Below are 72,089 nucleotides of genomic sequence, written 5' to 3'. Positions count from 1 at the left end.
TAACAGCAGCTGCAAGGTGCATCTAATTAAGAATTTTAATTACTTCACTGAATTCTCATTTGCAGATGTGTAGAGCATTAAACAATGTATTGTGATATTATTTTAAAATCTGAATAAAACTGACCTCCCTTCCAAAGGTAGGTGAGAAAAAAACTACATAACTCAATGATGGGTGTAAAAAAGGCTTTGGCATAGGAAGTATATATACCTTGGCACACTGAGAATAAGTGATACTACATTTGGGATTAAAAAATAGTGAGCATATCCATAAATATACCTCTTTTTTAATGAAGGGGCAAATCTCAAAATACTGCAGAAATTAATAATGTACTACTTAAACAGATTCCTTGTATATTACATAGTTCTTCTCAAATGTTCTGTTATTTCTCTTTTTCAGTAATGGGATGGTTAACAGTAAGTTTGGTGCAGCAGTATGGGGATTGTAGGCTATAATCCAAAGCATTATGGGATTTGTAGTAAAAACTGGCTGCAGATCAATTCCATGCTTCTAGCTTTCCTCAATTGAAGGAACTACTGTTTTATTTCCTAATAATAAAAAAGAAGAATGCCAAGATACTTTAAATAAGACATTCATTTTAAGGAAACAAAGTTGGTATTACTGGGAATATAAAATTAGAGTTTAACTACAATAATATTCCGACTGAGGAGATGGAGAATACACCAACATCTACTTTATAAGCCACAAATAACCTGAGTGAGCTATTTCTTAACATTACTGTCCTATAGCTAAGGTTTAAAAATAACTTTTATTATTTTAGTAGTAAAACGTGAGAAAATACTAGGTTTTGTATTTATGAAAGAGAACTGTGAACATAGGAAATGAACTCAAATTCGTATGAGTTCACCTTTAACTATCAGTAGCCTACATTTAATTTTTTTTTACATTTCACATCATTCTTTAGAGAAGTGAGCAATAGTTGCATTTAATCTACCTTGTCAGATGTTTTGTTATACAAAAAATACTCTGAATATGCAGAGTAGCTCCTCTTTTTTAATGACATTCTTAAGGCTGGCATATCTGGAAAATGTCTGGCATGGGATATTTCATTCTGTTGAAATTTAATTAATTATGGAAATGTATAAATTACAGAGTTAAAATTCAGTTCATCTGTTGTATGCTGATGATTCTGTGTAAGTAAATACATAATTTATAGAGATTTTGATTTAACTCTGTTGGCAATTTATTTCAAAGTTCATTACACATTTTCTGTATGATAAAATTTCAAATGCTAGCTCTCCAATAATGTTCTAGGAAATCAGACCCCTTTGTTATAAAGGCTAAAATAGGACTCTTCGAGGTCTCTTCCATCAGTGAAAGTCTCCATTATCATTCTAAGTTACTTAGAAAGCATTTTATACCTAAGGTTGCTTACTTTTCTCTTTCTCTCCTTAAAGAGTCCATCCACAAAAAGGCAGCGCTAAAGCAAAACTGTTGTTATAGACTTGAATAAATACAAAATCAAATGCCCTTCATTTTCAGGCCTTTTGCCAGCAACATTCATTTAAACCCACAGCCACATATTATCAAATAATGTACAGACAAAGATGAGCATTTCTGCAAGCCCCCACCTTAAAGTTCAGAAATAATAAAGAGTGCTATGAAAAAGCAAACAGTAACAGCAAAGGAAAATGCCATGCCTGCTTTTCTTTCAGATTTCTAAGTTTTGAATCATAAAAAATATACAAATATATATCTTCCTGAATGCAGTTTACATTATTGTTCGTACTGTGAATATTTCTTTTATGGCCATAAAAATAAAAGCAATGCCCCAAATGAAACACTATGTACATAAGCGATGCAAATGCATCCCCCGTGGAAAGCCGGCTGGCTGCTGGTGGGAGGGTATATTTATACAGTGCCTTTCATTTGGAAGGTTCCCAAAATGATTTGCAAACTGTATATAGAGGAATTGCTCACCATGGAAATTCACCCACTTCCAGGAGAAAATGCAGAAGTCATTCCATGCTGACAACTAGTTTAAATAAAACCATAGAACAACATTGCAAGTGGCTAAAATTGTCATTGATTCAAGAAATGTGCACTGAAAACCCACTATGTGCCAGGAATGGTTTGAGGTACTGAGGGTATCAATGTGGATACATCCAGTCATGTTTCTTGCTCTCCCAAAGCTTGTTTTATTGAAATCTGACCAAATGCAGGAATTAAAAGCCCTGTTTGTGGGTGAATTTCTGACATCTGCATATGATTCTACTGAAACAAACCACTGCTATTTTATATATATATATATATATATATATATATATATATATATATATATATATATATATATATATATATATATATTTTAAACCAGGCTTCATGATATCTAGGATGCATGACCTGCAGCAATAAATTCTACTTCAAATTGATCACACATGCAGAAAAATAGCTTCAACTATTATGGTTGAAGCAGGTGAAATGACAATAACTTTTCCTACATTGTATGATTCAGAACAGTTTGAGCAGAATTAAAAGTCTTCTGGGTTTGGGAAATTACATAAAATGGTAGTGCTATATATACATAGAAGGCCACTTCCATTGAAATTATTCAGGACACTTTAAGACATATAAAATAGTTTAGTGAAGGAAGAGAGCAGTGCGAGCAGAACCGAATACCAGTGTCTCCTCAATTTACTGGATTTATAATATTTTTCAAGTAGAAATAGAACAGGAATAAAGGGTAAAGCAGATATTGTCAAAGTTCAGCCCAGATCCCCTGAGGGTCTAGCTTTGTGTGCTCACAGCCATCAATCCCTTCTTTGTGCTTTGCATCTAAAGGCCAGCACCTGGACCCTCTTTAACTACTGTTTTTGGGCTACTGGTGCTGCTTGACTCACACATGATGAGAGTGAAAGTGCCTAGAGTTGACAACTCTCTGCTGCCTGAGCCATTGATGAGCTGGTATAGGAGTATGAAACTCTAGCTCGTTTGACTATAGTTCGCTAATAACTTTGAGGCTTAATTTACACCCCAGAGGTCTCCTGTGAAATCAGGCTGAAGCTGAGACTTGTGTGTAATCACACCCTTGCTTGGTATCTGGGAACATAACAGAGGGTGACAAGAAATAATCACAGAGGTCCCATCGCTAGCTTTTAAGTAATCAACCTGTATAACGGAAACAGATAATTCATTCACTTATCCATTTGTCTATAGTTTATTCATTATGTGTGTGTACCAGGAATGAATGTGCTCTAGGAATGAATGACGTACAGTTCCTGTCCTTAAGGAGCTCATGTCTAGCAGTAGAGAGAGGCACACACATAAACAATCCATACTATATACAATGTGGTAAGTTCTCTAAGAGAGATCTGAATTCATCCTAAAAGAATCAAGGACGAATGAACTTGAGGTGTTATTTCAATGACCTTGAGGGATGAGCAAAATCAAAAATCACACAATGAGTGAAGACCAGGAATGAAGAGTAACGTACCAGGAACCAATTTTCTTCTATCTAGAAGGAAATAGCATTGGTCCTGTTAGTAGAAATCAAAGTGTTTAAAGTCATAAAATCAGTTTTTGAAGGGGTCTTTAGAGGTAACCTTGAATAGCCTCTTTATTTTAGTCAGAAGAAATTGAGCCTCACTCAGCCGAATGACATCGTTATTTAAACTCACAAAGCTAGAAAGTGGTAGGAGTTCTCTTCTGGCATGACTCAGCCATATTGCCTGTCAGCCTTTTCTTTAAAAAGTGAAATTGAAGACTTAATAGAAATATCTGATATAATAAGAACTGGTTTGAATCCTGGCCTATCTCTACATGACTTGAGAAAAATCCTTGCTTCCTCTGAGCCTCAATGTCCTCCTATAAAAACATGAACTTAATAGAATAGCATTCTCCTGGGGATATTGTAGCATGTGTTCCTAGCAGGCTGTCTAGGACATACTATGTTTGAAAGAAATATGCTTTATTTTAATTTAGCTTTTAAAATTTGCTTTAATATTTAACCATTCAGAGAATGTTATAGTGGTGTAGATGAAGACAAGGATGCTTTTATTTTTGATAGAGTAGCTATAGAGTTTAAGGGAAACAGACATTCAAGGAAGATAGTTCTTGCTGCCCTAGCCAACTTGGCTCAGTGGATAGACCTGCGAACTGAAAGGTCTCAGGTTTGATTCCGATCAAGGGCACATGCCCCAGTTGTGGGCTCTATCCCCAGTGGGGGACTTGCAGGAGGCAGCCAATCTATGATTCTCTCTGATCATGGACATTTCTCTCTCTCCCTCTTCCTCTCTGATTGATATATATATATATATATATATATATATATATATATATATATATATATATATATATATCTTGCTTTCTCTTTTTAAAAATAAACTGCATTTGTTTTTCATTAGATATAACCCTATCTCTGACTAAAACTCATAGATATTGACGGATCATCAATTTCTTCAGTACAAGCCAAGTAGGCGAGTTTGCTTCTTCTAAACAGCTAGTTATAATAATCATGAACACAATACTGAAACATATATTTGCCAATTGAAGTCTGTTTTACACACATTGCAAAAGAGGATCACCATATGGCAAATGAATGTATGAAAAGGTGACTTCATAAGACATAATGGTGATGTAAATTTAAACCGCAATGCAAAATCATGACACATTCGTGAGTATGTTTAAAATGAAATAATGGACAATAGAAAATGTGGGCAGAATTGGAGCAACTGCAACTCACATCTACATCTGGCAAAATTAAAAACTGCTCCAATAAGCTTGGAAAACTTTTCAGCAGTGCCTGCAAATTCTAAACATATGTATAACCAACGATAGCATCAATTTTATTCCTAAGTATGTACCCAATAGAAATGCATACACATTTTCACCAAAAAATGTATTAGGAAATTCAACAATATTGAATGTCAACTGTAATTTAAAAAATTAAATTAAAAAAGAAAAATATTTAAAAATAAACGAATAAAATGGTGTAGCCATTTTGAACAAAATAAAGTTCACAGCGTTCCAAACTGGAAACTATTCGAACAGTAGAATGGATGACTACATTATGGTATGTTCATACTGCAGGCTACCACATAGGAGTGAGAACTAACAATTTATGGCTATTCATGCAACATATTGGAATCTCACAAGCATAATGTTGAGCAAAAGTAGTTAGACACAAAGAATACACCCTGTAAGATTGTATTTATAGAAAGGACAAAGTCTACACTGTAAAACATCAGTCAGCATAGTAGTTTCCCAATAACTAGAATGATGCACAAGTGGAACACGTAGTTATTGCTAAGAGAAAAGCGGTACAAGGAGATACTGGTAATGTTCTGTGTTTTTTCCCTAACATTGGTTACTTGGGTGTATTTATACTGTGAAAATTGATTGAGCTGTATGCATTAATGTGTACAGTTTTGTATGTTTTATATTTTAATACAATGTTATTTTAAAAAAAAGAATTTTGTTGCATGGATCAGAATATGGAATCTCAGAGGGAAGTCAAGGGAGGGTGGGTGGGAAATAATCAACCAAAGACCTTGAATGCGTATATGCATAACCGATGGACACAGACAGTATGGTGCTGAATGCCTGGGGTTGGGAGGGGGGGGATGCGGGGATGAGGGACAGGGGAGTCTGGAGGAGGTCAATGGGGGGGAAAAGTGACATATGTTGTACTTTCAACAATAAATAATTATTAAATGCTGGGGGGAAAAATAAAAGGAATTTGTTTTAAAACCAGAAGAAAAAAGTCTAACTCCCACATCAATGATACATTGTTAAAAATTATCACAACTACAATAGCTAGAATCTGGAAACAGCCTAGGTGCCCGTCAGCAGATGATTGGATCAAAAAACTATGGTACATCTACACAATGGAATACTATGCTGCCATAAAAAAGAAGGAATTCTCATCATTTGCAGCAACCTGGATAGAATTAGAGAACATAATGCTGAGTGAAATAAGCCAGTCAATGAAAGAGAAATACCACATGACCTCACTCATTTATGGATATTAAAGAACATTATAAACTGATGAACCAAAAGACAGATATAAAGACAGTAAAACAACAAGCAGACTGTCAAATTACAGCCGGGAGGGTAGGGAGATCTGGGGGAGATAATAGATCAACCGAAGGACTTGTATACATGCATATAAGTACAACCAATGGACACAAAACTCTGGAGAGGGAGGGTATGTATGGGAGAGGGAGCAATGTTAAAATATGTACACAGATTGCCAGGACCGGTTTGGCTCATTGGGTAGAGTGTCGGCCTGTGGACTAAAAGGTCCCGGGTTTGATTCCGCTCAAGGGCATGTACCTTGGTTGCGGGCATGACCCCAGTAGAGGCAGCTGATCGATGATTCTCTCTCATCGATGTTTCTAACTCTCTATCCCTCTCTCTTCCTCTCTGTGAAAAATCAATAAAATATATTTAAAAAAATATGTACACAGATAATTTAATAAAAAATTATTACTAAAAATTGATAAACTATTGGCAGATACTTGTGAAAGTCAAGTATTTTATCCTATTAAAATACTAGAGGCCCTGTGCAAGAATTTGTGCACAGGTGGGGTCCTTTGGCCTGGCCAGTAATTGAGGCCTATTGGGGGCTGACCGGCCAGGGGAAGGTGACCACAGGAAGTTGGCAGGCCAAGGGGAGGGAATATAAGAGGTTGTTCTGTGGTGGGAGCACACTGATCACCAGGGGGCATCTCTTGCATTGAGCATCTGCCCCATGATGGTCAGTACACATCATAGCAACTAGTCAACCAGTCCTTTGGTCATAATAGTCACTTAGTCTTTTATATACAGATTGGGGGGGGGGGAGGGCTATTCCTTTGAAATAGATATGAACAGGCAGGGTTTGTTTTTTTCATAGGTGTTTTCAGGAAATAAATGGGGGTTCTCTTTTTGAAACATAATTTAGTATAATTTAATATAGAATAGGAACTAGATAAAGACAATCATGTCTCTTACTTTTTAGTGTTAATCAAAACTTTGTTTAATTTTTTTGTGAAATGATAATAGCTAGCATTTTTCCAGGCTTATGTACCAGGCACTTTTGGAGGCATTTCATATGAACTAATTTACTTAATCCTCAAAAAGAAATGGGTTTTATTGTCTTGGCCAGTTTACAGGTGAGGAAACGAAGGCATATATTATTAACAGCTTGCTCAATACCTGACAGTGACAGTGTTGGAAATTGTACCTTCTCTTAATCGCTGCCATTATCATTCACTCAAAATTTGGACTATTCTCTGTACACTACATTTAGCAAAACACACTTTATATTGGGTATGTATGTTGCCTTTATTGACTTAATACTATTTATTTATTTATTTATTTATTTGTTTGTTTGTTTGTTTGTTTGTTTGTTTATTTTTTGTGTCTCCCCAACCGAATTTTTATTTTTATTTATTTTTTAAATAAATTTTTATTGTTCATATTATTACAAATGTTCCTTCCCCCCCACTCCATTGCTCTCCTCCACCAGGTTCCCACCCCACCCTCTGCCCTTTCCCCACCCCCCATTGTCCTCATCCATAGGTACACAGTTTATGTTCAGTCTCTTCCAACATCCCCCTCTCCCCTTTTCCCCAAGAATCGTCAGTTCACTCCCCTTCCATACCTCTGATTCTATTATATTCAACAGTTAATATTATTCATCAGATTTTTTAAAATTTCCTTGGTTTTTAGATTCACTTGTTGATAGTTACGTATTTATTGTTCATAATTTTTATCTTTATTTACTTTCTCTTCTGAAAGAACCCCCTTCAGCAATTCATATAATTCTGGTTTGGTGGTGATGAACTCCTTTAGCTTTTTTTTTTTTTTTATTAGTGAAGCTCTTTAACTAGCCTTTGATTCTGAGTGATAGCTTTGCTGGGTAGATTATCTTTGGCTGTAGGTTCTTACTATTCATCACCTTGAATATTTCTTGCCATTCAGGTCTGGCCTGCATGGTTTCTGTTGAGAAATCAGCTGACAATTATATAGGTGCCCCTTTATAGGTAACTACCTGCTTTGCTCTTGCTGCTTTTAATATTCTCTCTTTGTCTTTTGCTCTTGGAATTTTAATTATGATTTGTCTTGGTGTGGTCCTCTTTGGATTCCTTTTGTTTGGAGTTCTGTGCGCTTCCTGGACTTGTAAGTCTAATTCTTTCACTAGGTGGGGGAAGTTTTCTGTCACTATTTCTTTCAGTGTGTTTTCGATATCTTGCTCTCTCTCATCTTCTGGGACCCCCATAATTCTGATGTTGGTTCACTTGAAGTTGTCTCAGAGGTTTCTTACATTATCTTCAATTTTCTGGATTCTCTTGCCTTCTTGCTTCTGCGGAGGAGTGTCTTCTGGCTCTTTATGTTCCAAATCTTTGACTTGATTCTTGCGATCTTCCATTCTGTTTTTAGGACTCTGTATAATATTTTTTTATTTCAGACAATGTATTCTTTATTTCTTGTTGATCCCTTATCATTTCTTGTTGATTCCTTATTAATTCTAGTTGATCCCTTTTCATATCCTCATAGGTCTTATCGACCTTTTCTAGGAAATTCTTGAAAAACCTTATAAGCGTAGATTTGAACTCTATATTCAGTCGCTTTTTGTCCTCCATTTCTGTCGTTTGTGATCTATTTCGTTGTCTTGGCATTTTCGCAGCTTCCCTGTTGGGGCAGGGTTTCAGGGTGGAGCCTACAGCTTTGGCTTCCCTCAGCCCACCCTATGCGGTTCCTGAGTCTCAGTAATCCCCAGGGTCCTTCAGTACTCCTTGCAAGCACCTCTGAGAGAAAGGTGCCCTAGATTTTCGCCTGCCACCAAACAGTCTATGCTCTCCCCCAATGAGCCCGGAACTGGGGTTCAGTTCAGTTGGAAGTGGGGTTGGAGGTGGCGTTCAGAGCAGTCTAGAGCCCCTGCCTCCTTCCCTCCAGGGCAATCCCATGGCACAGCCAACCGTCCCTTCTCTGCGCGCAATGTGCGCACCCTGGGACCTTCTTTCCCAGCTCCCCTGCGGCTCCGCCTTACAGCCCAGCTCCCTCTGTCTGAGCCTGTGTCCCCTGGGCCCAGAACCGGGGCTCAGAGCAGTCGGAACTGGGGCCCAGCACAGTCGGAGCCTTTATCTCCTTCCCGCTAGGAAACGACAGCCAGGCACTCAGCTGCCCCCTCTTCTCCAGCTCCGTCCTCTCAGTGTGTGCTGCGTGTCTCTGTACCTTAGGCTTTTACAGCTCCTCCACTCTTCCTTCTGATTTTCTCCTTGCTTCTCGTAGAATTTCCAGTCAGTTGACTTTCCTGAATTTCATGTGCATTTTCCCTTTGATTTATTTTTATAAAGTTTTATCACACCTTTAGGTATTCCTAAAGATATACATGTTAAATTTTAATTGTTTTAACTGTATAAAAGGTTATTTGTTTCAGTTCTGGATAAAATGCATTAAGCACAATTTACTCTTTCTCCTCCACTCAATACAACTTCAAAACCTGGACAAAATGTATGAGCAAATATTTGAAAACCCCAACAGAAACAGTAGTAGCCAGATAAGCAATGAGCACCAGAATTTAAAATATGACTGGATTCTTATTGAGCTTATCATTCTCTCCTCCCCTTCTCCCCCTTTGATATTTCCCAACCTGAAGTTCACACACCAGAAAGAAACATGGAAACTATCTCAGACACAGGGAGCTTGAGGAGAAGCCCTCTACTTCTGGCTCCAAGATTGGGAAAAGGAATGCCTAATATTCAGAGGGAGTGTGGAAATTGCCCGCTGATCTTTGCTTTCTCCATTTTCTTGTGCCCCAGGCCCCAAGCAATCCAGTGGTGGTGATAGAGATGGCAGCTGCAGTGTTTGAAACCAGCAAGAATAAAAACTCTGAGAGAACTTTGTTCTATTGAGCTATAGGCCCAAGAGGGTAGGTCAAAGTATCATTGTTTTGTTTTGTTTTGTTTCACTCTGTTCTCTTCAACTGGAGTCAGGGCATGAGTCTAATCTCAAAAGTTCACAACAGAGTATGCCAGTGTGGGCTAACTAGAGCCATAAGCCAGGGAACTAGAAAGGATAGGGGCTGCCGAAACTGGTTTGGCTCAGTGGATAGAGCGTCGGCCTGTGGACTGAAAGGTCCCAGGTTTGATTCTGGTCAAGGGCTTGTAACTTGGTTGCGGGCACATCCCCAGTAGGGGTTGTGCAGGAGGCAGCCAATCGATGTTTCTAACTCTCTATCCCTCTCTGTAAAAAAAAAAAATCAATAAAATATTTTTAAAAAGGAAGGGAGGGAGGGAGGGAGGGAGGGAGGAAGGAAGGAAGAATATGGGGCAGAGAAAAGAAAAAAAAAGTACTAGGAAGATTACAAGGAGCAGGAATGCATGAAAGAGACCCCATAAATGTGTTTATGAACTCCAGGGCTCACTATCAAGTTATACATATGAGGACCAGATTCTAAACATTTTTTTAATTCTGTAATTATGTCCTCTATTCTGATCATAATATATTTTGTTGACCTTCTAATTGTATTTTTGTCTTTTACTTTTGCTGTTTTTTAAAAATATATTTTATTGATTTTTTTACAGAGAGAAAGGGAGAGGGATAGAGAGTTAGAAACATTGATGAGAGAGAGACATTGATCAGCTGCCTCCTGCACACCCCCTACTGGGAATGTGCCCACAACCAAGGTACATGCCCTTGACCAGAATCGAACCTGGGACCCTTCAGTCCACAGGCCGACGCTCCGTCCACTGAGCCACTCGGTTTTTGCAACTTTTGCTATTTTCTAAGTTAAAGTTTTTCTAGCTTTATGGAGATCTTTGACATTAAAATGATCTAAGTTTAAAGTGTAAAATGCACTGGTTTGATACACTTAGTTACAATGCTGGTCAAAAGTAGGTTTATAGCTATTTGCATAGAAGGCATGCAGATTATGATTATTACAATAGCTCTTTAACTCTGTGTTTAGCATGCACAACTCTAAGCCTACTTTTGCACCACCACCACCACCAACCTCCCCACCCCGCCCAGTTATTGTGAAATGATTTCCACCATAGTGTTAGCTAAAACCTCCATTCTGTCACATAATTACCATTTATGTACTTTTGTGTGTGTGGTGAGAACATTTAAGATGTACTCTCTCAGCAACTTTCAAGTATAATATATTATACAGTACTGTTAACTTTAATTACCATGCTGTATATTAGCTGCCAAGAATTTGTTAATATTATAACTGAGTTCAGCTTTGTAGATTACATATATAAGTAATATCACATAGTAAACCTCTATCTCTGTCTGACTTATTTAACATAGCATAATGCCCTAAAGGTTCATCCAAGTTGTCAAAAACAGCAGGATTTCATTCTTCCTTATGGATGAATAATATTCCATTGTCTATATATACCCTATCTTTACTCATTTATCTATTGATGGACGCTTAGGTTGTTTCCATTATCTTGGTTATTGTGAATAATATTGCAATAAACATGGGGGTGCAGTTATCACTTCAAGATCCTGTCTCCTGTTATCTGTTGTCTTCTACTTGGGTTTATTCAATCATATTCTAAAATCTTAAGGTGGATACCTAAGCCATTAATTTTGAGGCTTTAAAAATATTAGTGTTTGAGGCTATAAATCTCGCTCAAAGTTTTTTACTGTGTCTGATAGCTAGCCTTTATAATTCTCTCTGTGTGTGTTTTTATTTCAAATTGCACTGTGATTTTTTTTTCTTTAACAGTTATTTAATCATGTGTGCATATATTCAGGGATATTTGAAAGTTTTAAATTTTCATATATTCAGGGATAGTTTAAAATTACCATCTAACATAATTGTATTATGGTTAGATATTATGAAATATAAAATTAATTTGAGGATTTCTTTATTGGCTAGTATGTTGTCAACTTTTAATAATTGTGCCACATTTATTCATTTAATTAGGTGTGTTAATTGTGTGACTTATCTATATCTTTGCTGAGTGGTTTATTGTATAACCTGTAAATAATCAAGAGAGGTGTGTTGAAATTCCCCATTATGATAGCAGATTTAGTAACATAGTACTACCATTTTTTTTGCTGTGTATATTTTGAATCTATTTTATTGATATATGCAAGTGTAAAATTGCTATAGGTCCTTGATTGATTGAACCTTTTTGTTGTCATGATTCTCTCTACTTCTACATACTTTGTCTTAAAATCTATTTTACTTAATATAGCTATCAACATTGTTTAGATTAAGGTTTTCCTGATAGGTTTTGCTTTTTCCATGTTCTACTTACAACTCTTACATGTCCCAATGCTTTAAATGTTTTTCATGTAAATCCTTTAAATCTGGATTTGGGCTTTTTATCTAATTTATTAATCTGTATCTTTGAATTGGTAGTTTTTTATTTATATTTATTGTAGTTAGTGATATCTTCATTATTGTTGCTACTGTCTTAATTTCTTATTTCAGTGCCTCCCTCTTTTTTTACTCCTGTCTTATTTTATTAGTTGAAGATAGGTCTTACTCTGAGTAAGGCAAGGGCTCTCTCTTCCCTTATCTCTCCCTTCTTCCAACACCCATTATTGTGATCAAACTCATACCCTGGCTTTAACTTCAAATGTGGTCCAAGGACCAGGAGCATCAGCAACACATGGGAACTTACTAGAATTGCAGAACTTTGGGCTTATCACAGAGGTACTGAATTAGGATCCACATGTAAACAAGAGCTCTAGGTGTCACATGCACAATAAATTTAGAGAATTTTCTTTTATGCTAAACTAGACTTTAAACAATTGGTTATTATAGATAATTTCCCTTTTCTTGGATCTTTATTATTTTTTAAACAATCATTACTGAGGTATTTATTTGATACCCTTTATTTCATGTGTCTTTGGCAACATCTCTAGATTTGTCTTTCCTTTTAAGCCTTTATATAAAAGTGTTTTAAATGCATCTTTGTATAGCAAAGCTTTTGAAATATTGTATGCCTGAGAATATTTTCTCATGTTCTCTTATTTAAATGACATCTTGTTGGATATAAAATACTATGTTCAAAGTTATTTTCTGTCAATTCTTTGAAAACACCCATTTGCATCCAGTGTTATTAGAAAATCTGACATCAGTCTGATTCTTTTTCCTTTGTATGGCATCTGCTATTTCTCCCCAGTGTGTAGAATTTTGTCTTTGCATTCTAAAATTTCACTATAATATGTCTGGGTGTGGATTTTTTTAAAAAATTATCCTCTTTGGCACTGTTGGGTGCTTTCAATCTGAAGTCTTCAAAATTTTTAAATTTATTCTCCACATGTCTTCAAATATATGGCTTATCTCTACTTTTCTCTCTTTTTTTTCTGAATCCTGTTATTCTGGGTGTTAGTACTTTGGTGTCCATCTTTCATTTCACTTGGCATATCTTTTGTAATCTCCTTTACTATCTTTCTAACTTCTGGATGATTTCCTCCATATGGTCTTCAAATTCATCAATTGATTTCTCAATTCCATATCCGCTCTGTTTCAATCATTTTCTCCGACACACTATATATTTAAAGCCATCTCTATTCTTGAAAGTATTACAGATGTCTCCTTTTCTCACCCCATTAAACCCCTCACCCTACAACTGCCTCCTTCCCCAGACTTTCACTGTGTCCATGGGTTATGCATATCTATCTATAAAAGGCTAAGTGATCAACTGTCCATCCATCTGACCATCAGACCAACTGACCAATCCATACATATGATGCACACTGGCAATTTAAAAATAAACGTTGACTCATGCATGCGTGATACATATAAAGCTCTCATTGGTGCCAATTGCGTGTGTGTGTTGATCTGTCATTGTCGATCATGGATTTCATTGACACTTCTATTATAGAGAAAGGGTGGATACGATATTAAAATATTTCTTCTAATTAATTTCCTTTCAATGTGCACAAACCCATGCATTGGGCCACTAGTATACATATAAAGTCTTTGGTTAATCTCTTCCTACTGTCTCCTCCAAGCTTCCCTCTGAAATTCTTCAGTCTGTTCCATGCTTCCATATCTCTAGATCCATTGTGGTCATTGATTTATTTGTTCATTAGTTTCCAGACATGTGATACTTATCTTTCTCTGACTGGCTTATTTTGCTTAGCATGATATTCTCCAGGTCCATACATGCTGTCTCTAAGGGTAATACTACAGCTGTATAGTATTCCATGGTGTAAATGTACCATAAATCTCTTATTCACTCAGCTACTGATTGACACTTAGACTGTTTCCAGATAAACTTGTAAATTGTGCCTCTATGAACATAGGGGTACATGTATTCTTTTTTATTTGTGTTATCCTATACAATAAAAGACTAATATGCAAATTGTGCCCTCAGGCAGTTGTTCAAATGGAGCTTTGAGCACTTGCTATGATGTGCACTAACCACTAGGGGGTGATGCGGAACATGCTGGGTGTGGGCAACACAGAGCTGGCAGCAGGTGGCAGTGGAAGTGCTGTTCGCCTCAATGGGCCCCAAGAAGAGCAAGACAGTGGTGGGATGATGGAGCAGGTGAGTGGGTGGTGCTAGGCCAAGGTGGATATAAGTGCGGGCCCAATTACCTCACTGATGGCCTCCAGACAATGACCAGCAGCAGGGCCAGGGGACGTGGCCACTGATCAACTCTCAGGTGCTGAGGGAGCCAGGTGGGGGACTGGCCCCGACCCATCATCCTGCAGGGGGAATGTTGGAGCAGGTAAGGGGGCAGGATCCGGCCAAGGCATGGTGCCAGGTGGGGCCACAGGCTTCTAGGTCTGTGGGGTTGAGGGCATGAGCTGGAGCTATGAGTCTAGGAGTGCATTCTGGGGCCTGATCTGTGTGGGTCACCCTGAGGGACCGCACCTGTGCACAAATTCATGCACCAAGCCTCTAGTAGGACATATTCCTGGAGGTAGGATCACTGGGTCAGATGACAGCTCCATTTTGAATTTTTGAGGAAACTCCACAGTGGCTGTACCAGTCTGCATTCCCACCAGCAATGTAGTAGGGTTCTCTTTCTTCCACATCCTCGCCAGCACTTGTCATTTATTGATTTCTTCATGGTAGCCATTCTGACAGGTGTGAGGTGATACCTCATTGTGGTTTTAATTTGCATCTTTCAGATGATTAATGACTTTGAGCATTTTTTTATATGTCTCTTTGCCATTTGTCCACTTTGGAGAAGTATCTATTTATGTCCTTTGCCCATTTTTTAATTGGATTGTTTGTCTTCCTTTTGTTAAGTTATATGAGTTCCTTATATATTTTGGAAATTAACCCCTTACCAGATGTGTCATTGGCAAATATGCTTCCCCATATCTTGACTCTTTTTTCAATTTGTTGATTGTTTCCTTTGCTGTGCAGAAGCTTTTTAGTTTGACGTAGTCCCATTTGTTTATTTTCTCCTTTGTTTCCCTTGCCGGAGGAGATGTATCTGCAAACATATTGCTATAAGAGATGTCTAAGATTTTACTGATGATGGTTTATTTTTGAATTTTTATGGTTTCATGACTTACATTCAAGTCTTTTATCCATTTTGCATTTATTCTTGTGTATGAAGTAAGTTAGTGGTTTGGTTTAATTTTTTTTGCATGTATCTATTTTCCCAACACCATTTACTAGTATTAAAGAGACTATCTTGACTCCATTGTATGCTCTTGCCTCCTCTGTCAAATATTAATTGAGCATAACAACTTGGGTTCATTTCTGGGTTCTCTCTACTGTTCCATTGAGCTAAATGCCTGTTCTTGTGACAGTAACTGGCTGTTTTGATTTCAGTGGCTTAATAGTATATTTTGGTATCCACTAGTGTGATCCCTCCAATTTTGTTCTTCTTTCTCAAGATTTCTGTGGCCAATTGAGGTCTTTTTTGGTTCCATATACATGTTTGGAGCATTTGTTCTAGAACTGTGAAATATGCCGTTAGTATTTTAATAGGGATTTCATTTAACATATAGATTGCTTTGGATAGTATAGACATTTTAATGTTAATACTATCAATCCATGAATGCAATATATTCTTCTACTTGTTTATATCTTCCTCTATCTCCTTTTTGCAATGTCCTATAGTTTTTCGAGTACAAGTATTTTACCTTCATGTTTAAGTTTATTCCTAAGTATATGAACAAATTCCTGGAAAAATACAACCTTCCAAAACTCAATCAGGAAGAACCAGAAAACATAAATAGGCTGATAAAAATTGATGAAATTGAAATAGTAATTAAAAAAAAAACTCCCAGCAAACAAAAGCACTGGTCTGGATAGCTTCACAGGGGAGTCTTCCCAATATTCATAAAGAACTAGCATCTATCCTCCACAAAATATTCCATAAAATCCAAGGGGAGGGAACACCTCTAAGCTCTTTTTATGAGGCCAGCATTATCCTAATTCCAAAACCAGGTAAAGACACCACAAAGAAAGAGAATTACAGGCCAATATCCCTAATGATCATAGATGCTAAATCCTCAACAAAACATTAGCAAATCATATTCAGCAATATATTAAAAAGATCATACACCATGACCAAGTGGGATTTATTTCAGGGATGCAAAGCTGGTACACTATTCCCAAATCAATATTTGTGATACATCACATAAACAAATTGAAAGACAAAAACCACATGATCGTATCAATAGATACAGAAAAAGCATTCAACAAAATCCAACACCCATTTTTGATACAAACTCTCATCAAAGTGGGAATAGAGGGATCATACCCTCAATATAATAAAGGCCGTATATGACAAACCTACAGCCAACATCATACTAAAACTAAAACTGTTTCCCCTAAGAACAGGAACAAGACAGGGATGTCTGTTTTTACTGCTATTACTCAATATAGTACTGGAAATCCTAGACACAGATATCAGACAAAGAAAACATCAAAGGCATCCAAATTGGAAAGGAAGAAGTAAAATTGTCACTATTTGCAGATGACATGATATTGTACATAGAAAAGCCTCCACCAAAAAACTACTAGATTTAATAAATGAATTTGACAGTATAGAAGGATACAAAATTAACACCCAGAAATCCACTGTATTTTTATACACCAATTTTGAACTCTCAGAAAGAAAAACTAAAAATAATCAATTTACCATTTCCACCAAAAATTAAGTTACTTAGGAATAAACTTATTTCACACAATATTTTAAAGATAACTAAAAATTCTTGTTTTGCATGTTCTGATAATTTTTGCTTCTCCTGGAATCTGTAATCCAGAATACTTTTACCTTTTTAATATATATATATATATATATATATATATATATATATATATATATATATTATTATTATTATATTCTATTAATTTCAGAGAGGAAGGGAGAGAGAAATAGAAACATCAATGATGAGAGAGAATTATTGGTCAGCTGCCTCCTGCATGCCCCACAGTGGGGATGGAGTGTGCAACCCAGGCATATGCCCCAACCAGGAATCGAACCATGACCTCTTAGTTCATAGATTGATGCTCATCCACTGAGCCAAGCCAGCTGGGCTATGTTTTGGCTTGTGAGCCCATCCCCTCCCCGCTCTAGGGTACTGGCTACTCTGTTAAGTAATACATAGGAGAAACCCATCACCCAATTCATTCAACCCCAATGAGTGTAGTAGGGAGGAAGAAATGAGCCCTAAGGTGGAAAGCAATAGGCATCCAAAAACTGCAACAAGGCCAATTTCTCATTGCTCCTTAGGTCATGGCTTCAATTTGCATTTCTTCTACTCCCTCAGGAAAAGGTAACATTAGGAGGAGACAATCATCATGCTGTAAAATTTCCTCCTTTTACAGGGCCAAAAGTGAGTACCAGAAGGCCAAGTCTCATAGTTTTCTCAGTATTCCAAGAACACAGGGCTTCTGAATAGACTTCATTTTTATTACTGAGATCTGCAAAAATTCTAGGCAAAAATGATGGCATCCAAACCCCTGCAGTAAGAGATTTGAGCAAGCTTTAGCATAGCTTCTGGCTACCTAAGGCCACTTCCCTAGGATGACTCAGTCCCCTATCTGGAAAAACTCCAGGCTGCTGAAAGAATTTACCCAGCCAACACCTGACAATGGACTCTGACCTCCCTTTCTTAAAGCATTTATTTTTAAAAAAAATGGGTTTGTATCTCTTACAACCCAATAATGTCTTTCTCAAGGACCTGAAAGCCATTCCTTTGAAATGCAATCATCAAGAAGGATAAGGGCCTCTGTCTCCTGGTTTCTAAGGGAGGGTAGAAGCCTAACTTTGATAAATGCCTGTTAGCAGACATGGTGACCTAAGGGAATTTACATTGACCAAGCCTGTTCCCTGCCTTTTGTAATTTTTCACTTCCCAGACTCTGTTCCAGCCTCCTCCTTACTCCCAACTTCCCCCTTTTTAAAACACTCACTCTCCTCTGAGCAAATCAGGAACTGAGCTCAGTTCTTTATCCTACTTCAGTAGTTATTGAATATAATTTGTTTTGACTGCTTTAACTAATATCTGGTTTTGTTTATATGTGGTAATATTTCAACCCAAGCTCTGAATTGTTAAGGACGCAAAGAAGGCACAAGGCAAGAAGAGCAAAGAAGAACCGAGAGCAGTATTTTTAAAAAATATATTTTATTGATTTTTTACAGAGAAAGAGGAGAGAGAGAGAGAGAGAGAGAGAGAGAGAGAGAGAGAGAGAGAGAGAGAAACATCAATAAGCTGCCTCCTACACCCCCCCAATTGGGGATGTGCCCACAACCAAGACACATGCCCTTGACTGGAATCAAACCCGGGACCCTTCAGTCCACAGGCTGATGCTCTATCCACTGAGCCAAACCGGTTTCGGCAAGAGTAGTACTCTTACAGTACACACAGGCATCTGCACGGGCCATCATGTGGCTTCCTGCCCCAGGCCAAATCTCAATTCAGTGCACCCCCATACCAGTTCAGAAAAGTCTACTGCCCTAGCTTTCACCACGGAGTGTTCTTACACATTTTTAGAAGATGTCCTCCTTAGGGTGTGGCAGCTATTTGGGGACCTAGGAGGAGTGCCCCTTCAGAGTCTTACTGAAACAGAAACCTGATGAAAGAAAATGTTCACCTTCCCTTCTTTCTGGTCCCAGCCTACCAACCCCTTCTTAGCTCTCTCTTCCTTCAGATCACTTTTCTCCCTTCTCTGTCTAAAAGCTACCATCTCCAATTGTATCTGAATTTCCTTTTTTAAAATTGATCTGTAATTGACATATAGAATTATATTAGTTTCTGGTGTACAATGATTCCATATTTCTATATATTGTGAAATGCTCACTACAGTCAGTCTAGTTAACATCTGTCTAAATATATAGTAACAAATTTATTTTCTTGTGATGAGAACTCAAGATCTATACTCTTAGCAACTTGCAAATATGCAACACAGTACTATTACTTATAGTCCCCACAGTGTATATTACATTCCCATGACTTATTCATTTTATAAATAGAGGCCTGTTGCAGGAAAATTCCTGCAATAGGGCTTCTGCTGCCATTACCGCCCCGCCTGCTTCCTTCCCTTTTCCCTACCCTGCCTGCTTTCCTCCCTTCTCCCCCGCCCCACTAGCTTGCTTTTCCGAAGCTTTGCTCCCTTCTGCAGCACCTGGCTTCTTTCTATCCATACACTGTCCTCAGTCTTTGCTCTGGCCTGGATATGCAAATTAACCACCATCTTGGGCGGGTTAATTTGCATGCTTGCCTTGATTGGCTGGTGGGTGTGGCTGGTGGGCATAGTAAAGGTATGGTCAATTTTCATGTTTCTCTTTTATTTGGTAGGGTTGGAAGTTTATACATCTTGACTTCCTTCACCCATTTTGCTACCACCATAACCACTTCCCCAGCCTCTGGCAACCACTAATCTGTTCTCTGTAACTATGAGCTCATTTTTTAATTGATTTTTTTTTCTGAGAGAGAGAAAGGGGGTGAGGGGAAGGGAGAGGGATAGAAAGATAGAAACACTGATGTGAGAGAAACATCAACTGGCTGCCTCCTGCACACTTCCCACTGGGGACTGAGCCTGCAACCTGACTGGGAACAAATCAGTGACTTCTTGGTTCATGGGTCAGTGCTCAACCACTGAGCCATACCAGCTTGGCTATGAGCTCATTTTTTTAAATAAGTTTCACATATAAGTAAGATCATATAGGTGTCTTTTTCTAACCATATCTTTTAACTTTTTTATTTGGGAGTATTAAGCTCTCAATTAGTAAACTTAACTGTGATATAGTTTATGTTTATATATTCCAAAACACGTTAAAGTGATCTGTGAAATAAAGGGCAATTTACTCCAGATCTCTGACTTTTAGGAGAAAAAAAAAGTAAATAATTAGCAGAAACTGAATTTTGACTTCATCAAATTTGTAGGTAGAGGAGTTCTTCTTGTCCTAAAGCAAGCCCTATCCCATCATTCTTCCAAATATGAATCTGTAGCCTACTTTAAAAAAATCTGGCTTTTCCTAGACTATGACATATTTTGAACCTTTACCAATGATTATTGCCCCCCCACCACCACCTCCTGTCAAGTAGGAGGAAACATATATTTCTTACCTCCTTCCCTTTTGGGTGCTAACCAGTTTCTCTCACCCTCAATAACACTCAGCCCTTAGATAATTATTCTAGATGAAAAAGTTCTTGCACCAAAAAAAATATCTAGAACATTTCTGTTCTAATACTGGCCCAAGGATTGGCAGGATTGACATCAACTGCGAGCGTGTTAGAAAAGCAGAATCTCAGACCAACTCCAATTTAAAAAAAGAGCTACCTCTTTATAACATATAATCTTGTATTGCTAATAGCTTAAACGTTTTCTAAATGTCTACCTGTAATAGAATCTATTTTAACTTAATCTCTTTATGGGGTATTTGATTATCATGCATTATTTGTGAATACCATCTGTACTAAATTCTATTTAATTTAAATTAGCATTAAAATATTAATGAGAACTGCTCCCAATTTAACATAATTTCAAGAAGAGATGGTTGTTTAATTGGTACTTTGGATTTTGTTTTTCCTTTTCCGTAACTTTGCAAAGTTCTGGATTTTTCAAAAATAAAAAAATCGTGTTCATTAACTATTTAGAATTGACTAAAAGTTTCATAATCTGATTGTAACTTTTAGGCTACAGTTACTGTAACTATAAGTTGATTTGCTTATTTTTGGTTTTATATATAAAAATATCCCTTTGTAACAACTGTTAGTTTCTTCCCCTATTGCGTGGAAGGAGCCGACAGTTTCCTGGAAAAGGAAGCATGACAGCATAGCAGCTGAAATAATAGGGCTAACTGACAAATATACAAAGGAATAAACATAGAAGGGCAGTGAAAGCAGATGAATCAGGTTGGAGTAGGAAGGGAAGGAGATGAAGATCAGAAGAGAATGGAGGAGTCTGAAATAAAGGCAAAGGGACAAGAATTCTGATGAAGAGGCATTGACAAGATGAATGATATTCCCTGCAAACTCCCCTTTCACTTGCAGTGGAAGAAATATAATATGTCCAGATGATAGACATTTGTTTTCTCTTTACAATACCATACCGTGACACACAGAACTCAAGTTCAGCTGTAGTAACATGCCTACAGGGCCAAATTCTGCCCTGAGATAAGGAATCCAAGTGTGAAATATTCTGATTTCACAAGTGTACTTCCCTAATTAAGAACTATACAAGGACATATCTTATTCTTTCCAGATATATGGAGATAATTTTCCCGCTATGCAGACTATACAGTTATTTGAGACTCTGTTTATGTTGTATGATTCTCATAAAAATATTCAGCATGGAAAGGAAATATATTTTTGTTTTTAAGAGCATGGCCTCTGGAGTCAGACTCCCTAGGTTCAAATATCAGCCATGGTTTGTGCAGTTGTGCGACTCTATACCCCAGTTTCCTCCTCTGCAAAATAGAGATAATAGAAAAATATTTGTCTGTGAGTTTAACGTTTTTAGATTCTACAAATAAATAAGATCATATACTATTGGTATACTATTGGCTTTCTATATCTGGCTTATTTTACTTAGCATAATTTCTTTCAGTTGCAGCTATGATGTTGAAAATAGCAATCTTTCGTTTTTAAAATCCTCATTTGAGGATGTGGTTTGCTTATTCATTTATTTATTTATTTATTGAGAGAGAAAAAGAGAGACCTGGATCAAACCCAAAACCTAGGTATGTGCTCTGATGGGAAATCAAACCTCCATATTTTGGTGTATTATAAATGACAACTCTCAATCAACTGAGCCTGGCCACAGCAAGATTTCCTTCCTTTTATGACTGATTAATATTCTATTTTGTATATTTATTGTGCCCCAACATGTATGCACACTTTAACAGATGATAGCTCAATTTTGGGGAAAAATGCATTTTAATAAACACTGCCTTTATAATTATTCAAATATATTTATATTTGTTTTAATATTATCTATTTTGAATAATGTTTTAATGAACATATAGGAGTGTTGATATCCCTTTGAGATATTGATATCATTTTTTGTGGATAAATTATCAAAAGTGGAATTGTTGAGCCATATGGTAGTTCTACTTTTAATTTTTTTTTAGGAACCTCCATACTGTTTTTCCCAATAGCTGTAACAATTTGCATTTCTACCAACAGTTCACAAGGGTTCTTTTTCTTCACATCATCGCCAACACTTTCTATCTCATCTTCTTTATGACTACCATTCTAACAAGTGTGAGTGATAATTCATTGTGGTTTTGATTTGCATTTCTCTGATGATTTGGTGACTAGAGTTAATACTACTGTAGTATGTACTTGAAATTTGCTAAAAGAGTAGATTTTAAGTGCTCTCACTGCATGCAATAAAGGGATCTATGTGAAGCGGTGAATGCGTTAATTTGCTGGATCATGCTAATCATTTCACAGTGATATGTCTATCAAATCATCACGTATACTCTTTAAACATATACAACTTTTATTTGTCAGTGGTATCTCAATAAAGCTGGAAAAAGGGGAGAAAACCCACCTGCATTGAGATATTGGGAGGATTAGATGTAAAGGATTTAGCACAGTGCCTGCATGAATTGCAGTGCATAGTAAATATTTAATATTCAAAACAAATTTTAAAATATGCACATTAGCTTATAAATAAAAAATTATCTCTGAAGAATACAGGAAACTGATGAGGTTGGTTGCATCAGGGAAAGAAGCCAGGTGCTCAGGGAAGGGTGCAGGAGGGAGATATTTCACACCGTATAGTCTTTTATGTCTTAGGAATTTTAAACCATGTAAATGCTCTGCACATGCAATGAAGCATTAAATAAATAAATAAAATAGAAATAAAAGGCATTCTGCTTCGCTTCCACCTTTCTGTTTACAGCTTTAGAAAGCTTATACTTAGCGGTCTCTCGTGGCATTTTGTTAAGATTTGGTGGCAGTTGGTGTTAAAGCCATCAACAAACATTTATGAGGCTCGTGAGAAATTCTAGACATATGGTGATCAAGGCATGGTCCCCTCTCTCAAGGACCATGAAGCTCACCTATAAAGAGAACACAATCACACCAAGTAAAAGGGTCAATCCAAACAAGAGTTTCATTTAGAACTAAACCACAAGGAGCATATCCACGTGCTTCAATAATCAAGGATTACAGAGGACTGGTACAGAGCATGTTAGGAGAGGGACTGCAGCTGAAGCAGGGTGTTGAATAATGTGTAGATGTTATTGTTGGAGGAAGGGTTTTCTAGTGAGAAATAGGGAATAATGTGGTAGAAGGCCAATCAGATGTCATCATAGGTTCCTAGGTGAAGCTTCCCCCCAAACCAGTTTTTCTGATTAAAAAGAGTGAGGAAAGGAAGAAAAAATTGACTAAACAGGCAGACATCTTTTTTTGTTTTGTTTTTTAATATATTTCATTGATTTTTTACAGAGAGTAAGGGAGAGGGATGGAGAGTTAGAAACATTGATGAGATGGGAGAGAAACAGAATTATAGATCAGCTGCCTCTTGCACACCTCCCACTGGGGATGTGCCTGCAACCAAGGTACATGCCCTTGACCGGAATTGAACCTGGGACTTTTCAGTCCGCAAGCCAATGCTCTATCCACTGAACCAAACTGGTTTCAGCCAGGCAAACATCTTTTGCTGGCCACCTTTATTCTTCCCCAAGATCCACACAGGATGCCAGGACGTGGAGCCACTATATTGCCATTCTAGGACCCAAGACACATGCTATGGAGGGGAGGGGGAAGCTTGAAGGAGCCTCAATACTTGGTCTCCTTGAGTAACTGCAACACCTCTGGATTGCTTCCTTTCTACCATTTTGTCATAGGAGAAAAGCAAAATCTTATTTCACTACACCATTCCATCCTGATTTCTGCTACATGCTGTGAAACACAATCTAAAATAATATGGCTATATAGTTTTTCAATTAACGCTGTGCAACAAACTTTAGTTTTCCAACATTTTTACACATAGGGTTGCCAGGTAAAATAAATACAGGATTCCCCGTTATGTTTGAATTTCAGATAAATAACGAATAATTTTGTAGTATAAGTTCATCTCATTTAATATTTTGAATAAGTACTTATACTAGAAAATGATGCATTGTTTATCTGAAATTCAAATGTAATTGACATCCCATATTTTAGTTTGCAAAATATGGCAACCCTAGTTACATGGCCACACAAAACCTGTTCATGGCCAGACCATTACTATTTGCAAGAGAATCTTGGACACATTGCTCTTACCAACTGCAAAAATAAAAAATAAAAAATAAAAAAAATGGAAGTTCCTTCAGTGAGTTAAAAGGGGGAGAATGGGTAGTGCCTGTCACAATAGGGAAGTAGGTTTAGTATTCAGTCCTCAGAGGGGAAACTGCAAGAAGAAGGAAATTGTGTGCATATACCACCTCTGTTTATATTTTAATTCTAAAAGAATATTAGCCACTGAATATACTTATTTTAGTCTATTTTCCACAGTCCTTCCAATCATTGTGTCACTTGTTCAAATAGTTCTGATCACAATGCTGATACAATTTTGAGCCCTTTTTCTTTATAGCAATCTTAAAAGCATGTACCATTGCATGCTCTTTCTAAACATAATTTTTATTGTTGCTGACATTCCATTGAGATGATTTTCTATAGTACTTCACCTTTCCCAATGCTTGATCTACTTGATTCTTTTAAATATTTTTGTTTTATTTTAACCTTAAAATACTAACAGATAAACATCTTTGTTGCAATGTTTTATTTTTTATGAGTTGGAATTTTGAATTATGTATAAAGGAACATGTATTAGATTTAGAATTACTCTGTCAAATAATAGGATTATTTTTAGTCTTGATACATATTTTTAGTTTTAACAGTCCCTGCTTCCAGGGGTTAGCCTTTAGCAAAATTATAAAATTGGGTGACTTTATACTGTCTTTGTATCTGTAACCTTCTGTTCTGCAGATCATTTATGTCTGGTGTAGTCCAAATTCCTTCCCATTTTCAAGCTTCTAATGCTTTTCTGCTCCTTTCTCCCATTTATATCCTGCTTTCAAAAATGGATCTAATTTTAATCATTTATGTCACTTTAAAATTAAGTCAATATTTCTTGGCTCCCAGAGAATATTTGGAGAGGTAATGTACCTTAGTTACAGACTTAGTTTAAATATCAGATTTGTCACTAACTTGCTATGAGTTGAAGAAGTACTTTATGTTTCTGAGACTGGTTTTCTAATCAATAAAATGAAGACATTAGCATCTTCAAGTCAACGTTGTGAGGATAAAATGAGATAATTACATAAAGATTTTAGTAACTCCTAGACCAATAGTAAACATTCAGTAGATTCTAAATATTATTAGTCATAATTATCATCTTTATTTTAACTCCATTTATAACACAGCATGAAATGTTATTCCCCCATAAAGGAATGTCAGGAATTCACCTTAGCTTGACAACATCATACTTCTGTTATTTTTTAAAATATATTTTATTGATTTTTTACAGAGAGGAAGGGAGAGAGATAGAGAGCCAGAAACGTCAATGAGAGAGAAACATCGACCAGCTGCCTCTTGCACATCCCCTACCGAGATGTGCCCGCAGCCAACGTACATGACCTTGACTGGAATGGAACCCAGGACCTTTCAGTCTGCAGACCGACGCTCTACCACTGAGCCAAACCGGTTTCGGCAAATACTTCTGTTATTTTATTTAACAATATTTTGATGAATTTTCCTCCTCCACCATTCATTATAGAATCTTCTGTAATGTCCTTGAAATTATGTAATGTGAATGAATACTCATCAGCTACTGTGCAAAAGATGGTCACCGCGCCAGACTAAAGTACTTAAAACATTTTTACCCACAAAAAATATCTACATTACTTTAAACATTTATATTTCATAGAAGATAATTAAAAAAAAACACCAACAAACTACAGTAAACATTGTTTCACTTTTACATAAAATGTCAATTGAAATAAAGAAATGGTGACATAACCATGTATATTTTGAATCATTAAGACAAGTATTTGATGGAAATGTAAAAGAAAAGTATTGGGACACATGCACCCATCAACTAACCAATAAAAGTAGTAAATACATTTTAACAGTAATAAATTAAAGGAAAAATGTTAGCAATTTGTTTGAGATATTAAAAAGTATTAATCATGACTATTATAGCTATCAACTCCCTACTTCCTTTTGTTAATAATAAAAAAATGGGCCCTAGCCGTTTGACTCATTGGATAGAGCATCAGCCTGCGGGCTGAAAGGTCCCAGGTTCGAATCTGGCCAACTGCACATGCCCAGGTTGTGGGTTCGATCGCCAGTAGGAGGCAGCCAATCAATGATTCTCTCATCATTTATGTTTCTATCTCTCCTTCTCCATTTCTCTCTGAAATAAATATATATATATATATATATATATATATATATATATATATAATATATATATATTTATATTTTTATATATTATATATATTTATATATATTATATATATTTATATTTATATTTTTCATATATGTATTTATATTTTTAATATATTATATATATATATATATATATTTTTTTTTTTTTTTAATGGGGACTCTGGCTTTACTCACATGCTTCTTCAAAACAAATACCCTGTTTCCCCAAAAATGAGACAGTGTCATATATTAATTTTTTCTCCCAAAGTTGTGCTAGGTCTTATTTTCAGGGGATGTCTTATCTTTCCATGTGCTAGGTCTTATTTTCGGAGGATGTCTTATTTTCAGGGAAACTCGGTAGTACAAGATGTTGGCATGCAGAAGTTTTCAATTTCAGCAAACATTGATATTTTCCTCAACAACCTTACAGATTTAAAATGTATCTCTAATCCAAATTGTCCCCTTTGAAAAGGCAACAAGGCAAGAGTAGAACAATAAAGTAAATGCTACTGGCATGTATATTTAGAGGGCCAGGAGAAAAGAGGGTGAACAAAGGTTGGGAAGAACACAAAGCTAGACAAAAATGAAAACATTTTTTAAGTTATGTCCATATTTTCTACTACAGATATCCAATATCTGGAGGCACAACTTTGTTCTAGTAATTTATCTGCAAGTGGCAAAGAGGATGGCAATGTGGGAATAAAAATTGCGTGTATGTTTTTATAGAAAGATTTATAATTATTGAATTGAAAATCATTTAGTCATTTCAGTTACAAAAGTTAGAACAAAATAAAATTCATGATTGTGAATAGCATGCTGCTGTGCGAATCCTTGTAAAGGGAAGAAAATTACACATGGCATTAGAGATTAATATTTGATATTTCCTTTTGCTATCTCCTTTGTTTTATAATGTTACCTATTGAACAAATTCAATAAGGAACCCCTAAAAATTTCAGATTGAAATGTACCAATAGTTATGAGCTCAGAGACATTGAAAGTCTGAAAAATGACTGCCTCCCATAATACTGAGCTTTACTCACATTGAACTCCACATCTGTCTACTCTTTCTCAAGCCACCCCCAGATGTTAGCATTCTTTTACCACTGGCCTAAACCCTTCTTGCCCATTACATTTTTCCCCATATAAATTGCATCTACTTAATGACATTAGCTACCAAAAAGAATGTGACCATATTTCTGAAACCTCGCTGGAATTTTCCCCAGCAGAATGTATCCATTTTCTTGTAGCAACTTAAATGTCCCATTTAGAACCCATCATATTCTGTTAGAGTTCTAGTACATTTACACATTGTCCTCTCTTGAAAACATCTGCAATTCTCTGACTGGGCTTCTCTCAGCTAATATATGCAAGGGACTGGCTGGGAGTGGCAGGTTTCTAGAAATCCTCAACCAATAGGAGATGGGAGCCGGAAGATATCCCAGTGCAGCTCTCAACGGGGCCAAATCTCAGACATGTTTAACACTACCTCCCAGATATCTTTCTGAGGCTTGAGCCACATTTGTACAAGCAACAATACAATTGGCTTCCTTCTTTCCTGTTCTCACTTTCTTATTCTCCTACTGGTGTTTTCTGGGAATCATCTGCCTAATAAATGACTTTTTCTTAAGTCCTTGTCTCAGCATCTGCTTCTTGGAGATCCCAAGTTAAGATAGTATCGGAAACTGTCCTAGGAAATAGAATTTCAGGATGGGATGCTGGAATGAGATCATTTGCTGGTTAAATGGCAAGAAAGATTCATCGATGGTGGTGAGGGGGACTGCATCATCATGATTATTAAGAATTGCACATATAGTGAGCTTGGATGGAACACAGGCATATCTCCTTTTGTTGTACTTTGCTTTAGTGTACATCACAGATGTTGCATAGTTTGCAAATTGAAGTCAAGATTATGACTCACTTTCTTGCCATACTTGCTTTATTGTGATGGTCCAGAACCAACCTGCAGTATCTCCGAGGTCTGCCTGTATAGATGCAATAGCTCTAATAGCCTAGAGATGGGGGAGGGAACAATAAAAAGGACTGTGGACTTGGCTGGCTGTTGTTATCTGTGGTTGGAACCTAGACCAAAGAAAATTGCAAGCTGAGGTCAGCCAATTATCAAGTTAAAGTCAGAATGCTACTTGACAGCTATTGAGAAGTGTTTGCTATCCTAGACCCAGGGGAAAGAATGTGCTGAGAATCACTACCATGATCTGATTGTAAAAGTGGTGGAGTTACAAAGAAGACTTCAGCAAATCTTTTATGCTTAAGGTTAAGCCCTAATAGGGGAAGAATAGAACTCTGTAAGAAATGGGAGTGGGATAATTGAGAATAAGTACTGGAAAACGTTGAACCCACAGATCTACTCTCCCTTATTCTCATTGCTTCTACCAATAATTAGGGTCTACTCTCACATGGCACCATCTGGGGAGCGCTGTTTCTGCTATGCCAGGAAGAAATGTACTGATGGGAAATGGGGAAACATGTCTGGGAAAGGATCTTGTATGTGCTGGACTGGAGTGAGGATCATTGAAATGAAGATGGGTAGAGATTTTATTGAGGCATGCTCCTGAATCAGAATTAAACATGCTGGCAAAGACATGAGAGGGGATGTATGTAATACTTTCAACAATAAAGATTTTAAAACACACACACACACACACACACACACATCTAGGCCTAGTCCAGATCTAGGTTTGAGGTTCAGTCTTGAATATACCACTGGGTGCCATACTTATTGAGAATATTTTACTGTCATCTTTAATTCAGTATGCATAAAGCAATATTGATACTTTTCTATGACCTACTAACTTATTTGAAGACCCAGTCTTCTAGAAATTCCTAAGTAACCTCAATCCTTTTAGTAAGTGTGGCTCAAAACCTCTGAGCTTTCACCCAATTCTATCTGGCTTTTTAATTTATTGTAGTGTTGTCAAACTCCAATCTTCTATCACCATTTTTGCTACTTACTCAAATGAACTGCATTGCTATTTCCTTAATATTTTTTCTTAAATCAAGTCACTCTTTTACTTTAATAAGTTTATTATAAAAATTAAGACTATATCACTACTATTAGTATAAGTGGTAAACTGGTATCATTGACCATAAATAGAGGATAACTGTAAAAATAAGTACAATGAAAAAAATACATATTTTAGCTAGATACTGCTGGCTTCTGAAGGTTCTGAACATAAGGCTTGCTCACTCTGTTTAAAAAAGGAGATCAGCAAATGTTAGAGAGGTGTTAAGTCAAAATAGCTCAAATAGCTCAAATTGAGAATTTCTTCTTGACATAATTAGAGGGATTGGAAGAGATTTAAAATGGAAATAGCATTTTTCCTATGTGATAGTTTATTCTTTAATGCCTTTCCGCTGCAATTTAAATTATCTTAAATACCACCCCAAATCATCTTAGATACCTTGTGCCAAGAGTCCCACACTTAGCAAAACATTCTTAAATAGTGATTTAAAAATTAGCTTGGGAAGGGCAGGTATGGTGTGGAAGGGGTCAATGGGAAAAAAAGGCTGGGGCATTTATTATATTTCAATAATAAAAATGTTCAAGACAAGTCATTATTGCTGTCATTGTCAATGCCATCATCATCATCTCCACTCTCCTCCATGTTCTTTTTTTTTTTTTTTTTAGCCTCACCCGAAGATATTTTTCCATAAATTTTTAGAGAGAGTGGAAGAGAGAGGGAAAGATAGAGAGAAATACAGATGTAAGAGAAATACATTGATGGGTTGCCTCCTGCACAGGCCCTGGTTGGGGAGGAGCCTGCAACCGAGGTATGTGCCTTGATCAGACTTGAACCCGGGAATATTGGGAATATCATGTTCTGTTGAGTAAGGTAGATTCTTCTGTATTACCTCTAGTAACTCCCAAGGATATCAGTATGTTTTAGTCTCCTTTAGGCCATTTATCATCATGTGTGAATTTTATTTCTTTTGGTGGTTGTGTTTAAAGTCGATCTCATTTAAGCAGAACATAAGCTTGGTGAGTGTGAGTGTGGATTGTCTTGGGGGACAATTTATCTTTAGCATTTAGAACAAAACCTGTCACATACTAGATTCTCAATGACAATGAACAAGTTACCAGTTTAACTTTCCCAACTTAGGTTTCATAACCTTCAAAATGAAGATAATAATACAAACTTAACAGAGTGGTTGTGAGAATTCAATGAGATAATATATATAAAGGTACTGGTACATCAACACAAGCTATTAGTAGTATATTGTCCTGTTGTTAAAATAAGGCTAATCTTAGACTAGTGTCAAAGGCTTCTGGATTTATGTCATCAAATTTTCTTCATATTTCTTAACCCATTTTTGGATATTTTAAATATATTTTATTGATTTTTTACAGAGAGGAAGAGAGAGGAATAGAGAGTTAGAAACATCAATGAGAAAAAAAACAAACAAACAAACAAACATTAATCAGCTTCCTACAGGGGATGTGCCCACGATCAAGGTACACATCCTTGACCAGAATCAAACCTGGCACCCTTCAGTCCGCAGGCCGACACTCTATCCACTGAGCCAAACTGGTTAGGGCTCTTAATGCATTTTTCACATTAACTTAAATCTCCAGCTCTTATTGTAATATTTATTTATTTAGTATTTGTATTACCAGTTTAGGGTATACAAAAGAAAAAGTCCTAGTTCTTGCCCTCATACAGATGTAAAATACTTAAAAAGGGAAAAAATCATGTGATAATAACCATCTATACTAATAAAAGGGTAATATATAAATTGATCAGGATGTCCTCACAGTAATGACCAAACAGCAGGCTGCGTGGGGCGACAAGGCCAGCAGGTGGGGCAATGAGGGGTGACCAAACGACCAAACAGCAGGCTGTATGGGGTGACCAGACCAGCAGGAGGGGCAATGAGGGGCAACCAGCCTGCAGGGGGGGGCAGTGATTGGTGACCAGGCTGGCAGGGGGTGAGGTGGGGATGACTAAGACGGCAGGGGGGCAGTTAGGGGTGACCAGGCCAGTAGGGGGCCAGTTAGGGGCAATCAGGCAGTCAGGCAGGTGAGCAGTTAGGAGTCAGTGGTCCCAGGTCCAACATCCCTTGAGGGGTCCTGGATTGGAGAGGGTGCAGGCGGGGCTGAGGGGGAACCCCCCCCCCCCCCCGTGCACAAATTTTGAACACTAGGCCTCTAGTAATGAAATAATGCAAATATTAGAGTAATAATATGCTGACTACCTGGATAGAAATGGGCAGGGCATAGAGGAAGCAGGAGAGGAACAAAATGTGTAAGCCAGTGCTCAACATTCCTGCAGTGCTCTTACCACAGCTCCATAACTTGGGCTTTTCCTATCCTCTGGGTTGCCTTTGCACCCTACTTCAATTTCACTTTTTATATGAAATTTTCCAGTTTCCCTATCAGAACTTATGTTGGCCATTCCTTTACTCCTTTACTCATTAGCTTATACCTCTTTGATGCCCTTTTCCCAGACTCTAGGCTCTCATTTAATTTTACATTTGTTTGTCCTTTTCACAAAATTGCAAGTTTCTAAAGCATGATGTTTTCTGTTTGTTTATCTATAGGCTTCATTGTTATTCAGGGAATAATTTTGCTAAAACTAGACCTACCTTTCTAGGTTCTACAGGTCCAAAATCTATCCATTTGGTTTAATTTAAATATTGGAATTTTTGCCTCAAAGTACATATATTCTTATAAAATATTAATTTTATGAAAGAAGCCATATATAACTTGTAAAATATTTTTTTATTGATTTCACAGAGGAAGGGAGAGAGATAAGCATCAGTGATGAGAGAGAATCATTGATTGACTACCTCCTATACACTCCATACAGGGGATCAAGCCTGCAACCCGGGCATGTGCCCTGACTGGGAATCGAACTGTGACCTCCTGGTTCATAGGTTGACACTCAACCATTGAGCCATGCCTGCCAGGCTGTTTTGCACTTCAAATCTTCTTTCTAACATGTAATTTAAAAAATTGAATTGGGTCCTGGACAGTGTGGGGAATGCAGGAGAAGGTTGACCAATGATTCTCTCTCATCATTGATGTTTTTATTTCTCTCCCCCTCTCCCTTCCTCTCTGAAATCAATAAAAATATATTTTAAAAAAGCATAGCAAGTCAATAGGCACAATCCAGTGCAAACTCTAAAATGGCAATTTAGTTTAAATGAGACTGAATATGAGATGAATAAATGTGGATAAAGCAGAAATGAGTGAAAAATGGTTGTGGTAAAATTACCAGCTGTTATTTATAGTATGTGCCAAGTATAAATATGTCCTTGAAAAGCTTGAAGAGATGAGTCATCAGTTATTTCAAGACAAATTTCTGACTTGCTTTATATTATTTAAGGTTATTTTATGGAGAGAGTATTAAAATTCCTGTGTATAGAGGGACAAATGTATGGAAAGACATTATGAAATGACCAGTGGGCTTCACCTAAGAGTCTAAACTTGTAGTCACCAAACCTTTGTGGAAAAATATATGAGTTTATAGTAATCATAACACCTCATAGCTCAACACCAGTTTACCAGGCTAATTAATTGCAGAGAGATGTTGGTTTGTAGCTTTTCAAAGGTCAAATCAAAGCAAGGGCTTTCTTTTTTTAAATATACAGGTTGCAGCCACTATACATGTGAGTATGTGAGTATGTGAAATGCTCACAACTGTAAACACAAAATTTCTCTTTGTATTATTAAAATCACAACCTGCATGAGTATGTATGTGAAATACAACTGTAAACACTAAGTTTCTCTTTGTATTAAAATCATAACCTGCATGTATTTTATCCCATATAAACAACTGTAAACCTCCTTTTGCCCACCCCTGTACTTTGTTTTGTGGTTGTCCCTAATGGTAATCACACAAATTTAATATGGGAGTCACAGGAGGCTGAAGTCTTATTCAACATAGTAATGGAAGTCCTAATAATAGGGATCAGACAAGAAGAAAACATGAAAGGCATCTAAATTGGAATGGAGGAAGTAAAACTCATTATTCACAGATGACATGATACTGAATGTGGAAAACCCTAAAGTCTTCCCCCAAACACTACTAGATTTAATAAATGAATTTGGCAACGTAGTAGGATATAAAATTCACACCCAGAAATCCATGGCATTTTTATATACCAATAGCGAATTCTCAGAAAGAGAAACTGAAAACACAATCCCATTTAGCATTGCAACAACAACAAAAATTAAGATACTTAGGAATAACCATAACCAAGGAGGTAAAAGACCTGTACTCAGAAAATTCCATGACACTGAATATAGAGATTGATGAAGGTATAAACAAGTGGGAGAATATATCATGTTCATGGATTGGTAGACTCAACATCATTTTAATGTTCATACTAGCCAAAGTAATCTATAGATTCAATGCAATCCCTATTAAAATATCAATGGCATATTTCAAAGAGCTAGAACAAACATTCCAAAAATTTATATGGAACCAAAAAAGACACCAAATAGCCGCAGCAATCTTGAAGAAAAAGAACAAAGTTGGAGGAATCACACACAATACCAGATATCAACTTATATTACAAAGTCACTATAATCAAAACAGCCCAGAAATAGGCACAAGAACAGGCTTATAGATCAATGAAACAGAATGGAGACCCCAGAAATTGACCTAAGCCATTACACTCAATATTTGACATACGATGCAAGAGCATACAATGGAGTCAAGACAGTCCCTTTAATAAACGGTGTTGGGAAAATTGGACAGGTACGTGCAAAAAATAATGAAACTAGATCACCAACTTACACCATACACAAGAATAAACTCAAAATAGGTAGAAGACCCAAAGGTAAGTCGTGAAATCATAAAATCTTAGAAGAAGGCACAGGCAACAAAATCTCAAACATCTCTTATTGCAAAATGTTTATTGATATAACTCCTAGGGTAAAGGAAACAAAGGATAAAATAAACAAATGGGACTCCATCAAACAAAAGGTGCTGCACAGCAAAGGAAACCATCAGCAAAGTGAAAAGAGAGCTCAATGCATGGGAGAACATTTTTGCCATTGTACATCTGATTAGGGGTTAACTTCAAAAATATATGAGGCACTTGCTTCAGGAGCACATATACTAAAATTGGAATGATACAGAGACAATCAGCATGACCCCGGTGAAAGGATGAAATGCAAATATATGAAGAGATATATATGAGGAACTCATACAATTTAACAAAAGGAATACAAACAACTCAATTTTTAAAAATGGGCAAAGGACCTAAATAGACATTTCTTCTAAGTGGATATACAGAAGCCAACAGACAGATGAAAAAATGCTCCAAGTTACTAATCATCCAAGAGATGCAAATTGAACAATGGTGAGTTATCACTTCACACCTGTCAGAATGGCTATCATCAACATATTAACAAACCACAAGTATTGGCGAGGATATGAATAAAATGGAATACTAGTACCCTGCTGGTGGGAATGCAGATTGGTGCAGCCACTGTGGAAAACAGTATGGAGTTTCCTCAAAAAATTCAAAATGGAATTCCCATTTGACTCAATGATCCAACTTCTAGAAATATATCCTAAGAGACACGAAACACGAACCAGAAAAGATATATGCACCCCTATGTTCATAGCAGCATAGTTTACAATAGCTAAGATTTGGAAACAGCCTAAGTGCTTATCAGCAGGTGAATGGATTAAAAAAAAAAAAAAGCCATGGTACATTTACACAATGGAAAACTGTGTTGGTAAAAAAGAAAGAACTCTTACCATTTGCAACAGCATAAATGGACCAGGAGAGTATCATGCTAAGTGAAATAAGCTAGTCAGAGAAAGACAAGCTTCACATAATCTCACTCATATGTGGGATGTAGTGAACAAAATAAATTGATGAAGAAAAATAGATTCAGAAACATAGAAGCATGAAACAGACTGACAAATTTCAGGGGAAATCACTGGGAGGGGAGAGATTACCTGGGGAACTTATATGCATATATGTATTGTCCATGGACAAAAACAGAAAACTTGAGAGGTCCGGGTGCAGGGTGGAGGAGGTCTTTGGGGGGAGGGGGGGAACAAACAAAAAGTACAAAGGGGACATCTGCAATACTTTCAACAATAAAGATAAATTTTAAAAATAAGATATACACACCTTAACAGCTGAAAACTCAATTTTGGAAATACCATGTATTCTAATAAACACTGCCTTTATAGTAAAAAAACAACAACAACACAAAAAAAAAAAAAAACTATGGCTTTCTCTCTGACTGGCTCCAATATACTGATTCCAGACTCTGCTGCTGCCAGTAGTCCTGTCATCTTTCACAACTGTATGCTACCTGGGCTGTTGGTCTTGGCTCTGGTGTTCCAGGCTGTGGACTCCAGAGCCTGGGTTTCAGGCCTCTATCTTCTGAGGGAAAAGACCCCCCTTTAGCTAGAAGCTCCTTCCTCACTCTTGGCCTGCTGACTTGCTGAACTTAGAAGCTGGGTCAGCTCCACTCCTGACCTCGCCCTTCCTAATTGTCTCCAAATATTTTCTGTCCTTCTTTAATATGTCTCCTCCTCCTTTGGACCCCAGCTGGTAATTCCAGGTGAATGTTTTATAATTTAGTTGTATTTCCAGTCTGGCTCTGAGACTAAATGCACGATAAGTCTACCTGTTGGGTCACCATTTTCTCCAGAATTTATTTTTCAGTAGTTTACTCTTAATCATCTTAATTGCATGCTTCATTTCCAGAATTTCTAATTTGGGTCTTTTAAATTATATATATATATATATACACATACACACACACACACACACACACACACATATATATAAATATATATATATTGAGGTACACACACACACACACACACACACACACACACACACACACACACACACATATATATATATATATATATATATATATATATATATATATATATATATATTACTGCTTTTTTACAGAGAGGAATGGAGCGGGATAGAGTTAGTAACATTGATCAGCTGCCTCCTGTCGCCTCCTACTGGAGAGGTATCCACAACCAAGGTAAATGCCCTTAACCAGAATTGAACCTGAAACCCTTCAGTTCACAGGCCGATGCTCTATCCACTGAGTCAAACCAGTCAGGGAGTGATTTGGTCTTTTTAAAAGTTTTATTCTCTTTGGTAAATTGTTCATTTTATTTATTCATTTGTTTTCCGAATGTATTGAATTGCCTATCTGTAGTTTCTCAACCTACACTCTTGAAATCTGTCATTTAAATCATATTTCTATGTGTTCCATCTTGCTTTCTTGCTTTCTGGTTTTTTTTTCTCTCTGATCATCCTCATTACTATGCTTATTCATTGTATTTGCTGTTCTCCTTTGCCTCTGCATGTATATCTGTCTATATTAATGGACTTCTATAGCAGCTTTCTCTGAAAAGGTCTTGCTACTATTTTCCAGGTCATGGCACTGAATTGCATGATTTGTACCTCTGTGATCTCCCAGACTTGACCTCCATTGTTTCCTTAACACAGTACAGTCTCACTGCTTGGGGGTGTGGTTTGCTTTGCCCTCATTGTAATGGTAACCCCTGCTCTCAATGGGTTCCAATCCCAAGCACTCCACTTGGGGTTCAGTCACAGATGGAAACAACATTTCTACTGCAATAATTCTTGGTTTGCAGATAATTTGCTCCTCACCCTGACACCAAGGACAATGGGCAGAAAGTTTTGGGAGTCAATATCACCACAGGACTGTGTGGTTTCGTTTCTTTGTCTGAGATGCCACTGCCTGGCCTGATAGTGGAGATCTATAGGGGAGAAACCCATGCTCTGTCAGGTGTCTGATGGCTCAGTCAGTGTTCACTCCGCTCATCCTGCTGGACTGCCCCCCACTGCTCTCCATTTATCCTGGCTGAAGGAAGCACCTGCCTCCACTGGTTTCCTCCCTTCTCTAAGCTGAGCCATGAGTTCCCAGATGCAGGCCTGCAACTGCGGGTCTCTCTGATGTGCCTCTGTATTGAGTAGGGAATTCTTTGTTGAGTTATAATTGGTTAACTTGTTGAAATTTCAGGGGAAGAGGCCAAGGGGATCTCTCATGCCACCATTCCTCTGACATCACTAAAAAATTATTATTCTTAATTATAAAAGGCAAGCCAATAGAATATACAGTTTTAATATCCAAACTTCATACAATGTACACATCTCTCAATATATTTTTATTCCAAGTTGATTCATAAAAATGTTGTATTTATTCCCATTAAGCCCAATAGAACATTAATAATATATACACCAGAGGAAAAATTTCAAGTTATAGTCCAAATATAATTTCCAAAATTTCATAATCTCATGTAGATGTTGCAATGCACACAGAATGTCAACAAATGGGATGTGTGGGATTTGGGTATTAAACAAGTTTTGTGTGTTTGCCAGCCAATCAATTCTTTGATATAACTGAATACATATGAAATTTGAAATAAACTTGTTTGTATGTAAGACATTAGTATTAATTCCAATATTTCCCATCTTTTTCAGTAGTTCAGGGTTCTTTCTACCATTAAACTTAAGGAAAGCATTGTTAGCAAAGGTAATTGGCATTTCCTTTCTCCTGAAAGATTTTTTTTCTTTCCTATTTTGGAAAGAATTGGGGGAGGTAAGAAATGTCATTCCCTCTTTCTTCCTCTAGAATCTCTTACCTAACTCTGATCATTCCTCTACAGTGTCTCCTCTAAGCACTGATGCTGTCAGCTTCTACTTTATGAAGATGTATTTCTCTGACATATGGCTTTGTAAGTATTGTTTAGTATTTTTCTTATGTGAATGTGTTCTGCTTACCCAATGAGGCTGTTGGATCCTTGAGGGAATGTATCTCTACTTTTGCATTCACATACAGTTCTGCAGGTGGTCGGTTTTCAGGAAGCACTGGTGCACTGAATTCTGAGGATTCAAATGCCCAGGAAGCACACATTCATAGAGATCTTAATTTTGGCCAGAGAAAGAATGGAACTACTAAATTTCCAAGCATGGTTTGCAAGTTCTTCCCACCCTTGCATCTAAGATTCTGAGCTTTCCACTAAATAGAATTAGAGGAAACAATTTGTTTGGGTTGTCCCTGATCATTATTTTAGTTGGTTGTAGGAAAGCTCATGGGCATGATGCTTGCCTTAGGGAATGAGCACAGGGAAGATAAAGCAAAGAAAATTTTGCACACTGTTTGGGGACAAACACAAAGGGAGAACTAAATATAAAGTTATGGTGTTCAATATATCTTCTTCCCTAAAACCTTCTACTTCTTGTGTGACCGGGGATGGGGTAGGGTGTGGAGGAAGGAAGGATGGAAGAGTGGGTGGAATAGTTTACGTGTCAGAACACTATGGCCTGTGGGCCCAATCTGCCTCATAGCCTATTTTTATAAGTAAACCTTTTAAGGAGCATAACCATGTCCATCATTTACATATTATCTATGACTGCCTTGGGGTTATAATGCTTAGCTGAGCATTTGTGACAGAGATCCCATAGCCCACAAAGCCTCAAATACTTAGTCTACGTATAGCCCTGAACAAAAAATATTAGCTGATTCCTGGATTTTTTTTTTAAATCCCCACTTCGTAGTATTATTTTTATATAAAAAATAATGGCCCAGTGCATGAAATCCATGCACTGGCGGGGGTCCCTCAGCCCATCCTGCATCCTCTCCAATAGGGGACCCCAGGGATCGAGCCTAAACCAGTGGTCAGACACCCCTCTCGCAGTCTGGGACCACTGGCTCCTAACAACTCACCTGCCTACCTAATTACCCCTAACTCCTCTGCCTGCCTGCCTGATCATCCCTAACTGCCTCTGCCTACCTGATCGCCCTTAACTGAACTCCCTTGTTGGCCTGATCTCGCCCCCAACTGCCCTACCATGCTGGCTTGATCTCACCACCAATGACCCTCCCCTGCCAGCGTGATCTCAATCCTAACTTCTCTCCCCTGCCTGCCTGATCACCCCTAACTGCATCTGCCTGCCTGATTGCCCCTAAATTCCCTCCACTGCAGCCTGATCTTGCCCCCAACTGCCCTCCTCTGCCAGCCAATTTGGTTCTGATTTTCAGTTTCTATTCCAGTTAGCATCAAAAGCTCTACCTCCTAGACAGCCATTGGCTCCTCACAGTTGACCCATATTGGTTCTGATTGGACAGTTTCTATGCCAGTCAGCATCAAAAGCTCTGCCTCCTAGGCAACCATTGGCTCCTCACAGTTGACCCAGATTTAGTTCTGATTGGTCAGTTTCTATGCCAGTCAGTGTCTCTGGGCCTATCAGTGGTGCCTGATTAGAAAGGCAGGGCTTAGCAGCTCCAGTGGAGGCCTGGAGAGAAATGTAGGAGTAGCTGTTGGCCAGGCTGGGAGAGAAAGAGAGGCAAATTCTGATCAATGGCTGCCTCTCTCCAGGTCTGATCTGCAGCACTCTAGGCAGCCCGTGCTGGTTCTCCATGGCAACCCAACACTGACTTCTGGTCTGGTTGTACCTTTGGTCGTAAAGGTTGCTATGACCCTGACTCTTTATTAGATAGATAGATAGATAGATAGATAGATAGATAGATAGATAAATAGATAGATAGACAAATGAAAATTGTAATGGCTGTTTTCACTAGAAGTTAGAACAATTAAAGCTTTTGAGTGCATGATTACTTTTGTGGTGTGATTCGAGGTACGTGCTTGTCCCAGGATAAATGTTCCCTTTTCTGTTAGAATTTGAGGAATATACCTCTAGGGACTTACCTGATTTTGGCAAAATATTTTAAAATGCAAATGCAGCCAAAACTGGTTTGGCTCAATGGATAGAGCATCGGCTTGGGGACTGAAGGGACCCAGGTTCGATTCTGGTCAAGGACATGTACCTTGGTTGTGGGCATATCCCCAGTTGGGGGTGTGCAAGAGGCAGCTAATCGATGACTCTCTCATCTCATCGATATTTCTAACTCTCTATCTCTCTCCCTTCCTCTCTGTACAAAATCAATAAAATATATTTTTAAATAAATAAATAAATAAACAAACAAACAAACAAACAAATAAAATGCAAATGCATTTGAGGGAAGATGCCCACAATCTATTACCGGTCTCTTTTTCCTTGTATGTGTGATATAATCTCCTACTTTTTCTGCAAGATAAGGGAGAATAACAGAGTAATCACCAGAAGAGTTGGAGGTTGAACTGGAAATATGGAGGAAACACTAAAGACAAATGGAACTGATGTTACACGTGTTATCTCTTTGGGCCTCACATCAATCCTATGAGCTTGATAAGATTTAGTTAGCCCATCCTTAAATTAAAGAAAGCTGAGTTTCAAAGAAGCTAACTGAATTGCCTAAGGCTAAGCAGTTAATAAATAACATCAGTGGTCTTCTAATTCTCACTCTAAATTCTATGTGTTCCCCCATTTTATTCCATTGCCTCTTCAACATCTTTGCCATTTTCCCTGAGGCCATCATGCTAAAAGTATTTCCTCTCTGACTTCTGGAAGTTAAAATCTTTCCCATAAGAAATATTGCTGTAACTTGGTACTACCTAAAATCCCCAAATTAAAATTGAGTACCCAGAGTTTAAATATCTTTCTCAAATTCATTCTAGCTAGCTATCCATTGGTCAATGCTATAATTCTAAACTGATAACCAGTAATAATCAGCCTGTTTTATCAAAAGTAACACAGGACATTGCTCTGTGTTAAATTACAGTTGATACAAACACTGAATTAAAATTAGGCAAACCATCCTTTTAAGTAACCAAGTCTCACAATTAAGAATGTATAATTAGTTTCAAATTGGGGTAAATCATCAAAAACTGGTAGGTACCCTAGAAGTTATTTACATGGGAACAGATGCCTGTGGAAGTTAAATGGAGTGTGGAAATTTCACAGCATACTGCAATAGAAGAGATGAATTAACAAAATGATCACATCTCAAGTTATGTCTGGAATGAAATAAAATTTTTATATATCTTCAGAGATACCTATTTTTAGTACTAGAAGACAGGAGAAAGTTCAAAATAGTTATTTAAAAAGTATAATCACAAAAAATATCAATACAAATATAGCTAACTTCTGTAGCAAAAAAAAAGACTATTTATACATAAGACAGAAATCAGTAGCAAAAATTTTAAAATATGTAAAATGATTGCTGCGTATAATCCTACCTAATAAAAGAGTAATATGCAAATTAACCATCACTCCTGCTATACCCACAAGCCATGCCCACCAGCCAGTCAGAACAAGTATGCAAATTAACCACAACCAAGATGACTGCGGCCACAGAGAGCAGGAGAGAGGCTTGGGTTTCTCCTGCAATAGAGGAAGCCAAGCTTCTGTAGCCCTGGATGGTCTAGGCCTCCACTCCAGGCTACAAAGTTTCAATTATAGAAGGTAAACAAATCCAAACAGAAATGGCTGCAGCCACAGAGCAAGCAATGGGCTTGGCTCAGCTCCAGGCTACAAAGTTTCAATTGTACAATAGAAGATAAATAAGTTCCAGATACCAAGACCTCCACTTGGGTTGCCAGGGGGCATGGCTGGCCTACAAACCACCACAAGCCCCACACCCAGGCAGCCCCACACCCCAAAGGAACCCCCACCCTGATCCGGGATACCCTCAGGGCAAACCAGCCGGCCCCCAACTGTGCATCAGTCCTCTATCCTAAATAATAAAAGAGTAATATGCAGATTGACCATCACTCCAATGATGGCTGCTCCCATGTGGTTAAAGATCCTGCCCCCATGTGGACACAAGATGGCCACCACAAGATGGCCAGCAGGGGAGGGCAGTTGGAAGGGACCAGGCCTGCAGGAGAGGGCAGTTGTGGGAGATCAGACAAGCAGGGGAGGGCAGTTGGAAGGCACCAGGCCTACAAGGGAGGGAAGTTGGGAGGCACCAGGCCTACAAGGGAGGGCAGTTGAGAGGGACCAGGCCTGCAGGGGAGGGCAGTTGGAGGCAATCAATCTTGTAGGGAAGGGCAGTGAGGGGTGACCAGGCTGGCAGAGGATGGAAGTTGGGGGCAAACAGGCTGGCAGGGGAGTAGTTAGGAGGTGATAAGGCTGGCAGGCAGAAGTGGTTAATGACAATGAGGAAGGCAGGCAGGGGAGCAGTTGTGAGCCAGCAGTCCTGGGTTGTGAGAGGAATGTCCAACTGTCCAGGCAGTTGAACATCCCTTGAGGGGTTCCAGATTGGAGAGGGTGCTGGCTGGGCTGAGGGACACCCCACCACCACCACCCCGTGCAAGAATTTCATGCATCAGGCCTCTAGTTTACTAATAGGCTAATATTAAAATTAAAGCCTATTCCACAAGATATTGAGCCTCCAACTTCATATAGGATATTTGCCATATATACACTCAGACAGATGGTTTCCATAATGGTGGCAAATGTCAGAGCCTATTAGGCATTTCTTTGAATTATGCCTAGATCAGTGAAATCTCATTTGAAGCCCATTCCTGCTCCATTTTCAGATAATTGAGGTCAGTTACAGATAGCCACTCTCTTACATCCTTTAGTTCAGACCTGCTATATTATCTCTAGTTTGCTTTCTTTTTTTCTCCCTTTATTGATTTAGGTATTATATATGTATCCTTATCCCCATTGTCCACCTACCTCCCCACTCATGCCTTCACCCCCTTGGTGTCTGAGTCCATTGGTTAGGCTTATATGCATGCATACAAGTCCTTTGGTTGATTTCTCCCCCTCACCCCCACCCTCCACTACCTTCCCTCTGAAGTTTGACGGTCTGATCAATGCTTCTCTGTTGCTGGGTCTGTTTTTGTTCATCAGTTTATGTTGTTCACTATATTCCATAAATGAATGAGATCATGTGATACTTATCTTTCTCTGTCTTATTTCACTTAACATAATGCTCTCCAGTTCCATCTATGCTGTTGCAAATAGTAAAAATTCCTTCTTTCTTACAACAGCATAATATTCCATTATGTAGGTGTAGATGTATCAGTTTTTTAATCCACTCATCTGCTGATGGGCACTTATGCTGTTTCCAAATCTTAGTTATGGTGAATTGTGCCGCTATGAACATAGAAGTGCATATATCCTTTCTGATGGGCGTTTCTAGTTTCTTGGAATATATTCCTAGAAGTGGGATTACTGGGTCAAATGGGAGTTTCATTTTTAGTTTTTTTGAGGAAACTCCATATTGTTTTTCATAGTGGCTGCACCAGTTTGCATTTCCACCAGCAGTGCACAAGGGTTCATTTTTCTTCGCATCCTCGCCAGCATTTGTCCTTTAAAAAAAAAAATCTTTATTCATTATGGTATCACATAATTGCCTTCATACCCCCTTTCCCATCCCAAACCCCTCCTCATGTATGCCCCCACCCTCCGTTGTCCATTGGTTAGGCTTATATGCATGCATACAAGTCCTTTGGTTGATCTCTTCCCCTTAACCCCCACCCTCCCTTACCTTCCTTCTGAGGTTTGACAGTCTGATCACTGCTTCTCTGTCTCCGGGTGTGTTTTTTGTTTATCAGTTTACGTTGTTTGTTGTTTCTCCTAGATGGATGAGATCATGTGATCCACGAAATACCCTTATAAGAACCGAAAATGAGACAAGTCATAATCGTTATGCTGAGAGGCAAATGAATCAGTCTGTAGTGAGTTACTTTCTGGGCCAACAGTTCTTTTGAGTCCCAATTTCCATGTCAAACAGTTCCTTATATGTACATGTCAGCCATGATATTTCAGATCTGGTTGGTGGACAAATGGTGGTGATGCAGGTCCGACCATCTCTGGTTTGGTCCTGAGCATCTTTCCTTTGTTGGTGTGTTGATGACAGTTCATGACAGTTTCTGACTGGAGTGAGATGGTACTGCATTGTCATTTTGATTTTCATCTCTTGGATGATTAGTGACTTTGAGCATGTTTTCATATGTCTCCTGGCCTTGCTTCTGTCTTCTTTCAAAAGTTATCTATTTAGGTCCTTTACCCATTTTTTATTGTTTTGTTTTTTTTTTAATTTTCCTTTTGTTAATTTGTATCAGTTCCTGTAAATGTTGGAGATTAAACCCTTATTGGTGATATCATTGGTAAATATGTTTTCCCATGAGTGGACTTCCTTGTTGTTTTGTTGATGGTTTCTTTTGCTATGCAAAAGCTTTTTCTTTTGATGTAGTCCCATTTGTTTATTTTCTCTTTAGTTTTCATTGCCCTAGGAGCTGTATCACTGAAGATATTGCTTCAGCATATGTATGAGATTTTGCTGCCTGTGGATTCTGCTAATATTTTTATGGTTTCCCATCTTATGTTTAAGTCCTTTATCCATTTTGAATTTATTTTTGTGTATGGTGTAAGCTGGTGGTCTAGTTTTATTTTTTTGCCTGTATGTGTCCAATTTTCCCAATACCATTTATTGACTCCATTGTATGCTCTTGCCTCCTTTGTCAAATATTAATAAAGCATAACAGTTTGGGTCAATTTCTGGGTTCTCTATTCCATTCCATTGATCTATATGTTTGTTCTTGTGCCAGCACCAGGCTATTTTGAGAACAGTGGCTTTGTAGTATAGCTTGATATCTGGTATTGAGATCCCTCCAACTTTGTTCTTTCTCAGCATTGCTGCAGCTATTCCAGTCTTTTTTTTTTTTAAATATATATTTTATTAATTTTTTTAAAGAGAGGATGGGAGAGAGAGAGTTAGAAACATTGATGAGAGAGAGAGTCATTGATCAGCTGCCTCTTGCACGCCCCCTGCTGGGGAAGTGCCTACAACCAAGGTATATGCCCTTAACCAGTATTGAACCTGGGACCCTTCAGTCCACAGGCCGACATTCTATCCAATGAACAAAACCGGTTTCTGCTATTCCAGTCTTTTTTATTCCATGTGAATTTTTGGAGAGTTTGTTCTAGGGCTGTGAAACTTGTCATTGGTATTTTAAGGAGGATTGCATTAACTAGGTAGATTGCTTTGGGTAGTATGGATATTTTAATGATGTTGATTCTACAAATCCATGATCATGGTATGTTTTTTCATCTATTTATGTCTTTTTCTTTCTCTTCCTTCAGTGTCCTGTTGTTTTTCGAATACAGATATTTTACTTCCTTGGTTAAGTTTATTCCTAGATATCTTAATTTTTTTTTTGGTATAATGGTAAATGGTGTTTTTTTAGTTGCTCTTTCTGTAAGTTCACTATTGGTATATAGAAATGCCATAGATTTCTTGGCATTAATTTTGTATCCTGCTGCATTGATGAATTCATATATTAAGTCTAATAATTTTTATGTGGTCTTTAGGGTTTTCTGTGTATAGTATCATGTCATCTGCAAATAATGACAGTTTTAATTCTTCTTTTCCAATTTGGATACCTTTTATTGGTATTAGTACTATGGCTAGTACTTCCAGACATATGTCGAACAGGAGTGGTGAAAGTGGGCATCCCTGTCTCATTCCTATTCTTAGGTGAAATGGTTTTAGTTTTTCCCATTAAGTATGATGTTGGCTGTGGGTTTGTCATATAAGGCTCTTATTATGTTGAGGTATAATGTTTCTATTCCCATTTTGCTGAGGGTTTTATCAACTAATTTTCTTTTGATTACCTTGGCATAGAAAGAGATACTTTATCCTATACTATTGGTCAACTTTGACATATCCTAATTAAACTTTCACATTCCACTGGTGCCTAATTAGCATTGAAACAGTCTAATTTAAGTACGCTTTCCTCTTTGGGCTTCAGTCGTCTCAATTTAGGCAATGCAAGAAGCTTTAATAATTTACATATTAGCTATTGGAAATTATTTTTCATTTGAGAAATTAATGATATTTTTATATATAGTCAATGGTTAGAAAGGATGATCCTCTCACCCTGCATTGAGCAGGTAAAACCCTCTTCATGGCCATCATAACTTAGGATTCCATTTAGCCAAGTGTGCTGCTTTTAACAAATATTCTGGGTTGTAATGCCCATAGTTAGCTAAACCTGGCCACTAAAATGCAGTTCATGTGCCACAAGTGAATCTTTCATGCAGGCTTCTTGTCAGAGAGACTAAAAAGGCAGAGGGGTAGAACTTCATAAATGTACAAGGACAGACTATGTTTGTTTGCTACTAAATAATGGCATATTTGGAAGAATTTGGCTTGAGACTTTTTAAAAATTAATTTTGTAGAGGAAGGGAGAGGGAGAGAGATAGAAACATCAATGACGAGAGGGAATCATTGATCAGCTACCTCCTGCAGGCCCCATACAGGGGATTGAGCCTACAGCCCGGGCATGTGTCCTGACCGGGAATAGAACCATGACCTCCTGGCTCAAAGTTTGATGCTCAACCACTGAGCCATGCTGGCTCAGCTTGAGACTTTAATATACTACATGGAAGTGAGGATGCACGGGAGGAAAGCTTATGTCAAAGAATGTTGACATTAATCTTCCTCCTTAGCATAAGCCTTCCATTTTTAACAGACTTTGGATTTCACATATGGTCAAGAGATTGATATACTAGTAAATATCACCACAAATCTATAATAATAAAAGGGTAATATGCTAGTTAGACCGGACAGCTGAATGACTTTTTGAACATCATTCAGGATATCCTTCCAGATGAAGCTGTGGCAGTGGGGGCTGAGGAAGAGGTGATTAGGGGCAATCAGGCAGGCAGGTGAGTGGTTAGGTGTGATCAGGAAGGCAGTCAAGTGGTTAGGCTTGATGAAACAGGCAGGCAGAGTGGTTAGGGGTGATCAGGTAGGCAGGTAAGCAGTTAGGGTTGATCAGGCAGGCAGAGGGGTTAGGGGTGATCAGGCAGTCAGGCAGGTGAGCTGTTAGGAGCCAGTGGTCCTGGATTGTGAGAGAGATGTCTGACTGACAGTTTAGGCCCAAGAGAGGGTACAGGCTGAGCTGAGAGACCCCTTCCCCCATGCACAAATTTCATGCACCAGGCCTCTAGTGGATATAATAAGAAATTAAAAGAGAATAACCTGAAATCACTTATGTAAAATATCTGGTGGTATATGGATACTTTAATAACACACACACACACACACACACACACACAAAAAAAAAAAAAAAAAAAAAAAAAAAAAACAACAACAACAACAAAAAAAAAAAACAGTAAATTGGCTTGAGTCTATTTAAACAAGACCCCAATTAATTCAAATGTCTTTTTATAGCCTCTTATCTGGTATCCTCACCTCTGGCTTCTTCATATTTTAATCTAAAATATTCTTATTAAAAATGATTTCTGAAAGCTAACTTATTTTCTGCAGAAACAAGATACTCATTAATTGGTTACTGTATTAATTTCCTAAGACTGATGTGACCAAGTACCAAAAAATGGGTGGTTTAAAACAGTAAGAATTTATTCTCTCATAGTTCTAGAGGTTAGAAGTCCAAAATCAAGTGATTGGCAGGGATATGCCCCCTGTGAAACCTGTAGGGGATAATCCTTGCTTACCTCATCTAACTTCTGGTGTTTGCACACCTTGGCTTATAGATGAATCACTGCAGTCACTTCTTTGGTCCTCTCATGGTTATCATCCTTCTGTGTCTATGTGTCTTATATCTTGTACTTTTAATTTTGATCTGTTTGCAATTAACCCTTATGTGAAGTACAAACTGTGAATGAAAGCTTTCTTTTCCCCTCCTCCCCCTACAATGCTGTCTATTTTTCCCAGCACCAGTCATTGAATTTTTTTTTTTACAATTGGTTTATGATACCACTACTTTTATATTCTCAAGTTCTGTATGAATTGTGTCTATTTCTGAAATTCTTATCCTAGTCTTTCTATTGCTATGGCAATATTACACCATAGAAATTACTGAGTCATTGTTTTCTGGTAGGGGTAATTCCTCCACATTGCTTTTCTCTTTCATTTTTTTTCAGAGTTTTCCTATATATTCTTTTAATTTACATTATAAAAATTTTGTCTTGTTCCCCACTGCCCCAAATAATCTGACAGAATCCTCTTATTATTTTTACTAGTTTTAAAATTGTTTCTCTTGGGCTTTCCAGATGTAGTATTGTACATCTGAAAAAAGTGATAATTTTACCTACTTTGCTTTTTCCTGTTTTATTGCACTGGTCAATATTTCCCATAGAGTATTACATTAATAAAAGGTGAGAGTGAGCATCTTTATGAATGCCTTTAGTGTCTCCTCACAACTTATCAAGGTAAACTGGGGATATAAACATTTTCATGTTAAAGACATATTCATTACTTAGTCAACACATCTTTCTTGAGCATCAAATGTATACTAGGTGCTCTTGAAAGTGTTTGAGTTTATTTAAAGAACTAAACATACAAACATCTCTGCACTTCTGTTATTTATGTCCCAGGAGAATGTTGAGGTAAATATTTATTGTTCTCCTTTCTGTCCTAGGCACAAGTAAAGGCTGTATTTTCCAGTATCTCTGCAGTTAGGCAAGAACATTAGCTGTCAGCATCTTATAGAATGTGAGTAGAAGTGACACATGCCACTTGCAATTCTCACCATGCTCTTTGACTTTGCTCTTTGGAAGACTAGCTGGGGTACTTCCAGAAGGAATTGCAAGGATGCCCTGGGGAAAGTAGTCTCACAAGGGGAAAGTGCCTGGATGATTGGTGCCACATGGGGGTGGGAAGTAAAATTAAAATGAAATACATATAAATCAATGATTTTTATAGAATGTATAAAACAACAATCAGTTAAAATGCAATGATAGAAAATGTCACATTTACAGTAGTTTTAAAACAGAAAAATGATATAGAAATTAAATCTAATGAAAATTATTTAAGATAAATAAGGAAAACAAACAAAAAAAAAAAACCCAAAAAACAACTACAACAACCTTAAAGCACATTCGAAAAAACAAAACAAAAAAATATGTATATCAACAAATAGGAAGACTTAGCATGTGCCTTGATTTTAAAAACCTCGTAGGACTTCAATCCACTTTGAGAAGATATGTGCATATGATAGGGTGGCCAACTTGTCCTGATTTGCTCAGGAATTTCACAGAAATTTTCACATTGTCAGTAAGTCCATTGTTCCAGGCAAACTGGGGACTGGTCATCCAAGCACAATGGTATTTACTGTAGTATTCTTTGTAAGAGAAAAAGACTAAAATCCCTCAAAAGTTCATCGAATGTGCACTGTTTGAATAAGCATGAAACATCTATACAACAGAACATTATGTAGCAGGTTGGAGAGAGAGGGTGAAAGGAGAATAAATACATTTCATTACTATCCATTTCTATTAAGTGATTTGTGAGACTTATTGCATGAAAGAAAGAGAAATAGAGGAAAGCAGGATCAGAAGAGAATGTTCATTATATAAATGTTGTATAAGAAATTTAATGAAATATGAATGCTTTTATATATATATATATATATATATATATATATATATATATATATAATGTAAATATCTATACTAATAAAAGGTAATATGCAAATTGGTCGAGACACCCTCACAGTAATGACTAAACAATGGGCTGCTTGGGGTTATAAGGCCAGCAGGGGGGTTAATGAGGGATGACCAAACAACTGAACAGCAGGCTGTGTGGGGTGACTAGGCTGGCAGGGGTGACAGTAGGGTTGGGGGCAAGCAGGCTGGTAGGGGAGGGCAGTTGGGGGCAATCAGATTGAAAGAGGGGAAATTGGGGGCAATCAGGTCAGCAGGGAGGGGCAGTTAGGGGTTATTAGGCCAGCAGGCAGAGGCAGTTAGGGGCGATCAGGCAGGCAGGCAGCCAGGTGAGCAGTTAGGAGCCAGTGGTCACAGATTGTGAGAGGGATGTCTGACTGCCGGTTTAGGCCCAGTCCCTGGGATTGGGCCTAGACTGGCAGTTGGATATCCCCCAAGGGGTCCCGAATTGGAGAGGGTGTAGGCTGGGCTGAGGGGACCACCCCTTGTGCACGAATTTCATGCACTGGGCCTCTAGTATATGTAATAATAAAAAAGAAACTGAAACAAATGACCTGTGTATCCATAATTAAGCCTAAAAAATACAAAATTAGGGGAAGGAGAAGGGAACACCTTTGTAGATAGGTTGGATAAAATAGGACTAAAAATTGACAACTGGTTTTAGAGCTGTTGGAAGTCACTGGTGAAGTTGACAAAAATGTTTGTGTTGAAGTAGTGAAGTGGAGGTATAAAATCAAGTGAATTGGTTTTAAAAGAAAATTGGAGGAAAGATAAGTATAGGCAACTTTTTTGGAGAGGTTTTGCTGCTAAAGAGAACATAGAAATGGGATAGAAGCTACTCTGGGAAAGAGCATAAGGGAAGCATTTTTATAAGATGAGAGATAATACAGCATATTTGTATGCTGAACAGAATGATCTAGTAAGTAGAGAAAAAGTGATGATATATGCTAAAATGAAGATAATTTCTGGGAAAATGTTTCTGAGTAGGTGAGAGGTATGCTAGAAATTGGCCATTTCTGACAGATGTGGGACCCCTTTAAGAGGTGCCATCTGCTTGATTTCCCATTGACCCGGCAGATGCTCTCACAAGTGCACTGCAGTCTGAGGCTTCTTCTATTTAATTCTCCTTCCTCCTCAATTCACTTTGGAGGTGTTAGACCTACATCAAGGTCTGAAGCTTCTTTCTCCCTTCTCTTGCTCCATCACACTTTATCTTTCTCAGGCAATTCTCCAATAGATCTTTACACCTGAAATCCGGCCTTGACCTGAACTTTTTGCAGAACACAGATTAACTCACCTTGTGGAAGTGTCTTCAATAGTGCTTCATTAAATAGCCATTTGATATAAAATTTTAAAATATATATATTTTATTGATTTTAGAGAGGAAGGGAGGAGGGAGAGATGATGAGAATTATTGATTGGCTGCTTCCTGCACGCCCACACTGGGGATCGAGCCTGCAACCTAGGCATGTGCCCTGACCAGAAATCGAATTGAACTGTGACCTCCTGTTTTGTAGGTCAATGCTCAACCACTGAGCCATGCCTGTTGGGCAGGATAAAATTTTTCTATGTAAGTCCAACATTTTATATACTTTCTTTTTTAGGTTAGTTTGATAAATTACAATTTCCTAGAAAATTATATCTGCCCCCCCCCACTTTGATCAGGGGCAGGGACAGCCAGCCCACCACCCATAGCCCCTCTCCACTGCCATTCCTACCCCTAATCAGGTCCCCTACCCTATCCAGAGAGAAAAGAAAGAGAAGGAAAAAAAGTAGAGGAAAATATATTTATATGGGGAGAAAACTCAAAAAAACTAACAATAAAAAAAATGGAAACAACGAACGCCCAAACAACAAATACCCAGCCAAATCTCTCTCTCTCTCTAGTGATCTCTGAACTTTCCATCCACGATTGCCCCATGAGCTGTGTTTAATTAGCCAATTCCAGGTGGATGTTATTAGATTTAGCTATTCCTTCTCTCTGCTCCGTGAGTCCGTGTATTTGGTGGCGTTTTGTCTCCCCCTGGATAAACTTTTTAGGTGCCTGTGGCCAGGGGGCTGGAGTCTTGTTGTTCGTGGGTTCACAGCTCAGGCAGCTGGTCCTTGGGCTTTGTGGCTGTAGGGTCCCAGGAGGTTTCTGAGGTCTCCCGGATTGAAGGTAAGGCTGGGTTTCTAATCACAGCTGCTCCCCCCTTCAAGATGGCATGGTCTCTGAGACAGAGCTGGCCACTCTAAGAGAGATTTCAGCAGCAGTAAAGGTTGCCTGGCCTGGGGAGCCTGGTCTGCCAGTCGCCAACAGTCCTGTGGAAGATAGTTATCCCTCACTCACAAATACAGACACTACCTGCACGTTCATGCACTCTCCTTTCGCTCTCGCACTCACACTGTCTTGCAGCCTGCTATCCCATTGGCTTCCATCTTGGATCTCTTCTAGTTATCCGTTCCTTTTTTAAAAAAAATGTTTTTTATTGACTTTTTACAGAGAGGAACGGAGAGGGATAGAGAGCTAGAAACATCTATGAGAGAGAAACATGGATCAGCTGCCTCCTGCACACCCCCTACTGGGGATGTGCCCGCAACCAAGGTACATGCTCTTGACTGGAATAGAACCTAGGACCCTTCAGGCCACAGACCAACACTCTATCCACTGAGCCAAACCGGTTTTGGCATAGTTAGGCCATTCTTCATTCAGTGACTTCTAGGCTGCTTGTGTATAACTTGCTAATGCAACTTTACTTTGTTTTTCAAAATAAAGGCATCTTATTATTTGTACATATTTTTTCACTCAGATGATTTTTAATTCTTCACGTCACAAAATTTAGTACTGAGTAGTTTCTTATACATTTTGTTGGTGAATTACTCCTCCCCAATGGAATTTATACAGGATGGTTCAATATATTAAACCATAAATACTGACAAATTTTTATAATATAAATATTTTCATGGAGATACAGAAGGCATACCAATGTGCTCAAATAAAAAATAGAAAGTGTATATATATATATATATATATATATATATATATATATGAAAATTAGCAGCAAAAAAAGTCATTTTTATTTTCCATGAATTCTATTCATAGAGCACAAAACATCCCACACACCCCTTCCCCATGTACGGTTTTACCCCATTTATTCACTGAAATGACTTATTACATTGTACACAAATTAGACAATTTTCAGCTGGAGGTTCACTGGAGTTTTAATTTTAAAAGTAAATGCTATTTTAAAGCCTTAAATAAAATATATCATTAATTTATATAATAAGGTCTTTTTAATGTAGCGGTACCTTCTTAATTACCAAAGAGTACTTAAAAAATATAAATGACATAAGAGTTACATTGTGCCATAAGTGCAATTCTAAATTCAGTTGAATTTTTAAAACTGCCCAATAAACTCATAATTAGTGAATGTCCAATCAAATCAATTTTGTGCATGAGGGGTGGCAAATGAGTAGGTATGTGAATGACTATTGACAGAATATTATTGTCAAGAAAAATCAAACTGAGGAAATGGGAAAGTAATAAATAGAGAGGGTAAGCCTGAACCCAGTGGGAGAGGAAATAACAGGAGAAATAAAGGGGTTGAAGTGGCTGGCTGAAAGGCTGGGTAACAGAAATAAGGGGAATGGAGTAACATGAAATTATAATACAAATGCTTCCTTTCACTGATACAATTCTTTTGTCATTCTCACAATAACTCTTTAAGATAAACAGTAGAGTTCTAGTGGTATTTTTATAAATGAGGCAACTGAAGTCACAGATAAATCATAGGGTGTACAGTAATGGAATTGGGACAAAAACTGGGAGCAGTAGAATCCTAGAAAGGAGAGGTTTTCCCCTAGTAGAAATATCAGAATAAACCATCTTGTCCAATGGCATTCAACTGTTTGCAACGAAACCCAAAGGTGAAATCTGTTAGTCTGCACACATTTATAAAAGAAAAAGCAATATCTATACTATCTTGGAAAAGTTCATAATAAGAAAAAAAATGTTTGCCTTAAGAGTACAGTATATCCAAGACCTCCTTTGACAACTGATGGGGTTCAGAATGTGCCACTTTGGCTTGCTGAATATTTTGAGCTGAAGACAGTCAAAGCCCAAAAGACTCTGGAAGAGCTCTTTACCTAAAAGAATTTGGATAGGGGACCTATACCAGGAAGAGAGCTATTGCTAAGTTACACTTTCCTATTAAAAAGTGGCCCATCCTCCCTATCCAGGAGCTGCCCATTATCATGGCAAGATTAACAAGCTTGTTTGCAGAAACCAGGGCCCCACCCCTTTGAAGGCTCCTCCCTAGCCTTTGCATACCTGCAGGCCTTTGCAACTCTCCAGTCTGCATTACCTCTAAACTGACTTTTTGGCATATCTTTTGCCTACTTCCCCATGTAATTTTTGTCCTCCTACCCATTATAAGCAGCTGGTTTATGGTGGGGTGCAGAGGAGATTTTTGTGGATGACCTGCTGTTCTCCCATTCTCAGGAAGTATTGGAATAAAAGCTCATATATAATTCAAACCTGTTTCTGCTGAATTAGCTCAAGTAGTGACAGGCAGCCCGAACAATTTGGTTGTCTGGTTACAAGAGTGCTTATACAAGAAAACATTCTGTGTACCTGTTTGTCTCTATTGTCTTTGAAGGGTCAAAGTATTTCCTATGAGCCAATCCAATTGCATATGCTATATAGATTGTTTGTGGGGATGCTCTGGTATTTTAAAACTCCCCAAGGCATTAGAAAGTTTGATGTTTCTGATGAAAAGCATTAAAGTGATCATTAAATTATAGGGAAAAAAGTGAATATTTCAGAAATTGAGTAGCATAAATCCCCCTCCCCTGCAAAACATTTGTTGAAACATTTGGTCAAATCCATGTCTATCACTTCTACCAGGTGCAAGTAAATCAGCATTACTAATTTGGAGCTTCATTCAAGATTTAAAAAATACCATATATTTCCAGTTTGGTTATATTAAAATTCTTGATCAGAGAGGCTGGGCTTTGGGAGGCACAATGGTGACCAAGGAAGATTCTTGCTCTCTCAAACTCTTTTGCTTTCACTATCTGGCACCAGGACTCTTCTCATGTACTGTCCTTTTCATTAACAACTTTACGAACAAGACAGACATTTTGGAAAAGGAACTCACATTCTTGGGTTCAAATATTAGGAATGGCTCTAGGAAATTTACTTATTTTTTCCTAATCTCACTAACTTTTGTGAAATGAAGAAGTAACAGAACCCTTGGTGTGGGGATTGAACGAAGTATGCAAGTTAAGTGTTTATCACAGTGCATGGGCATAGTAAACCTGTAGTAAACCTTCATCATTATAATTCTTGGGGAAAGAATCTAATTATGTTTATTTGGAGATTTCATGGATCTGCCCTGCTTATGCGCTATAAAGCATTCCCCTACTATTCTACTTTTCTGTTACATAAAAGTAGTACAAAATGAAAGTTGCACCTGGAATTAATTTCAGATGAAAATGTGTTCTGTGATATCAGAGACCATTTCAGCCTGGAACCACCCAAAAAATATAGTTGAATTTATGGTGGACTCAAGAGAGTCTACTCTTGTCCAAATGGTCAGAAGTATTTTACAATGCTAACAACTACCGTAGACCACTATTGACAGGAACTTGGGAATAGAGTCCCAGATATTTTCAATGATGGTATGACTCATAAGTACAACCAAACACCTAGGGGAGGATTTTATAGAATGAATGAAGCCAGAGACATGTGGCACATATTTGGGCTACATTTAAATAGATTCTGGAATGAATACTCAGGAGAAACATTATTCTTCTCACTTAACTTAGATCTCTGTTGGATTTTGGAAAAATTTGGCTCACTGGTGTGCTGGGTGCATTAAATAAAAGGCACTGAACTTCAAAATTCATATACTACAAATAGGTAATTTATCTTCTTTGGAAGCAAAAGCACATTTAGTTATATGACATTAATAGTCTTTTTTTAAAAAAAATGGAACCAGTTTGATAAATTATTCATCCATCGAGAGCTCTGATTTCTATTTGAATTGAATTCCAAGTTATCTAGACCTTAGCAACTTAACTGTATGATTTAATCCCACTATTTTCTGACATCCTGCTTGCTGAGGTCAAAATAGTAAAGTAGCTTTTATGAAAGCTCTAATGAAAAGCAACATTATCATTATCCTTTAAGTAATGATGATTCTGTATTTATCTAAAGATTCATATTGTCAAATCACTGGGAAAAGATATTTAAGAAATTTGCCTGAATTTTATTTTGATTTTCATTTCTGCCTGTCACCCTTCCCCCCAGCCTTGATTAATTCATACTCATATTCTGTTAGAACAAAAGGGCATGGTATATATGTTTTTCAATTGATAGGTCTTTCTATCTACACATTTTCTTTCCTTAACTTCCAATGATTTTCCTCCACGTATATTTAACTCAAGGTATAACAGATAACTAAGAAACTACTTGCTATCTTTAGAGATGTTCTTTTTGGTTAACAGAAAAACAAATGAGGAACTTTGTATAATAAATACTGTCAAGAAAATAATCTCTTAATTCTTTTGGGTTTTAGGGTATACTAGTTTTTTCACTATATGTGATAATGGATGGAAGTGAAGGTGGGAAAATTCATAGGAGAAGCACTCAACTCGATAAAAAGATAACAATAACCTCAGTGTGAAATTATAATATGCTTCTTATTCTTTCAGTCAAATTGGAATTGGAATTGAATTATTGATGTGTTTGTGTGGTCTAGGGAATTAATGATGATAAAGAGTGCAACATTTCCCTCAGTGGGAAGCTACTGTCTTCTGAGACTTTATTTATTTAAACTAAAGTATGCAAATGAACATTTATGACTGGATAAATTCTACTTACTAATCATTATGTTATTATGCTCGTATAATCTTTAATAATAAAAGCATAATATGCAAATCAACCTAATGACCAAACATAAGAATGACCATTGGGACGACCTTCCGGACAACCACACTATGAGACCCGCTGGTGCCAGGCCAGCCAAGGCTGGTATGATGCGATTGGTAGGGGGACTGGCTATTGCCCCATGATTGCCCTGCAGAGGGAGACCCAGGCCACCGGCCAGCGGGGCAATCAATAAATTGGGGCTATTGCCCCATGATTGCCCCAATGAGGGAGGTCCAGGCCACCAACTGGCAGGCTGCCGTGGGTGGGCTGGGCAGGGGCGATCCATTGAGCAGCCCCGGCCAGTTGGGCAAGGCCTACCTCTTTGGGGTGATCAATTGGGGGGGGCTCTTGGACTGAGAGAGGGCACAGGCCAGGCTGAGACCTCCCCCCCGAGTAGCAGTAATTGGGGAGTGGGATTGGCCGGCAGCAGTAATTGGGGGGCAGGGCCAGCTAGCAGGTGGTGCCAGGCCACCAGCCAAGGCGGGTGCCAGTGGAGGTCCCCTGATTGCCCCACCCACCAGTAGCCCCACAAATGGCCTTGATCACCAGCCTGGCCTAGGGACCCTAACCTATATCTTGGGAACAGTCTCTTAGATTTAAAAATTAAAACCTGGCATGGCTACTCTAACACTGGATGATGCAGCGATGATGCAGAGATGCTTGGACTCTGCACATTTTGTGGTCAACCCTGATTCTGACACTTATAACTGTGTGGCAAAGCCAATTTCATAACTTCTCTCTGCTTCAGTTTTTCCACCCATAAAATGGGGGAAATGGTACTACTGCCTCAGAAGGATCATGTTATGTACTGCTCTTTATAATCAGGGCAAAATATGTAGCTTCCCATACAACAGCAAGATGCCTTTCACCTGTATGAAAAGTATGGTCAATGTTGCATGCAGCATCCCAGATTGCAAGATGGATGTCTGACTGCCGGTTTAGGCCTGACATCCCCTGAGGAGTCCCAGATTGCAAGAGGATGCAGGCCGGGCTGATTGGATACCACCACATCCTGACCTCAGTGCATGGATTTTCTGTACTGGGCCTCTAGTATTTTATTATAATAAATTTGCAAGATGTTTCACTGAAATCTGTATTTGCATAGCAGATTTATATTTATTTCAAAAATTATTTTACCCTTTAGTTCACTTACATAAACTTTTTTTCCATTTAAGATTAAATATAAGGACAGGGGATCAATAAAGAAAAGGTTTAAAACCTTCAAAACATACCTCCATCTCTTTTGGTTCCTTCTCTATTGTATTAATTTTAATTCTGAAATGAGCAACTAGAGACCATAAGGAGGTTGATATTGAATGAATTAATATGTTCTTTGAACCTTCTCATTTTTTGCTGTTGCAATTAGTACTATGTTAAAATGCTTCCAAAGATAGAGAGCTGGAAATACTGATTCACTTTTGATATTTGCCTGCACACTTTTAAAAAGTAGCATTTTTTCTTTTTTCTTTTTTTCCTTTGGTAAAATATAATCTGCTTTTCATTTCCCTAATAATATTATAGCTTATGAGCTCCTTATTTCTTCTCAGTACTTAACTATGTTGTCAGGCTAAGCGGAGCCTCACATAGGTCTCAATATTCTGAACTTTCCATTTTATCACATTATCTTTACTAATTGTATTTCACTGATCCCCCCCAAAATAGTTTAACAGCATTTTCCTATTCTCCCCAAAATTAGTCTCATTTATTCATTGCTTCATTGTAATCTCCTTCAGAAATAATCTCTTATTATTATCTTGTCTCAGCAGAAATCAGGACTTAAGCAAGAAAACTCACACACAATCTAAATTCTCTGATTATCTCTGTTCCCCAATCTGTAGCTAATTTGATCATAGAAGAAGTAGGGTGTTTTTACTGACTTAAGTGTGCTGGATATCTGAAGCCTTTTAAAAATTATTTTAATAAAATTATTCTATAATATCAAAATGTGTTGCAAATTTAGAGGGTTTTAAAAAAATCTTTATTGTTGGAAATATTGCATATGTCCCCTTTTTCTCTCATTAACCTCTCCAAGCTCGTCCTTGCCCCCCACCCCAGGCCTTCACCATCCCATTGTTTGTGTCCATGGGTTATGCATATATGCATACAAGTTCATTGGTTGAGCTCTTCCCACCCTCCCCTGCTTTCCCTCTGAGGTTTTCCAGTTTGAATTTTGTGTGTAACTTTAAACAGGTGATAGATGGTTCATTATTCCCAACTCCATGTTTTTCTAGGCTACTGGGGGCAGTTAAATGGGATATGGTAAAAATAGCACTGAAGGCCCCTGATTATTCTGAATGTTCTGTTTGCTTATCTGAGATGTGATCTCACTCAAACTCTCCCACTTCACTTCAAGTTGCCTTTTCTATAAATATCAATGCCCCTTGGCTATTTCATTAGCCCATTAAGTTCCTATTAATTCCAACCCCCCCCCCAGGCTTCCTGAATAAGAAAGTCCAGGGGCAGGGGCTTCAATTTGTGTTTTAACAAGCCTTTTTGAGAAACACTGTCAGGTCTTATGCTTCTTATTTTCCACATTAGAGGCCCAATGGGCCTTCCTTCCCCTGGCTGCCAGCACCACCTTTGCTCTGGCCCAGAGCCGCCTTTCCATCTCCCTAGGCTTCCCAGAGGCCTGGAGCAGCTGGGGCAGTGCAGAATGCCTGTGTCTTTGCCATGGCAATGACACAAACATCCCTCCCTGCTCCTGGCTGCTTGGCACCTGCATATGCAAATCAACCTGCCATCTTTGTTGGGTTAATTTGCATACTCACCCCTGATTGGCTAGTGGGTGTCACAAAGGTATGGTCAATTTGCATTTTACTCATTTATTAGTGTAAATTGCATAGCATAGTATCTATAGAGTGTTAAGTACTCAATATTGCATATAATGATAACCAATTCTCTTTTAAGTTTTATTTATTTTTAAATATATTTTTATTGTTGATAGTATTACAGATATCTTACATTTTCCCCTCCCATCCCCTACTCACCCCCAGGGCTGGAAGGAGACAGGGAAGAGGGAAAGAGGAGATAGCTATAATATTATCAGCAATAAAAAGTTTATTTAAAAAAAAAGAATGACAAGAAAAAAAGCTGCAGGACATTTACACTATGGAATACTGTGTAGCTGTAAAAAAGAGGAATGTCTTACCCTTTGGGACAGCATGGATAGACCCGGAAAATATTAATGCTAAGTGAAATAAGCCAAACTGAGAAAGACAAATATCACATGATCTCACTAATTTGTGGAATCTAATGATAAATTCAGTTCTTAACCCCCCCCCCCCTTACATTCATGCCCTTTACCATGGGATTTTGCAGTTCTTTCTAAAGATGCATAGTCTTTTCACACCCCTTGAATCTGTACTGATTTTATGACTTGTTTAAGCCCATAGTAGTTTATGGTGAAAGTGATTGTATTCTAGAACCATTGGATATTTATTTGCACTTGCTCTCTTCTGTCAACTAAGCTGAGTTGCTCTAATCATCCAAACTGAGGACAATTTAGATCCTCAAACGAGGTCAGCAAATAACTCTAGACATGTGAACAATAAACACTGTTGTAGGCCACTGAGGTTTTGCAGTGTTTGTCTTGAAGTGTTATTGTAGCAAGTTAGTTCTTGCTACCTCTGTACAATGAATTAAAAAATATAAACTTCTACCATTATCTGTCTCAGCCTATATCAAACGTGGTCAAAATATCTGCTCCTTACTGCCTCCAGCTGACAGGGTCTGACCTAATCTTGCCTGCTAGATTTATTGGTGATTTTAGCAATATCTTTTCTGGAACTCCCTGAGCCAAAATTCTTTCTTTTCAGAGTCAGATTGATGTCAGCTGATTGCCATCCTTCAGAATGGGCTGTTTAAAACTCATGAAAGACATGAAGACAGTACATCTAAGTCAATATTATTTTGACATTTTCAGTAATCTAAAAATATTAGAACATAATTCATAGAGAAGCAACATGAGCCAAGTACCATGCAATAGGAAACTTCCTTAGTAAAGTTTACATCAAGAAAAATATCTCATATCATCAAGATATGAGACCTATTATTTTGTTGAGAGGCAAATTGGGATTTGGGTATAATTCTTTAGCTAGCTTTAAAGATGTGTGATAATTTTTCCATTCAGTCATCTGTGACTCAGCTTTTCTCCATTTGGCTTTTATTTCTTGGTCTTACAGTCAAAGCTACTGAACTGAAATCTGTCTTCTTTCTGAATAATACTTTTCAAATTATAACAATGACTTATCTTGAATAGTACAGTACCTCCTGAGGCAGACAGAAATGCACTTTACCCAGCTTTCACCTTACATTCAGAGAGACATCTATTTTCTAATTAAAGTCTACATTTATCTTTTCTGAGATTGACAGAACTCATCATTATAGATTGAATATTTATTATGAAATTGTATCAATCTCTACAGTTTTTAGAGCACCAAGTACAGGGCACTGCACAGAAGTATGTTTTGATGATAATTTAAATCCCATTTTTCTTTTGCTTAGATTTGAATTATTTGCTAAATGGTATGCTAATTGCCTTAAAGAGCTACTACAGTTTCAAAAGGCATAGAAGCTTCTTTTAAGTTGCAGTCGTAAACCTAAGTAAATCAAGCTCATTTTTAGACAATAGTTCTCAAACTTGGCAAGTGTATAGCAATCCCCACCCAGGAAGATAAAAGTTCAGATTCTATGACCCCACTTTCAGCTATTCAGATTTATTTGGTTTGGGGGCAGGTCTGGGGGATCTGCGTTTTCAACAATTGACATATCAATAGTTATTTATGACACAGTGAAGTTTTTTAAAGGTTAGGTTCTTTTCCAGAATCCACATTTTAAAACTTACTAGTATATTGCACATGGCTATTCGGAATACATTTTAAATAAAGTAGTAATATACCTTTAAAAATCAAATTATATTTTTACTGATGTCATTGTGCCACCTTACATGACATAATCTAAATAATATAAATGAGATCATCAACAGTTTTAGGCAGCTATGCTGGGAGACACTGAGAGGGCTAGAAAAGTAATATACTTCACCACGTATTTACTATTTCAATATTTTATGTCTCTCAGAGAAGGTATGTCCAATGAAGTAGTGTATGTGAAACCACTTTTAAGTTGTAAAGTACCTCACAAAAATAAGACACTTTCTTCTGAACCTTAGAAGTCATTTCTTTAAACTGAAATTTTTGATCCGTGGGTGCTGTTGATGTGGGCAAAGCACAGGTGGTGCTGATGCAAGTGAGATATTAAACGACATTAATTTCTGGAAAAAAATATATAACAGAATGTCTTTCTAAGTTATATGTCAGGATGGATCTAAGATAGCTGTGAAGTGAATAGCCTGAGGCATTTACTTTCAAATAATTCTGAAAGCATTATACCAAATATTATTGAGAATCCTTGATACCCAGCTATCTAGGGTGACAAGAACTGAACTGTCTGTAAAGAACATCAAGAAGAAAGGTTATAGCACATGAAAAGAAAGCCTACAGAAACCAATTTAATATTAGGTGGCTATTATAAACCAATTTTGGAATGATGGCCATGAAAATGCTTTGAACACTATATAGTCGTACAAAAATAGGTAATGGCTATATTTATGAATTGTTTCATTCAAAGACTTCACCTTAGGTTAGAACTACTTGCCTTTATGTTTGACGATGTTGGATTGACCCACCCAGTCATTGATAGCTGTGGCATTCTGAGGAGTTTGCCCCTCTAGAATTATTTCCTTTTACTCACAGAGATGTACTATAAGGTGCCTGATTTTTATTTTATTTTATTTCTTTTATTAAGGAATTATATGTGTACATATCTTAGCATTCCTCCCCACCCCACTCCCATATATGCCCTGACCCTCCAATGTTTTGCATCCATTGGTTATTCTTATATACATGCATTCAAGTCCTCCGGTTGATCTCTTATCTCCCCCACCTCTCCCTAACCTTCCTACTGTCATTTGACAGTCTGTTTTATATTTTACTGCCTCTATATTTATCTATCTTTTTGTTCATCAGATTATAATGTTCTTTATTATTCACAAAAGAGTGATATCATGTGGAATTTTTCTTTCATTGACTAGCTTATTTCACTTAGCATAATGTTCTACAGTTCCATCCATGCTGCTGCAAATGGTAAGAATTCCTTCTTTTTTATGGCAGCATAGTATTCTGTTGTGTATATGTACCATAGTTTTCTGATCCAGTCATCTGCTGATGGGCAAGGTGCCTGATTTTTAGTACACTCTCAATAGGTGCCTGAATATCCAATTCACGTCAAGAGTAAAGGGAATCTCCAAGTAAAGGGGATAAGGAGGCAATTATCTATCTGGGGTCATGGCCTACATTTTTTTCTTGGGATTATCTCTTGTTGGTTTGGATTGAATACAGTACTAGGTGAAATCAGACCAATATACCAAATGCCATAAGTGCTTTCAAATTTTATAATTCACAAATTCTACTAGCCAGGAAGCATTTTTAAAAACATCTGAAACATAAGGATCTTAACATTTCCCTTTCTTACATTGGTGCTTAATGCCACCAGAGTGTTAGATGAATCTTTGAAGTAACTGTAACAGAGAAAAGAAGCCTCTTTGTATGGTTTGGGAAAATTGTTTCCTAAATACAATTCTTATGTACTACAGGCCTGGTGCATGAAATTTGTGCAAGGGTAGGGTCCCTAGGCCTGGTCAGAGATCAGGGCCAATCTGTGAGTCAACCAGTGGGACAGTTTGGGGAGAGGGGGGAGCTGTCACCCACCTTGGCTGACTTGGCACCATTCACTGGCCAGCCCCAGCCCCCAATGGCTCTGCCACTAGCCGGCCCCACACCCTCCGCCACCGCCACTGTTTGCCTCCCTCTGCAGAATGTCCAGTGGGGCTATCAGGGGGCCCCCACTGGCATCAGCTTTGGCTGCCCTGGGGCCTGTAAGCTGGGGGTTGCTCCTGCATTGAGCATCTGCCTCCTGGTGGTTAGTGCACATCATAGTAACTAGTCATTCTACCAGTCATGGTCATTCTGCTGTTCAGTTAATTTGCATATTAGGCTTTAATTATATAGGATGGTAGAATGCAGCTACAATGTCAGTGGTTACATATTATCACTAAAGGCCATTATAATAAAAACTAGGGGAAATATTGTCAATGTAAAAGGGAAGGCTACAAAAATATGTGACATAGAGTAGGTTATCCAGCATCTCATTCTCATCTTTAACTCATGAAAAATAGGAATAATGTGCATTTGGTATAAATACATGGCATTTATATTATGCCACTCTTTAATATATGAAAACTTAACCCCGATTTTATTCACTCAATTTTGCTGTAATTTCATTTATTCAACAGATATACAGTTAGTACCTATACTGTGTCACTCACTTGTAGGTGCTAGAGATATAGCTGAGAAGATACTAGCATGTAGTACTGATATGAGAGATTGTGCTTCAAAACATTTTATATCTGTTGCTAAAGAAAAACAATGGTAGTTGCAGAATTAAACACTGGGCACGTGACTTGTTATGTTCAATGGACATTAGCAAAAAAGACATAATCAGCATTTTGAAAGATGCTTGTTCTTTGGGGCTTACCTTCTCTTGTTAATCAATTTGAACCCCATGAATGTCCTCAGAAGAAACCTAGTGTGAGCAGGTGTTTCTGGCTCTTACCCAAGTCAGTTTGTTTGAATTGCCATGGTCACAAAAGACTCCCTTTTAAAGACCCTTCCTCTGTAAAGAGGGATGATGATAGCCCTAAAGAGAATAGTCTAGCAAGGTTTTGGAAAATTCAATAATGAGTGCCCAGTGACTTGCAGAAGCTATTTGTAAACTGGTTAGAATACTGCAGCTCTAATATTGAGAGAGATTAGACAATTCTTATCTGGCACTGACACCCGAACCTCTTAATCAGCCACTAGTGAGTCATATTAAGTTTTACAATTGTTGCATTAAAGGTTAAATATAATTGGTTATAGTCAGTCTAACTTTCTCTTCCACTGCAATAGCTTCTGCTATAACTTTAGCTATAACAGAGTCTTTTAAATTCATGATCTGAGCTCTTATTTAGTGTTTCACTGGGTAATATCAAGTTGATATGAATAAAATTTTAATGTGTCTATAAAATTTCCTTGAAGAAAAAATATTGCTGGGGAGGGTCACAGCACAATTAACTAAATATGCCTAGTCAGTACATAGTTAATTTTACTACTTTTATTTATGAAGAATCTTTCTCTCAGGAACACAAAGTTTTTGGAAGCTGTATCCTGCTGTTTGTGTCTCATTGTCCTTGGTGTTATAGCTCTGACCATGTAAACCACGTGGATAGGATTGCTTATGGGATTTGTCATTTGTTGTTCACAGCATTTGTAGGTTGCTCTGGGTTTATGGCCAAATGGAGTTGTTTGGTTGTTGTCTTTAGCCGCTGAGGTGGCTAATGCAGTTTCAGTGAGTCAAGAATTATTATTATTTTTTTTTTAGCACTTAGAATATTGTACTGAGCACTTTAAATTATTGTCAAAAACCTATAAAACATCTGTTAGTGATTGTCTTATGATTTAATTTAGGGACATAAAATGCAGACCAGAGGCTTACTGTTACTTGTGTGCTCTCACACAAGTTTTTATCTCGGGAGCCCACACCTTGAGACTATGATGGGGTAGGAGAGATTACAGAATAGGACCCTACAGATCAGGAGCATCTACAATATATACTAGACGTGGCTCTTTATTATATGACAGTGTATCAGCTTCACCCACAAGAAGTAAAATACAAATTCAAATTATAAGAGATCTTTTTCTAATTTGTCAACTTGGGAAATATTAAATGATTTGATTTGTGTTGCCAAGGGGTAGGCAATCGGGTATCTCTTTATATTGCTTGTAGTAATTAAGTTGCCTAATTTTTATTCAAGAAAATTGGGAAAGAACTATCAAAACTAAAATTACAAAAACCTTTGGAACTAGCAATATCTCTTGTAGGAATATATATTGAAGATATCTGACTATCATATATATAATGATAGTCACTGCAGCATTGGTTAAAATGATAAAGGATTGGAGACAACTAAATGTCTACCAATGAACACTTATTAAATAAATTATTATATACTCATTTTATGTAATAATACACATTTGTAATAAATAAAAGAAGGCACCCTAGCATGTTTGGTTCAGTGGATAGAGTGTCAGCCTGTGGACTGAATGATGCCAGGTTCAATTTAAGTCAAGGACACAGGCCTGGGTTGCAGGCTTGATCCCCATACAGGAGGCAGCCAATTAATGATTCTCTCTCAGCATAGATGTTTCTATCTCTCTCCCTCTCCCTTTGTCTCTGAACTCAATAAAAATATATATTTTAAAAAATAAATGAAACAAGGCAATTCCATGTGTCCTAAGATGTAATATTCCCTGATATATATTTTTAGGTGTAGGAGGGGGTCAAGGTATAGAAAAGTGTATATAGTATGATACTATTCTTACTAAAATATTTATTTGTGAATATACTTAAATTTGCATGCAGTTTTTCTGGATGAATACACAAGAAATGAATACTAGTTTTTGTAATCAGAGGGGCCTGTGTAATGGGGATAAAAGTACATTAGATTATTGTTCAGCATATACCCATTCCCATGCCCTTGCCACTTTAAGGTAGAGTTTAATTTTCTGCCCTAGTGATTAGCACTTGGCCATATGACTTGCATTGGCAATATAATAGAACAGATATAACACAAGCATGTCCTTGAGCAGTTCTTGCTTAGCAATTCACTTCTGTGATTGCCATGAAAGTAACATATCCTAGGCAGCCACTGTCTCTTCAACCTGCCACCCTGAATGATGTGTAGATTATTCCCAAGTTTGACTGAAAGCTTAGATCCAAGCTTGCACAACCCACAGTCTGAAGAAGAGAAGCGAGCCCCTGCCAATTTGTAGGCTTTTAAGAGAGAGAAATCAGTGCTTGCTGATGTAAACCACTAAATTTGTTATACAGAAGCATGATTGCAGCAATAGCAATTAATATAGCTATAGACTTTTAAAATGTTATATAATTACATGTAGTATCCATTGAAAAGGGTATATTAAAATAATTTATTAACCTGTCTCCTCAAAACCAATCCAGAAAATGCACACAAAACGAGAAATAGCTTTGTATTGAATAATGATAAAGCCTTTGCCTTAGTCATATTTGAATTGATCAGCTGATATAGTAATTTATGGTTTGAGATTACTCATTTTATCCTTAATCTGGCAATCCACTGAGGTACCAATTAGTTTTATAAAGAAAACTTACCAACGTGGAAAGAAAGAATGTGTTGTCATATGGTCAAAGAATAATTGGTTTGTTTGTTTTTTTCTGTATGAGAAGATGCTGATATTTTTTTCCATTTTTTATTAAGTTATTATATGTGTACCTATCTTACCATTCCACCCCACCCCACTCCTATAAATGCCCTCACCCTCCAGAGTTTTGCGTCCATTGGTTATGCTTATATGCATGCATACTATCCTTCAGCTGATCTCTTATCTCCCCCACTTCTCCCTAGCCTTCCTGCTGTAATTTGACAGTGGGAGGGGGTTGTTGGGAGTAAAAAGAGTAGAAGAAGCAGTATGAGCAGTAGTTGGATTCATCATTATGGCAGATCACTAGAGTAGGGAGCATTGCAGGCCTACTGTACAGCAGCCAGAAGTTGTCCCACGTGCTTTATTTGCCTTAAATTTTGAATGATAGTCTTAAAGCAGGCTTCACTTCCCTTCTGGTCTGGTTCTGAGATGGCATCTGTTTTTCCTGTCTTTCCTGCACACTCTTTCAAATGCATGAGCATTATCTTTGTTCTTACAACAACCTGAAAAGTCTAACTAACCTAACAGTCAACCTCAAAGCCTCTGGTTATCTCCAGATAAGGAAAACTCTGTTTTGTAGCAACTGATTATATCACTAACACCAGAAATATCACTTTAATTGGAATAAATCAGGACTCCAAACACGGCTTCATAGAAATGTATTGCCACTATTGGAAAAGGGAAAAAACAAAACAAAAAACAAACAAAAAAAACACCCTCAAATATATGGTTTTATAATTTGTTTTCTTATTAGTGTGTTAACTTGTATATTCATTTGACCATGAAGATAATAATTTTCAATACTTGAAAGTCTTACTACATGAGAATGATAAGCTTTTGAAATGATAAAATGTCAATGAATTAGAAAACTAGAGGATTCTGTTTATCTATGTATGTTATTCTCATAACGCAAAATTCCTTATACTCTAATCATTTATGTCAGTTTATAATAGTTATAGTTATAGTTAAATTATGAAAAATAGAATGAATATTGTTACAACCATATAGTTCCACATAATTGTAAACATTAAATATCCTCATATCATATCCTCCTTATAAAGTAATTGATAGCTCTGTAAATTTTTCAATAGAAATGAGGCTTCAGCTATCACAAATATAATGAGGATTGATGTGGTCAATTTGCATGGACCATCTTCAGAATGATGAATATCAATTTATTTTTATTGTGTTCACTAGAGCACAAGGACCCTTCTACAATAAATGATCTAACAGCTGTGAGCAAGAAGTTTCTGAAAAGCATTTGGCTGCATTCCTATATATGGAAACATAGAACTCATAAAACAATTAGTCAGACTACACATTAACTAAGAAACTTTACTCCTGCATTACTGTGGTTAATTCCCAAAATCAGCTCTAAAAGAGTAAGAGACCACTTGTTATTCTAAATCCATGTAAATGGGCCCTTGGTCTTTTTTGCCCCCATGAAGCATCTATATTTTAAGCAATAATCTTCATTTTAAGTATTTAGCTGCATCTGAATGAAGAGTAAATCCCTACCTACATTGAAAGCATGTTATAGATAGTAAATAGATTAGCCTGTGATTATGATATGGTTGTGGAAAAATGTTAAACACTAGGGAATGATTTCAAAGCATTTGCTTTTTTATGTTAAAAGTTCTTATACTGCAGTATTCCTATAAAAATATCTACACAATGGAATATTATGCTGCCACAAAAAAGAAGAAATTCTCATCATTTGCAGCAACCTGGATGGAATTGGAGACCATCATGCTGAGTGAAATAAGCCAGTCAATGAAAGAGAAACACCACATGACCTCACTTATTTATGGATGATAAAGAACATTATAAACTGAAGAACCAAAAGATAGATATAGAGACAGTAAAACAACAAGCAGACTGTCAAATTACAGCTGGGAGGTTAGAGAGATCTGGGGGAGATAATAGATCAACCGAAGCACTTATATACATGCATATAAGTACAACCAATGGACACAAAACTCTGGGAAGGGACGGCTTGTATGGGAGGGGGGGCAATGGTATATGTACAAAGATAATTTAATAAAAAAATTAAAAATAAAATAAAAAAGTAAAGATGTCGGAGATGAACTGGGAAAGAAATACAAACTAGTTTCCCAAGGCATTTTAAGCAGCCCTTTTTGAAATTCCCTCCCTGAGGCAGGTAACCAACAGGAAGTAGATAGCAATTTTACATATGAATGGCTGAGAGTTTGCCTCTTTGACAGTTCCAACAGAAAATTTGTGACCTTTTTATTTATTTATTTTTAAATATATTTTATTGATTTTTCACAGAGAAGAAGGGAGAGGGATTGAAAGCTAGAAACATCAATGAGAAAGAAACATCCACCAGCTGCCTCCTGCACCCCCCCCCACTGGGGATGTGCCCTCAACCAATGTACATGCCCTTGACCGGAATCGAACCTGAGACCTTTCGGTCCACAGACCGATGCTCTGTCCACTGAGCCAAACCGGTTTTGGCTGTGACCTTTTTAAAAGCAGCTGCGCCAGACCTATTGGCTGGAAACTTTTAAAAGAACTTGGAAGTCTACTAAATCAAATGAGAAAAACTTAAATCTAAATGTATTGAGTTATTGTAGCACTGAAATGTTGATCTGTGTATGCCTTGTATAAAGTCTAGATTATATTAGTTAATCTATTTAATGGGATATGTCTTTTATTTGAAATGTATCCTTAAAATGTAAAAGTATTATTAATTTGAAAAAAATAAAATAAAAAATAGAAAAAAATAAAATTAAAATATTGCAGATAAATGTTTTCTGCTTATAAATTCTATTTCTAGAAGAATAAGCTAGTACTAAACATAATTCTTTACAGATATTTAAAATATAGGACTAGTTTGCTACATTATGTTCCATAATATTTATTGCAGTTTTATATTATAATTATGGTGTGTATAAACTGACATTAACTTTTTCAAATATTAATGATCCCAATCAACCCAATGAAAGAAGAGGTGTGTCAGAAGCTTTCTGAGTGGCAATAAAACATATAGGGTTTTTAAATGGAAAATTTAGAGAATAATAGCTGTTAATTACCCTCAATATTTTTCTTACCTCATACAATCCTATCTAATTAAAGAGAAACATGCAAATTGACTGTACCTTCACTACACCCACAAGCCATGTCCAGCAGCCAATTAGGGTGACTATGCAAATTAACTCAACCAAGATGGCAGCTAATTTGCATATCCAGGCTAGAGTGAAGAGTGAAGACAGACTAGAAAGCAGCCAAGCGCTGCAGAAGGGAGCGAATCTGCAGAGAAACAGCAAGCAGGATCGAGGAGAAGGGAGGGAAGCAGGTGGGGCAGTGACTGCAACAGGAAGCCCTATTACAGGAATCTTCCTGCAGTGGGCCTCTAATTCATATTATAAGATCAAATGTATGTATTACTTCCTTTCTCATTTAACATAGCAGATGAAAAGTCAGGTTTTCTGAAATGAGTGGTATTCACCTTCATTTTCTAGGTATATTCTTGGGTCATAGTAATGTTCAACATGGCAACTCAGGTACTGAAGGGTAATGTCCTGCAGTGGTACCCTGTTTGGATGTGGGACAAAAAAGGTGCCTGGCAGGTGCCTTCAGGGTGAAGTGGGGCTTGCTCAGAGAGATGGAGTGCTAAAGAAAATTGTGAATTGCATAGAACTTGTTTGGAGCTGCATTCAGTGATGCTGTACAGACTTTCCCAAGAGAAATAATTCTTCCTATCTCTATTTTCATACTTGGACATCTTAAGTGAAAATACCCTTAAACTTCCTATATTACCCCCTACAAACTCATACATCTTCATTCATTCCTTAACTCCTTGTTTCAAAAGATGAGCTGTTGCTTCACCACAGTGCTCTGAAATGTACATAGAATCCAGCCTTTCTCCTATGAGATATTGATCTGTCATCAGCTTTTTCTAATATATATTTAATAATTCTATTATCTCTTTCTTTTCTCAGCATTTGCAGTACTCTAGGCTGCCTAACAATGACTTTGGCTTTCCTCTTTCTTTTTTGTTGGTTTTGCCATTCTTCCATGATAATGACTCAGAATGCCCAGGTATCTTATTCCCCAGCCTTTTATTTGGTGGAGGAAAAAAATTACTTAGTTTTTGCAAAAGATAGTCCTCACTGATAAGAGGAATAATTCCCCTTCTTTCCCATCCTCCCTGCTTTGGATGCTGACTTTGGAGGACATGAAGCCTGGAGCTACAGCAGACATGTTGTAATCAAGAGGGAAAAACATGGAGGACACGTGAGAAATGGTATGTGGGAACAATTAAAAGAGCCTGGTGATCTTGATGACACCATTGAACTATTGAACAAACTCTGAGTTCAACTATCCCTGGTCTTCTTCCTGGGTAAGAAAAGCAAACCTAAACAATGTTTGGTCCAATATTCTATTAACTGTATCAGGAAGCTTGCTAAGTGATTTTGATTTAAGGTAACAGCTACTTTAGTTGAATGACCCATTTTTTTTTCTTTCCACCTTTCTACTTCCTATAATTAAGAGTATGTGTGATGATGGCTGGATCCCAGGAAACATTTGGTCCATTATATAATTTTTAAAATGGAAACTAAATATGTATTAATTATGACAAAGTAGAAAAATATAAAGAGCCTGAGTCTCTAATGACCATAACAATTCCCATCTGCCATCCTTGAAATATATTAATATTTTACATGACAGAGAAATGAACTTCTGTCTTATTAGACCACTCTGTTTTGTTTGCTTTCTGTTATAAACTTATGAAATAAATCCTGATACATGTAATTTG

At 37.5% G+C, this 72,089-nt stretch overlaps 1 non-coding gene across 1 annotated transcript; it reads left to right on the top strand.

Moving 5' to 3' along the window:
• The first annotated feature begins 34,825 nt into the window (after positions 1 to 34,825).
• Positions 34,826 to 34,928, top strand: LOC118720306. Its single transcript, XR_004988400.1, has one exon. It is a non-coding gene; the product is annotated as a U6 spliceosomal RNA (small nuclear RNA).
• The last annotated feature ends 37,161 nt before the right edge of the window (positions 34,929 to 72,089 follow it).

The sequence above is a fragment of the Pipistrellus kuhlii genome, unplaced genomic scaffold, assembly GCF_014108245.1.
Source record: "Pipistrellus kuhlii isolate mPipKuh1 unplaced genomic scaffold, mPipKuh1.p scaffold_m20_p_16, whole genome shotgun sequence".
Taxonomy (NCBI): Eukaryota; Metazoa; Chordata; class Mammalia; order Chiroptera; family Vespertilionidae; genus Pipistrellus; species Pipistrellus kuhlii.
Note: the sequence above shows the minus strand (reverse complement) of the source record. Positions and strands in the feature narration are given on the sequence as shown.